General features: G+C 36.8%; 1 protein-coding gene across 1 annotated transcript; it reads left to right on the top strand.

The window, feature by feature from the left end:
• The first annotated feature begins 41,007 nt into the window (after positions 1-41,007).
• LOC149217891 (NAC domain-containing protein 6-like) lies at positions 41,008-42,171 on the top strand. Its single transcript, XM_089390400.1, has 3 exons — positions 41,008-41,197; positions 41,279-41,541; positions 41,686-42,171. Exons 1-3 carry the CDS (start codon positions 41,014-41,016, stop codon positions 42,169-42,171), a joined length of 933 nt encoding a protein of 310 aa, XP_089246526.1. The 5' UTR covers positions 41,008-41,013.
• Positions 42,172-72,089: the final 29,918 nt, after the last annotated feature.

Here is a 72,089-nt window from a genome sequence, read left to right as displayed (position 1 = left end):
TGAATTAGAGTTATCTACATCACCTCCATCTTGTCGATTTGAATTTCAGGTTCCTGTTTTTCCAATTTCATCAGGATGAACACTTTCAAGTGTCTTTGTCAGCCACTTTGGGGGACCTTTCTGAGATGGTCCAGGCTGTTCTGTTGATTGAGTTGGGTCTGAATCAAGATTGAGTCTCCCAATTCTATCAATTACATCACTTAAAGCATCATCCGTTGTTGGAGTGTCATGCAGGGGAGATTGTTCTTCAGAAGAAGATTCCACATGTTGATCTAGTATAGGAATCCCCCCTTCAAGATGTGGAATCTGATTATCAAACTCTTGGAATGATTTTGGTTTTGTGAATCTATCCAAGCGATCAAGTTGCCGCTCAACAACACTGTCAGATTTGGATGATTCAAGAAAAATGACATCTCTAGATAAAACAAATTTTTTATTTACTTCATCATAAAGGCGGTATGCTTTAGATGTGTTTGAATACCCCAGGAAGATACACTTACGACTTCTTGCACCAAGTTTGTTTCTATGTACCTTTGGTATTAAAGCATAACAGGTGGAACCAAATATCCTGAGATGTTTTACCGAAGGAACATGTCCATACCACAATTCATAAGGAGTCTTGTTTCTTATAGTACTAGATGGACATCTATTCTTTATATATGCAGCACATAGAACAGCATCAGCCCAAAACATTGTCTTTACATTTTTGAAGAAAAACATGGATCGTACCATATTCAAAATTGTTCTGTTCATTCTTTCAGCTACACCATTCTGTTGAGGATTATAAGGCACAGTTGCTTGATGTTTAATCCCATGTTGGCGAAGATAGTGTTCAAATTCATTTGATGTATATTCTTTTCCATTATCAGTGCGAATAGACCCAATATGAGATTGTGCATCATTTTCAATCCACTTATGAAAATTCTTAAATGTTTGAAAAGCATCAGAATTGTTCTTCAATAAGTAAACCCAACACATTCTGGTGTAATCATCAATAAATGTCATGATATATTTATTTCCATTTGCAGAAGGAACAGACATTGGACCACATAAATCTGAATGAATAAGTTCAAGCTTCCTATGTGCTCTTGAATGTGAATCATGAAAAGACTATTTGCTATGCTTTCCTAGAATGCAAGCATCACATTGTTTATGTTTTCTAGGAATTGTAGGCAAACCAGCAACACCATTTTTCTTCAACAAGCGGAGACTATCATAGTTTAAATGTCCAAATCTAGCATGCCATAATAAACTTGATGGAAGTGCACCTTCTTCATGATGAGAAATATATGAGAAATGCTGTGCATGAGCAGAGGTTCCTTGCAGTTTAAGGAGTCTTTCTTCTTCTATACCCCTCATGACAAGTGAGTGGTCAGATGCCTTTCTTACCTCAAGCTTGCCATCAAACATGTGAATGGAGTGACCTTGCTGGCAGATGTGGACCAGGGACAGCAAGTTTCTCTTCAGCTATGGGAGATATAGAACATGATCCAGAAGAAAGTCTGGAAGACCAGGCAGTTTAAGCCTGATTGTGCCAAGCCCTGATGGCTTGATTTTTGACTGATCTGCAAAGTATACTGCTCCATCAACATTGTTAGTGAAATCTTCAAAGAAATCTCTCCTATGAGTCATATGACAGGTTGCTCCTGAATCAAGCAACCAGTCATTTTTTGAAGAAGCAAGTGAAGCATTAAACAAGTCTTCATTTACTCCAATGTTACATTGTGCCTCAATATAGTGAGCGGATTCAGGTGCTTTACCTTTGTCTATGTCATCAGTTTTACCTTTCTGTTGATTTCTTCTCTGCTCAACTTTGTCCCATGGTAGCTTGCATGTAGAAGCATCATGTGATCCATTTCGTTTGCAGCAAATGCAATGCAGATCTGCCTTTTCTGCTTGAGGATGTCTGCCCCCCCTGCCTCTGAAGTATCTTCCTCTTCCTCTTTGTCCACCTCTTCCTCTTGTAGAATCTTGAGCAGGCTGCTTTTCTTTATGAGCAAGGCAAATAGTCTCTTCTGAAGATTCAGGGACTGTTTTCTTTCCAAAGGCTTTCTCTCTTTCAGCAAACTTTTTCACAAGAGTGTCAAAGGTTATATCTTTAAGATTTCCATTTGCTTGTAAAGACTCAAGATAGTTAGAGTAGGTAGGATAGAGTGCTTTGAGAAAGGAAATAAGAGAGATATCCAGCTCAACCTTAGTGGATTTAATGTCATGCACTATAGACTTTATTTCAGAAGCAAGAGTAAGAGGATCATTATTTTTCAGTTCAAGAGTGAAGAGTTTAATCATGAGCTGAACAACTTCAAGTGCAGAATGTGTATCATAGAGTTCTTTAAGCTTTTGTAAAGCTTCAAAGGCAGTGGAATAGCATGAAATATGACGACTTACTTCCTCATTTACAGATGCTGCAATCAATGCAAAGGCTTTGCTGTTCTTGTTTTCCCAAATGGCGAGTTCTTTGTCTGATGTGGGCTGCATAGGGTCTCTGTCTTCTTCTCCAACACACACACCTTTCCACAGCTCATTGTAGATGAGGGTGTGTTTCACCATCCGAGACCATTCAGGATAGTTCTCCTTGCCAGTGAGAACTATTCCAACCATTGAAATGATTGAATGCATTCTGTAAAAAAAAATTATCTCTGCCAAAAACACTTCTGTTGAGAGAAAAAAAAATCCTTATATGATTGCCTTATGCAATTTTATTTTTCTTCTAACATTCCAACAGTATATATATATATCACTGCTCACATATCATTGTTCAACAAAACAAGGGGGCTCAATACACTATTCACTGCTCAAATACACCGCTGTTTAAAAATCAAAAGGCGCTCAAATAGTGTTCACTGCTCAAATACTGCTCACATATATCACTATATCACTGTTTAACAAAAAAATGAGGGCGCTCACTGCTTTTCCATATATCAATATATATATATTACTATTTTAAAAAAAAAATGCAGTTACCAATAGCATTAAGGTCTCAATATATATCACCACAGGTCTCAATATATATATCACTGCATTAAACTCAATATATATCAATACAACATAAGGCAGTCATTTACAATAAAGGAAAACGCAGTTACTCAATGCAGTCTATAAAGGAAAACGCAGTCACTCAATGCCTCCTTTATCTACTGATCCACCCATGACTCATTCTTGGCATTCAACTTTGGCACTTTGAATTTTACACTTCAGATGCAGCAATAAACGCAGGTCTTCACCTCATACCATAAACGCGCAGCAATAAACGCAGGTCTTCACCTCATACCATAAACGCAGGTCTTCAGGCCCGGTTATCAATACGTTAAACCATAATATTAAAAGGCAGGTCTCAATATATCACTGCGCAGGTCTCAATAGCACACGTAGGTCTCAATATATATCTCAGCATTAAACTCAATATATATATATATATATATATATATATATATATCCGCAGGTCTCAAGTCACTTCTTTCACATACGTTAAAGGCATAAAACGCAGGCTTGCAAAAAACGCAGTCTCAATACATAAAACGCAGTCTCAATACATAAGACGCAGTCTCAATATACCATACGCAGGTCTTCCATACGTTAAACGCTGGCTTCCATACGTTTCAGGGCAGGTCTTTGATACCATAAACACACTCAACCATAAACGCAGACTTCAAAACGTTAAAGGCATAACATTAAAGGCAGCGAATGCAATGTTTCAGGCCAGTTCTTCAATACGCAGGTTTCATTAACAACGGTAGTCATCAATTCATAAACGCAGTCATCTATTCATTAAACGCAGTTATCTTACCATGTCAGGCCTCAATACATGAAACGCAGGTCTCAATACCTTGCAAAAAACGCAGGTCACAGCATCATCACCTTCTCTTCCTTGAACAATCCTCAACGCAGCGTATGCAGCGATGTCAGAAGGGATGTCAGGCTGGTGCGCCAGGGAGCAGAGGTTTCATGAGGCAGCAGAGGAGTTACACTATTTTAGGGACTGGGACCTGGGCTCTGATACCATGTCAGTCCAGGGTAACTCCAGCAATTTATGAGTGCAATACTGAACTGATTATTTCACATTAGATAACTATTATTTATATACACAAGAAACGGATCAGTTCATCTTCTAGATGACTGTCCGGCTTCACCTCATCCGTTTCGGATTAGGTGTCAACATTTCAATATGCTACGAAGTTGATTTCTTTATGATGCTTGGTCCATATGCTGTTATTCTTCTTTGAATTGGTTGTTTTGCAGGTTAAAGGATCGAAAGGAACTCCAAGAGGGTTTGGACCCTGGCTGGATCTACCTGAATGAAGGACCCCCAGGTGCATCTCTCTTCACGTAGTTTTCTTATATTAGTATCATGGATGTGTGGAATGTTTTTTTTTCATTGTAGATAACCCCCACTTTGCTAGGGTATTGACCCAACACCCTAGGGGACTTTGTCCCTCAACAAAATTGGTGACTCCACTGGGGACAACACTATTGTTGTTCCTAGTTTGGGTTAATTTAAGCCAATCAGGGCTCAACCTTTGATTTTCTTACTGTGACTGAGTTGTCTGTTCCTATAAAAACTCAAACTTTAAGTCTAAACATTTTCTTCAGACCCCCTTTTTGATTTTTTCTTCTGAACTATTATATACGCATCTTTGCTAGGTTATAGAAGCGTGTGTACACAAATTTCCCCATATGAACCCATGTATTCGCAGGTTTCTTTGGGCTGAATTGTGTATACACGCAGTTGTGCATTGACACAGTTGCGTATAACCTAATTTCCAATATTTTTGCAAATCTTTCTTGTTTAGTAAATTTGTTTGCTGGTCTGAGTGTTTTCTGAGCAGTCAAGTTTGGTTGCCAGTCTCTGTTTTTACAACAAGTTTCCGGTTTTGAATTCTCTCCATTTGTGGAAAGTTTTGGTCTTGTTTTGCTTTGTTGCAAGTGTCATCATTTGTGTTCAAGCACATGAGATTTCTCTCTGAGAATCTTGGTTGTTCTGGTCTTCCAGAGCAAAAAGATTGGTTTCAATCTTTGTGGCGAACTTTATCTTTGTGACCTTCTTGCTTCGTGTCAAAACTACATCTTGTGACCATTTGCTTTTCTTACTTTTCAAAAGTTGTTGAGTGACGATTTTGAGAGTTGTCTTTCTTGATCTTTTGATCTTTGTCACCAAGCTCTTTTTGCTACTTTTTGGTTGTTGAGAGCATCTTGAAACACCTATTTTGTTGAGTTTTCGCCCATTTTGAGTTGATAACTTGCAAAGTGTTTTGGTTGCTTATTCTCTGGTCTCAAAGTTTTCAATAGTATTTGGAGCACTTTTGAAAAGTCATTTTTGTTTTTGCTTTTGAAGCAAACTTCTTGAAAACTTGGTTTTTGCTTTCTTTGGCCTTGTGTTGATTTAGTTTCTTTTTTGTGAGTGAAAGTGCATTTTTTGTTTGTCTTGTGATTTTCTTTTAGTGTTTGGACGAAAATTTGCATTAGGAACTTATATTCTATCTGAACATCTAATGTGGCTAATTAAAAGCGATAATCAATTTTCTTTCATTCTTTGCTTTAGAGTAATCTTGAGTTTCTTACATCTTCATACCTTGCATTAGGATAATTTTGCATTGTTAATTTATTTTAGTTTTTGCGTGTGTGAAGTATGTTGCAAGAAAAGAAAAGGAAATTTTTTTTGCTTTCTAGGTGTTTCTTAGAACCTGAATAGAAGTTGCTTTTCATCGAAAGAAAAATGATTGCATTCATGTAGTTACTTTTTCTTTCATTTTGGTTGAGTCATACACACATCATCAGTTTCACTCCCATACCCTTGACTTAAAAGAACAACCTTTAAAATCAAGCGTTAATTAAAATATACTAGAACTTTTTTATATTGTCAATTTAGACACATCAACAAGTTTTAGGATATTTAGGGCCTTGGATTAGGCAAGAGGAAAGTAAAATCTCCAAGGTCACTCTAAATTGTCAAACATAGAAGTCTGAATAAAGAATGTAAATCCAATAGCATTAGGGAGACCAGGAAAGCTCCGGATCTAGGAGTTAAACACGAGGGTTTTTGAAGATAAGGAAGAGAGATACCCCCTCTCCTACTTGTCAGATCTAACCTCGCGACTGTTCTGCCTGGCTTCTAACACAAGTTGGTACCTTTCATTTCTTATCCTAAGGATCTACACAAGTGGCTGTGGAGGGGAATCCCATGGCACCTGAGGTTGATGTTGTATCACTCTTAACAGTACTTCTGGAGGGCACCCTTGCGAAGCTCGGGGGCTTGCACTAGGACATGCTGTTGTCTGGAGGTCAGCGTAACTTCCTCTGATACCTTCGCTGGTAGGCCTGGGCCGTTATTATTCCAGACTATCTTCGGAAGGCCCCTACTTCACTTTGTTGTATTTTGGTGTCCGATCCTAATCACCCAGAGCAGAAATACTTGGATGTTGTTTGACTGGCTGACTTCTTTTAGGGACTTTATAGTTGAGTGCTCTTTGCTCTTTGTATATAGTTGGCTTTAGGTATTTTGTCTAGTCACTTGTTGGACTTTGTATCCTGAGTGACTGACTTGCCACTCCGCCAATCTTGAAAGGCTTTTGGTCGTTCTTTTGAAAGTTGTGGAGTTGCCTCCTCAAGGGCAAAGGTTTTGATTGTGTGTCTATCTTCCTTGAAAAGTCATTTGTACATTCCCATAAGGGAAGGGTCTGCGAATCAGTTAGATATGGCCCATATTCCTGTGGAAACCAACCAAGGTACCCTCCCAAAAGGTGATCCTTGTGCTTTTCCTTTCTTTGGAAATGTTGGTACTCCGTTGATGGCCACTTTGAATATTCATGGATTGAATGTTGGACTACTAGTTTTGGCTGTGGTCCACTCTGAATATTCCTAATGTTCTTGAAGCTTCTCAGATGAATGCTTTATTTCAAGGGAATCACATGGGTGCTAATTGTTCATCTTCTTTCAAAGAGAAATCTGGGATTCCTTTTTCTCCTCATTTTTGTAATAAGAAATCTAAAAAGAGGAGAAAGAGGAAGTCAAAGAAGAATAATAATTCTATCCATTCTTCATCAACCTCTGCTAGTCATGTTGAAGATGAGCCTTCAGCTGCTGGTAGTCATGCTGGGGCCACGAGTCTAGTCACTGTAAGTCATACTAGCACTTCATCATCAACCTCTGCTAGTCATGTTGAAGATGAGCCTTCAGCCACTATGAGTCATGCTGGGGGCATGAGTCTAGTCACTGCAAGTCATACTAGCATTTCATCATCAACCTCTGCTAGTCATGTTGAAGATGAGCCTTCAACCACTGCGAGTCATGCTGGGGGCACGAGTCATACTAGCACTTCATCATCAACCTCTACTAGTCATGTTGAAGATGAGTCTTCAACCGTTGCAAATCATGCTGGGGGCATAAATCTAGTCACTGCAAGTCATACTAGTAAAGAGTCAGGATCATCTACAAGTCAAGTTCAGGACTCTCCGCAAACCACTTCTAGTCATGTTTGCGGAATGGAGGTTGATAAGAAACTTGGATGTAGAAGTTTTAAACCTAAGTTCCCTTGTAAGATATACAAGGGAGACCATCTTGCTCATTTATTGCTTGGTATTCCAGAGGTACAAAGGATATGCTCCGAGTCTGAAAGTACTTCTACTCCTAGATCTGATATGGTTTTTCATCAATCCCATCAACCATTGGTTGATAATGTGGTTTAGCCAGTGCAATCGCTGGCTGATTGCACTACTATTTTGGGGGGTGAAGTGCCTAACAAAAGAGTCTGTTTGATTTCTAGCACACAGTCTTCTGGTATAGGGGGCATTCTGGTTTCTTCGAATGTTCCCCCTCCAAGTTCTAGGAGTGCTTCCTCTGATTGGGATAGTCTTATTGAGCCTCATCTTCCTTTCGCTACACCTTTCCAAGTAAAGGTCAGAGTTAGTTCCACAAACATTTATCGATGTATGGTGGATGAAGGATCCTCTGCAATTATTATATCCTTTTTGACTTAGAAAGCATTGGGTTCCCCAAAGTTGTTAACAACTCAGAGTTAGTTGTTAGCCTATGATAGAAGACCTGGTGAATCTATGGGTTTTCTTCCTCAGTTGCCTATTACTTTATGTGGGAAGACTATCTTAATCGATATGATGGTGGTTGATAGCCCTTTAGACTTTAATATGCTACTTGGGTGTGATTATGTCTATGCTATGAATGCAGTGGTGTCTTCACTCTTTTGAGTGATGTTCTTTCCTCATAAAGGGAATATTGTCACTATTGATCAACTTGCATCTGATAATTACCACCCTAATTCGAATTTACTACAGAATGCCCCTTGGTTTGTTCCAAGTTTTCAAGTAGACTCTACCCCGCCACGGGTGAATTATGTGGCATTGAATCCTCAATGCTCAATCACTTCTGAGAAGGATCCTTTGACCTATTATTCTCCTTCTTGGGACTTGGTCCCGGCAGTTGACCGAGATATTCTTCCTATAGGGACATATTGTATATGTAAGGTGTGCATTTTCAAGTTTTGTAATCTATAACACAAGATTTTATCTGAAGTTTATATGTGGGATGTATTAACTTCTTATCTAGTGTTCCTATTTATGTTTATAGAACTTGGAAGATTTCTACTTTGGGAATTTTTATGGTTGGTCTATTCTAATGGGACATTGTATTTTAGTTAACCTATAAAAAAACCAATTCAAAGAAGCATAACAGTATATGGACCAAGCACCATAAAGAAATCAACTTCATAGCATATTGAAAGGTAGTTAGTTATACAATTGAAACAACTATTCATATGCAAATCATAACATGAACATCATAAGCATCAAGAAGATTAATTTTAGGAATGGGACAAGTGTTTCTTTATTGCAGATAACTAAAATACAGTAAGGAATGATTTCACCTGAGTCTTCCTCTCGCTGGCTCCAAGAGGAACCGTCTTCTGGGTCCATCCAATCTCAAGCCTTCAACAAACTCCTTCCATGACTCACCAAGGTATCTCAACTAGTGAACTAACATCAAATTTCAAGGAAACAAGGGTTTCTTATAATGGGGGGAAGTGCTAGAAGCACAAGGATCTTCATACCTGGTCAGGGATAATCTCAGCAGAGTGGTTTTTCTCTCTATTCTCTCCTCCCATAGGCCTTCCCATTGAAGCCTTTTTATACTTCTCCCAAAGTAGTTTTTGAGTTGGGAATTTGTTGGGAATAGTTGGGCCACGGGCACTAACAGGTAATCAATAGGTAAAACAAGTGATCTCCACCCGAAATTAAGGAGATTTAATTTTTTTAAGTGTTTTAAAACATATACGCGGGTTGGGTATACACAGACCCGCGTACACACACGTTTAGCTCAGGGCAATGTCGCGTATAGGGAATAAAATACTGTTTTTTAAGTATTTGGACCAGGTCTGGAAGGAGGGGTTTCCTTAGGCCATGATTGCAGCATCACAAACATCAATAGTGAGATTTGGAGCTATAACACTTATTTTGACCTAGATATAGTAGGTAATATGGTAAATCATTTGATGGGAGCGTTGGAGCCTAATATTTCCATTAGATCTCTTTATATGTATCTGTTCCAAAGATTTTTTTCTCCCATCTGATGCAAACCTCTTGGAATTACTGTTTTGGGGCGATGATCAAGATGAACCTGAGGATAGTTCCTTTTCTTGTGTCAATCTCATTAAAAAATTAAACAAAGTGTCATTATCATAGTTCTTTTTCTTGTGTCAAGCTCATTAAAATTTGAAAAAAGGTGCTAAGGATAGTTCCTTTTCTTGTGTCAAGCTTGTTAATAAATGAAACAAATCCTCTCCCATTGATTTGACTCTTTGACTATGATCTTAACTTAATTCTCATAGATGTTAGATTCATTTCATCCACCCATAATGCTCTTCCTTCCTTCCTGGTGAACATATTTATATTAGTTATCAATGGTCTATCTGGGGTCCATGAGAAGAGTTTTTGGATGGAAAAAATTTGGGTGGGAATTCCTCTACCCTTATGTTGGGCTAAATAAACCAACCCCAATCATAGTTTCCACATGTTTCAAGATTGCATAAAGCTGAAACCAATTCTAAGCATAGTTTCCACATGTTTCATGCTTGTGTAAAAATGAAACCATCTTCAAGTATTCTCAAGTATACTTTTTCTTTATTTCAAGCTTGTATAAAAATGAAAAATATCCCATACATTACCTCTCATCTTTGCCATTTTTATCAGTCTGTTTCTGTAAAATGAGGCTTGGTTTTCTCACTCCATCGTCACCATCTTCTTGGCCAATCATTTTCTTTCACTTGGTGTTTGGCCCTTTCCTGAGGAACCATTATGATGAGTGGTCTTATTAGTTTGTCTCTTTACCTCTATATGTTTTCAGTAGTTCCATCATAACTGGAACCAATTTCTACCCTTTATACCACTCGTTCCTCTAGGAGGAGTTTCCTCTTTACGCTCTTTTCAAGCTCCTAAATTATGAAAAGATTGCCAAGCACTTGTCTTCTAAAACTCGTTAAAGTAAATGAAAATATATCTTCCAAGTACAAGTTTGACCCTTTTCTGAAATGGATAGACTACCTATGAAAAAGGAATACTTTAGCAAAAAGTAACTAAATGGTTCTCCTGGGTATTTTTTCTTCCTTATCGGGCCCAAGGGACAAATTTACGAAAATGAACATTTTGGACTTTTCTTTTTCACCTCTTTTTCAAACTCTCTAAACATGAAAAATAAGTTGAGTTATGCCTTTGTTGTATTCGTAAAACTATTAAAAAGTGTTTGATTCATCAAGGATGATGAGACTGAAGCACTCCTTCTCAAGATTTGTTAAAAATACTCAGAAGGATTCATTTGAAGGATGAACTTACGGATCAAGCATATGTTATCCTCCTCAATCTTGTCAAAAATAAAGAGGTACCAACCAAAAATGGTTGAGAAATTGGGAAAACAGGACATAAAACCTATTAATGGCAGCGAAACGCTCTTAAACATGACATTTTTTCACTTCATCTCCATGATTATTTTGGGTTGGGGAACCTTCTTACGTCTCTATTGATTACACCTTCATAATGGATGTTTGAGTCAATGTTGACAACTCCATATCAGTTTTGTCGATATTTTCAAGAGAAAGTCCACCCTCAGTTAACATCTACTACAATACCCTTAAGCCTTACTTCATGTTTGTCACTCCGGAATCAACTCTGCATCATCACATTTTGTCTCAAATCTTGATACCTATTTCGTGTCATTGATGGGGGATACATCGAGACCCTATTACAATGGGTAGTTTCCTATTGACATGAGCACATTATCTAGGAAGTTGATTTAGAAAATCCCTTCAGTTCCTTGGAGCTCACATACCTCATTGGTAAGTTTCCTCTCTTTCAATGCTAGTTTCTCATCATTGGCCTTTGACCGGAAGATTCTATGCGGTGTCTAACTTTATCTCATTTATTCACACCGCATAGATTGTAATGTAGTCCCTTTAGGGCCATTACCATTATCAGTGGTTCCTATCACACTTGTTAATGACTTGCCTCATTGGTTGGTAATTAGATGGTGTCTACCATGTTCGAATGAAGCTCATTTATTCACATGGTTAGACTCATACTGTTGAGTGACAAGATATAATACCATATATCTAGTCTCATCAATCCAGGCGGCGATTTCAGGATTTATACAAGATTACAAAGTATGATGGCTATGATCATTTGAAAAGTAATCCAAACATTGGTCCACCATCTATTATTAGTGGACATGACTTTGATTATTGTACATGTACATTGGATTATATGTTGAGTATGGGTATGCCTACCTCAACAATGATATCACGAGGATAATGTATTGAAATAAATGATTATCTCAACCAAACTATTCTTGATATGGACTTGTCACATGGTAAAGCACTTCAGTCCTCAACCACTTCTTATGAATTTGTACTTTAGGGGGTAATATTTTACATGTCATTTTTTCACATCCCATCAATGGCCTAGAAAACGGGATTAGTAAAAATTCACTAGCATTTTACATTCATCACCTACAAAGCCTAAAATATTCTCTCCAAAAAGTCTAATTATGGGTTAAACAACTCAAAACTATACTTTTTAGACCCATCACACTTTCACTTCATGAAACATGAACTGTTGCAAGTTGTACATAGAGAAACTACATTAACCAACACATGCTACCTTTCTTGCAAGTGTTATGGCCTCTAGAATTTGGTAACAAATAAAAATAATTTCAAATCTTCTCTTTCGAGAAGCTTCCCAAGTGGTTTTAATGATTTACTATTAAATTATATCTTGAATTCCTATAGTTTGGATCTTATATCTTATCCCTAGAACTTATCCTCCCTCACATGTGGATGTAGGTCCTAGATTGGTAAATCCAAAACCATCCCATTTACCCTATAAATTCATTACCTCCCATAGAATCTGGGTTGTCTTTTGTAGACTCTTAGTTATTCCCTCATGTTGTTGTTTTATGCCGAGGGATCCATTATTCATCCATGCACTTAAGTTGTGGTTTAAGGCTTGCTTTGTGGAAAATGAAGGGCAAGCTATTTGGGAGACATCTACAAGGTCAAGATCTGTAAAGGGTTAAAACTTCTCCTACTTTCATTAATACAAAAAGTGCTTTGTTTTCCTTTACTTATGCCTCATTAATGCATATGTATTACAATGCCTTCTTGACTCATTGTTTTAAGATGTTAGTATATGCTATTTCTATGTTGAATTTCTCTTGCTTGTTTTAGTTGTTTCGCAGGTTCTACTTATAGCATTTGCAGTTTGAGATAGAGCTTACAAGCAAGAATAAGAGGAGAAATTGCATTGGATTCCAGGTAGGTCTTTCCTCCATATTCTAATTTCTCTAAGGAAAGACTAAGTCTTTTTTTTTCTATTGTTTCTAGATCAAGGAATTAGATCTTGGGAGTTCACTTTGGTCCGCAAAATGGAATTATCTATCAAAAAACTATGTTTAAATATGGTTTATTATGGTTGGACATAGATCATGATGGTTAACCGTAATTCCTATGATTAACCATGGTTTACTATGAGTGAAAATGTTTGAGTGTGGTTAATGATGGCTGGGTATGTTAGATAATGTTTAACAATAATTTACTATGGCTGATAATGTTTTACTATAGTTTCCAATGGTTGGATATGTTAGATCATGTTTGAAAATGGTTAACTATGGCTAACTATATTTGAACAAAGGAAAAATGCCAACTATGCTCTAATGGGCATGGGGATGGGAAATATTGGAGCTAAATATATGAGTGAGTGAATATATATTGGATGTTTATCTTACATTAGGAAATGTGGTGAGCCTAGACTACCCAATTGGACTCAAATTGAAAAGGTGATCTCTCATACCTTACAAATCCATACGAAAAAGAAAATACTCCCATGGCTTAAGTATTAGGGCCATTTCCAACAAATGGATAATTGATGTGTACACTATGCAACTAGACTCAACCTTCAAAGGTGATCATGTAAATATGTTAAATCCCCATTATATAGCGAGAACACCATGTTTGAGTTGAATCTCGTGCTTATTATATCAAGGCCAATACAAAGGAATGGATGGTGTGGGATGGTTATATGGTCATGTAACAATGTCAATGGGGATGAAGTGACACATAGGTTAGATAAATTAGGGAACTAAAACTTTATCTAAAAGTCTATTTTTGTATATTCTACTAATTGTCTTGCTTGCACCATATTGCACTTAAAATTTATTTTTCCATGAAGTAATGTGTATCACACTTAAAATGGTTTTGGTCATGACACATCAAATTAATACAAGCTTCCATTTTTTGTGACATATCACATCATGTCAAATATTCTTTCCATGTGAAACATTACACTTTCTCAAACTTTCTATATCTGTGACACATTGCACCACACCAAAGTGTTGTTTTTTGTGATACATAAAGGACAAAATATTTATTTGGATGCAACATAGTGCTATCATACCTATAATTCCTTTGACTATGACATAACACATCACTCCAAGTTTTCCTTTGTCATGACATATTGCATTGCATTAAAATTTCTTTCTATTTGACAAATTTAATTTTTTCAAGCATTCCTTCATTGCAACAAAGAAAAAAATTCTAAAATAACTCCTTTGCATCATATTAGACATTAAAATTTCTTTCTATTTGACAAATTTAATTTTTTCAAGCATTCCTTCATTGCAACAAAGAAAAAAATTCTAAATTAACTCCTTTGCATCATATTAGACATTAAGTCCTTCAAAAATTTCTTCCTTTGCAAGTAATTGCATGGATAATGGATTCCACTTGCATGATGTATGATAGAGGGTGAAGCTTTATTCCTTTGTGATATATTGGAAAAAAAATTTCCTCATACACAATACGACATCTCCTCAAGCTTTCATTCTCTACAATAGATTGGACCACACCAAAGTTTTATTTTTTGGCATGCATAAAGGAAAAAATTATTTTTCCATGGTCATGACACGATATATATATATATATATATATATAGCACCTAAATTTCCTTTAGCCATGACATATCACATCTCTCCAAAAGAAAATTCACAACATATCACATAAAATCAATGATTTGTAAATTGTCATGGATATTCCATTGGAAAGTTTGTCACAAAAAATATGATAAGTTATATTAAAAATCCAAAATATATACTATGAGGGTTAATTTTTCCTTCAAATTATATATTTATTAAATTAATAATTTTTTTATGCATGCAATATATGAAATACAAAAAATAGAAACAATAAAAAATGGACATTGACAAACTTAAATGACACAAGATATGTTGTAGGAAGTTCTTATAGAAGAAAATTTAGATGGAATGTGAGGATGCTCTACTCTCTCTTTCCTTAAATGGAAATGGATGCAAGTACAAAGGAGTAAGATCTATGACATGTGGGCTATTATAGAATATAAATCCTCTCTATTTTCTCACTCTGAGCTACTATTTTCATCTATGGAAAAAACATATTCGAATAGAGTAGAACCCATTTTGCTCTTGGTTGCTCGGTTATAACACAACTCAATATCCAACTAGTTGTTAAGATTTACTCCAACTCTTAGCTAGAGTCACATTATTGACCCTTCTAGAATTTTATTCATCATGTTCATGTGGATAATGTTGGCATTGATGTTAACCTCATTTATGAAAATCATACGATGATATAGGATGAGATTATTTTCATGATTGTTAGTATTGGCATGGTTGAGATAGCCTACAACTGAGTGTTGTGTGTGTTGCTTGCTCACTTTGAGTTAGATCTTGGTTGTCGAGCTAGTTTGTGTGGAGCCCTAATAAGAATATGTTGATGGTACTAGACTGGCCAACATTCAGCGGATCTCCCCGATATGAAGTCCAAATTAGACCTCACACAGTTTGGTGTAGGAGTCTCATCTGGTACTATGACCTGGTAGTCGATGCAGTGGGTGTTAATGATATGCCTTTGCTAAAAATACACATAGAGTGTTGTATAGTGACTTTGGTTCGAACAAGTGTGTGACCCTCCAGATAATCAAGTGCGATGCATGAAGGTTCTACGATACAGAAGGGAGAATAAGTGAGCCCCTTAAAATCCTATAGTAGTACGTAGCATGAAAGGAACACACAAGCATAATGACATCACAAGATAATATGTGAAATAGTTCACAAGTTAACAGTGATGAATTAATACAACAACATGCACTCAACAAGATTTGTACCAATTCAAATGAAATATTTCATAAGCATAAGCGTAAGTTAGATAACACACATTACAAATGTAACAATAATATTTCTACTACATTTATAACATATGCATGAAAATGTGTTGGCACTGATATTTTATTAAGTGAAATTTCCAATCATACATACACCATTGACGGACCACTAGCCCCAATAGTGAAATGTGAAGTCAACATCACCTACTCCTCCAAAGAAACACACTTCCTCTACACTACAGATAATCCAAGGCTCTCACAAAACTCCGAAGCTTTTTCTAAGACTAAGCCTAGCCAAAAGCTTAGCTCCCAAAATCCGTTTACATGAGCTATGAGGTTATATTTATAACAAGAGGGGGGTGATTCTTCAACTCCCCTTTGTGACCTTTGGACAACCGTCATGAATATTCAACTTCTTTACAAAATAACTCGTTACATTACATCATGACTCTTCACATTCCAATATTGACACATGGAATTCCACTTACAAATAGATTACAAATAGTATTACAATTTACACTCATACCCATATAAGACAAAATATGGTAGAGCCAACTATACAACCTAACAACACAAAATACTATGATGCTTGAGTTTGGAGAAACTCTAGCTCAACAACTTCCACTTGATTTTTGTCAATCATGTAGCAGTGCTAAGCTGGTATTGTGTGATGACATCCCCAAAATGTGTGATAGTGTCTAGTTAGAAGTGGACTCTAGCCTCCATGGCATCCAGGTACAATGACTTGGAACCAATTTCAACTTCCTTTTGAAGCATGATCAACATTGTATGCACTTGGATAGGGCCACCAATGTAGTTGTGCATGTTTTTCCTATTCACCTCCAAGTCCTCCTTGGTGGAAATCTATCTCAGCTTCTCCAAGTATTCCTCTATCTCCTTTCTAACTTGGTTCTTAAGTTTTGCCTTGGAAAGTGAACCAACTAATGGGATGTTGTGGGTCTTCACCAGAAAATATAGACTGTTATATATCGATGCATATGAGGCCTAGGTGTTAACAATGAATGAGGCGAGTTGTTTGTTGTTTTGGATCAACATCGATACTCTTGCTTTCTCCAACTCTGCTTGTGGCTTTATTTTCTTACACAAGTCAAGCGTTTCCCCTTTGTATCACATTGTCCATTCATGCATGATAGAGATTGAAACTTGCACATTTATGAGAATTTTGACAAAGTCTTTACATTGCTACTGCAAGACAAGCACACAGAAAATAGCCTTATGCACGGTGACAAGCTCCTCATAGAGACCTCGGATGGTCTCCCCAACTATCAATACTTAATTAACTCTTTCTGCCTTAATTTCCTCTAGGTGGACCTGTGTGGAATTTGCGTTCTGAGATGCTGTGCAGAGCTGTTCAACCTCTTTCCTGGCAGCCTACAAGTTCTTTTCCAATTGCTTATTCTTGACCATCAGACACTGAGTGTTTGAATTTTTTTCACCTAGAAAGCCATGTTATCTATGTAAATGGCTTCGGGATATCTCTTGGTGTCGGCCAAAATTACCCTTTCTCTCATAAAACAAGGATATTTGTGATCATCTAGAAAAGACTTCTTACACGCTTGTACAATCTTCTTCTAGAGTTCATCGTACAACATATTGTATGTGTCGATGAATGGATCATCATTAAGAGGAACAACTCTCCTTCCTCCCCTTGAGATGACTCTGCTACTGGAGGTGGTGGAGACTAAATAGTGACCTGTTGTGTGCTAGGCATCAGGTCGACATCTTGACTCTTCGGATCTGGTTCCACTTCCGTGTCATCAATCTCTATCAAATTTTCAATCTAATGAGCAAGTTCCTCATCTTGCATTTGTCTTCCCTCCTCCTCTACTGGTTGCCGATTCTCTTCTTTCTCTTCAACTTGGTTCCATGGCATTTCTTTTGCTATTGGGCATTTCATTTCTTCTTCTTCCTACTTCTTCTTCTCTTCTTTTTCTTGCTTCTTCTTTTCTTCCTTCAATCTCCTCTACTCTTCCCTCTTCTTTTCTTCTGATCTTTGCATCCTCTCTTTCCTCTTTTCCTCTACTGCGCAAGTTGTTTTTATAATAGTTGGATACGCTTTCATCTTATGGCTTATTTCTCGCCCTGGACTATGAGAAACCTTTCTCTTTCCCTTTTCCTGTGCGGGGTTGCTCCCTTTTGCTAGCACTACTTTTGGAGTAGCTTCTTTTTGTGGAGTCACCTATGAAGTTCTTGCAAAACTGAATGACTCGCGGGTCTTGGAGGAATTATAAAAGTTATTCCATGGATCATTCTCCTTCCAATGAAATGTCCTACTGAACCACTGAAATTGGATTCTCGCATAGTGGTTCTTGCAAATACCATGTGGATCGTATAGATTAATGTCTCGAGTACTGAATGTAAACTTCTCTATGGCCTTTCCTTTGATATCCATGACTTTCATGTTATTTATCACGTACAATCCAATTTTTGTAGGAAGAGTTAGCTAAGGTGATTTCTTATTCCTGTGAAAAGAAGTTGACAACCCTGTGGCGAGATGATATTAAATTTCTTCCATGACGAGATTGTTTGTGGCATATCTCGGAAAAACATGCAGTGTCTTCTCTCTGCTGAACACTCTAAGGAAGGTGCCATCTAGTGATGCAAACCAATATGTGATCTATGATGTTGCCTCAATTATAGGAGGCGACATCCAAGGTGGTTCTTCCTCAAAGATCATCCTATATAATGGAATGAGGAAGTGGTCAATTAGCTTCTCCATAACCCCTCGATGGCTGCAATCTGAGAGAATCTTGTAGTGGATGTGCACGGAAAGGTCTCGAGGTGACCAAGCCCAATTCATACCAAGGAATGCATTATGTGCACATATTGCATCCAGTAAATATGCAGACATATAGAATCTCACTTGCCCACCCTTGGGAGGATTCAAGGAGTTACCTAGATGGATCTTTAATTTTCAAGCAAACAAATCTTACGAGTTGAGCGACTTCCCATTGTTCACAACCTTGTTCATAAAGATTTCCCACCCTTCCAGAAAAGCTTATGTGCTTTGCTGATAGTGGATTTTGTAAGAAAGGATGATCAACAACATATAGGCCCTCCTTAGATACCTTGTCTTATATGTGTTGGTGGGTGTCTGTAAAAAAATTTGATGGATCCTTCACCCAACTCTTAACAACATCCTTCAGGCCCATATAGTTGTTGGTGGCATAGAAGAGTGAATCCATGAGTGTTTCTAGCTTAGGAAAATGGTAAATATGTCAGTAATTTGCTGCCAGAAAAGTAGCAAGCCTCTGTTTGATGGCACTGCTCTAAGTCATGGTCTTCACATCAATATGTGAGACAATCTAGCTAATGACATTTTCACATGGGAAGACTCGATATATGCACGCAACCTTGTGTAGCCTTGATCTTTGGACATTAATGCTTACCTACTAGTCCTCTAGATTTGTTGTGAAGTCCTTTGCTGAAAAAGCTTCATTTACTTTCTTCCATGTAAGATTTGAGTCCTTTTCTGTATACAATTGAGTGTCCGAGTATAATAGCAAGTTTACTAGTGTTTTCTCAACTGCTTCCCTGGTACTGCTTTTAGTTGTATCTTTTGAAGCACTTCGCTTGGGTGCCATGGTGATAGTGACTACTGGAGAGAATTTCTCAAGAACTATGGTACCTATGGGACATAAAATGTACTCATGGAAAGAAAACATTAGCTTTTGCAAATCTATCTTCGAAGCAAGATTAGTGAGGAAATTGGCGCACTAGTGAGAAAAATTGTGTAATTTTTCTGAGCAAGTGACGGAGACTGGCTATGGGAACTATGCATTACACAATCCGAGCAACCAAGGTGTAGGTTGAGGCTTGAGACTTCACAATGCGCAGTTGATCTTGGGCAGTGACTACAAGGGGCGGTTTGAGCCCTAGAAATGCACAATGCATAATTGGGCCAACCTGTACTATGCATTACACAGTATCAAAGGCCAAGCCTCAACTTGTGCTTCTAGATTCCACAATTCCCAGTTGGACAAGGTGAAAATTGGCTAATGGAAAGTGCAAATGTGCCCGCTGGAAGTGTGGGAAATAAGCAGATCTGAAAGATAATGAAAGTTAAAACATATATATGACTACGTATAGATGGATCAATGTGAATCAAGTTCAAAAACTTAAGAAATGGAAGGAAAAATAAATGTGTGAGGAGAGTCGTTGAAACGGCGATCATCGGTGTGCAAAACAAGAAAATCAATGTGACACTTATGAAAGGCAAATGAAAAACTGAAACAAAACTTAAACAAGATAATAAAAGTTAAAAAACCAAGAACCATGATGAGAAACAAGGAGTACAACACTCATAAAAGAGAAATGACAAAAAGCAATAGAAAAAGTGGCAAAAGACAACAAAAGAAAAAAAACACCTAGAAAAGCTATGACAACTCCATTGAAGGTTCCTTGATCTCCTCAGGAATGCTATAGCTACAAGATCGAATATTCATATCAGCTCTAGAGGTGTCTATTAAATATATTTTGGCGGTTTGGAATTTATGATGCCTGTGCCTAAAATCAAGGAAAAGGTGATAGTTGGCATAAATTTTTAAAAATAGGGATCGTGCCACATTGATGAAACTATTAATGAATACCTACTTTTTATGGATTTCCTTTTCATTTTTTTCTTTTTTTCTTTTCTGAGAAACTTTCCAAGCACACTACTAGGAAATATTTCTCAATTCTAGGGAACTGTGTAACTTTTGGGCTCAGTGCATTGCACATTTTTTTAGCTCAAGGAGTGAATTGTGCAGTTTCTGACCTTAGTACTATGATGCCATCCATTACAACGTATTTCTCAAGCTCAAGGATGAGCTTCATGCGTAATTTCCACCATCAAGTCTAGCTTTCCCTCATGGATTGCACAATTTCTGGAGGCAAGCCCATAACTGCTGTGGGATCATGTTAGAAGCCTAGCTTGTCACACAAAAGATCATTTAAGTATGAAAACAAGAAAACACAAACATAGAGTAAATCTTGATCAGATCCCGAATACTTGACGACAGTCAAAGGTAAGCTTATGTAAACAAAAAGCAAGGCTCCAAAATCAAAGCATAAATTTTTTTTGGAGGGTGGTTGTAGCCACTACAACACTTGGCAACACACTGGTAGGATTCCAACACTCTATATGGGTCTTGTCTCATGCAAAACATGTCAAACTCTTTACTAAGTCTTGTTCAGTTGATCGATTATCATAGCTTATTTACTTCACTTTCGTTAAAGATACAGTCCTACCATTCTCTTCATCAAGGACACACTTAACCAAGCCAAGTCAAACTAAGTTATTTTGATTGGGGATAAGGAATATATAGATACACAAGTGAAAAGAAAAGTCAAGAGTCTTAGTTTTCATCTCTAGTGTTGCTCTGCTACCAGCAAGCCTAGATAGTACCTCAACGGAGTCACTTTAGGAACACAAACATTGGTCTGTTGCCAACAAGCCTAGACAGTACCCCAACAAAGTTGCTTGCTTCACCTCTCTACACAAGAATACTTTCTCTTATTTCACCTTTACTTTACTTTTGTTTTCATTTTTTTCATTTTGTTCATAGAATTTTGCATAGGAACTTATTGATTTAACGAGGCGGAAGAGAGATCCCAACTTATTGAGAAAAGGAGAGGTTATCCCATCAGAGAAGGATATTTATCTATACCTATGGCACACTTGTTAAAATTTTACTCCCCTCCTTACTCTACTAGACTTAATTGACAAGGATTAAATGAGAATAAAATATTGATTAGAGTAGGCGATACTAGTTATAGGTTCAAGCATAATCATTTCAGCATGGTTTTCTCTGAAAGAGAATGTATTTTCCATTAAAGTATCAGCGAATACAAGAATGTAAGATTCATGCAAAGAGAGAGAATAAACATATAACCAAGCATTGATAGTAGCACAACTTCCTCATGAACTTCACCATGCTTACTAAAGAAACCAAACACGATCTCGTGTGGAAGCTATTCTATGACTCAAAAGAAATGGAAAGACAGAAAAGGAGTAAGGAAGAAAGTAAATCAAAGAAACATAGAACAATGAAAGAGACAAACTACTCCTACTCCAAAACTAAGAGAGGATAGGACAGACCTACCTAAAATGATATTTCCAATGTAACCACCGATGCATCATTTGGCCTATGTAAGTGAGGGAATTCATATCAAGACATATATTCAAACATAGACATAAACACGAAAGATAACACAATGCGTACCAAGACGTTCAAAGTTTGGGAACACATGCAGAAAAGTATGAAATAAATGCATATGCTAGGTAATTTGTGAATGCATTTTGGTGTTTAGACAAACTGTGAGTCAAATGCAAAAAGGAACAAACTTTTGAACTTTGAACTACGCAAACATAAAGAAAGAAAAAAAATTCATTTTTCAACCATGGTAGCCAAGTATGACTCCTCTAATGATTGAGCGATAGGCTCATGTAATGCAGATGGAGGATGTGATGTGGGAGAGAATGATTTTCAATATCTGCGATAGAGTGATGAGGAGCCTTAGAAGATACATCATTGTTCTAATCAAAATTGGATCTGCCCTCAAGAATACAAGAACCTGAAATCACCATCATCTAGGGTTGATGTGCCTTGACAACTTGTGGAAGTTACAAAACATCATAAGGTAGATCATCGAAGACCGGTGGCTTACAAAAATCAACAACAGAAAAATCAGGATCATGATCAGATGAATCAGTGAAAATATCACGATATCCACGATTAGAAAGTCCAAGATAAAAAACAGAGGCATCGTCATGATCTGACGAATCATAAAGAGGGTAAGATGGAAAACAAGAATTCTCACCCTTTAATTCTTCATAATGATGAGATGATAGATTGGGGAGATTTAAAAGAGAATATTTTTCCTCTTCGCATTCGAATGAAAAAATGGCATCCCATGAGTTATGAAAAGGATCAGAGGTAATAATATCATCAGAAACTAAATTTTCACAAGATTCAATATGAGTGACAAAATCGCACAAAATTTCAAGATAATGGGGAAGAGGTCCGGAAGGAGAAAAATCAACCTTGATCATAGATTCTTGTTCAGATGTGGATTCCCACACATAGTCATCATAAATGATATCACAAGTTTTCTGTGGAACACTAACTCCATCCAGAACTTGATCCTCATGAATATCAAGGGAAAATTCGAAATGGTTGAACACAGCAACTCACAAGCCGAAGGACCAAAGGAACAGAGGATGAGTAGATAACACTTCATCGCAAACATCAGATTCGAAGTCCAAACTTGCACTAGAATTCTGAGTATGTGGGGTGTGAGAATATGGTGTTAAATCGATGAATGAATTCTCAATTTCTCCCACCTCAACCTGCAAAACTTTAGTTTTCTTATCAGAAGGGGACAAAGAGTTACTTGGGAAAACAACCTCATCTATCGCAAGTTTAGAAGCTCCAATACCAAGGTATGTTGGGAGGATTTCGAAAGATTCATATTCATACGGATTCATTGAAATGTGAACAAGAAAATTGAATTTCTCTTTCATTAAAGGCCAAACAAAATGATCTTTAGAAAATTAAATGAAAAAAAGAATAAAATGATCGTGAAAATCATCAGGAGATTCATTAGGCACTTTTCACAATCACATAATTTTCTTAAACACATATTTATAATCATACCTATCAAAGGCGTGATAAATTTATGTGGAAAGATGTTCGAAAGAGTGTATGGAAGCAATAGGAAATGTGTAATACCATTGCCTTACACGCCCTTCGAACGTAAGAGTGAAAAAACTACAAGAAGCTTCCTCCCCATGAATATCGTGCTTCGTGTAGAATTTAAGAAAATGAGTGGTGTGCTCAAAGAAGGTTATTTCACCCTCACCATTGTATTTCATATTGGACAAGTCATTAATGATTTCCACTAGCAATTTTATTTTTGAGGTTTTAGAAAAACATGGCAGGGCTAAGATATAAGAGAAATCCATTAATGAGTTCAGAAATTTCAAACAGACTTGATGGGCTCATCTTGTCATCTGGCCTTCCTTCTAGGGATAGAAATGTTGATGGTGTTGGAATCGCCAACATTCAAGGGATCTCCCTGATATGAAGTCCTAATTGGGCCTCACACCATTTGGTGTAGGAGTCCCATCCAGTACTACGACCTGATTGTTGATGCAGTGGGTGTTAATCATATTCCTTGGATGCAAATACACATAGAGTTATGTATAGTGACTTTGCTAAGAACAAGTGTGTGAACTTGTAGAGAGTTAAGTGTGATGCATGAAGGTTCTGCCATGCAGAAGGGAGAATAAGTGAGCCCCTTAAAATCCAATAGTAGTACGCATCTTGAAAGGAACACAAGAGCATAAGGAAATGACAAGATAATATGTGAAATGGTACACAATTTAATAGTGATGAATTAATGCAACAACACACATTAAACATGATTCATACCAATGAAAATGAAATAGTTCATAAGCATAAGCGTAAGTCAAATAAAATACATTGCAAATATAAAAAGAATATTCCTACTACATTTACAACACATGCATGAAAATGTGCTAGCTCTGAGCTTTTACTAAGTGAAAGTTCCAATCATACATACACCATTGATGGAATAGTAGCCCCAATAGTGGAACATGAAGTCAACAACACCTTCTCCTCCAAAGGGACATACTTCCTCTACGATATGGAGAATCAAAGGCTCTCAAACAACTCCCAAGCTCTTTCTAAGCCTAAGCCTAGCAAAAATCTTGGCTCACTAAAGCTCTTTACATGAGTTATGAGGTTCTATTTAGAACACTAGGGGGTGATTCTTCAACTCCCCTTGGTGACCTTTCAACTACCTTCATGACTCTTCAAATTCTTTACAAAATAACTCATTACATTACATCATGACTCTTCACATTGTAATATTGACACTTGGAATTCCACTTACAAATTAATTACAAATAATATTACAATTTACATCCATACCCATATAAGAAAAAATAGGGTAGATCCAGCTATACAACCTAAGAGGAAAAAATAATATGATGCTTGATTTTGGGGAAACTCTAGCTCAGTAATTTCCACTTGATGTTTGTCAATCATGTAGAGGTGCCAATCTTGGTATTGTGCGATGACGTCCCAAAAACGTGTGATAGTGTCTGGCTGGAATTGGACTCTAGCCTCCATGGAATTTGGGTTCAATGACTTGGAACCAGTTTCCACTTCCTTTTGAAGCATGATCAACATTGTTTGCACTTGGACATGGCCACCAATTTAGTTGTTCATGTTCTATCTATTCACCTCTAAGTCCCCCTTGGTGGAAATTTCTCTCATATGCCCCCAGTATTCCTCTATCTCCTTTCTGACATGGTTCCTAGGTTTGGCCTCAGTGTGTGAACCAATGATGGGATCATGTGGGTCTTCACTAGTAAATCTAGACTATTATATATCCATGCGTATGAGGTCTGAATGTTACCAATGAATGAGGTGAGTTGTCTCTTGTTCTGGATCAACATATGCACTCTTGATTTCTCCAGCTCTGCCTATGGCTTAATTTTGTTACCCAATTCAAGCGGTGCCCCTTTGTATCACATTTTCCATTCATGCATGACAACAATTGAAACTTGCACATTTCTGAGAGTTTTGACAAAGTCTTTGCATTCCTATTGCAAGTGATGCATGTGGATAACTTCCTTATGCATGTTAAAAGAACTCCTCATAGAGATCCCACATGTCTCCCCAACCGTCGATACTTCATTAAGTATCATTGCCTTCACTTCCTCTAGCAAGACCTATGTGGAAGTTGTGTTTTGAGATGTTGCGCGAAGTTGTTCAACCTCTTGCCTAGAAGCCTGCATGTTATTTGACAATTTCTTATTCTTGGCCATCGGACAATGAGTCTTTATCTTTTTTGCACCTAAGAAGGCCAAGTTAGTTGAGGGAATGACTTATAGATCTCTCTTGGTGTTAGACACAATTACCCTTTGACTCATAAAATCAGAAGATGTGAGATCATCCAAAAAATACTTCTTATGTGCTTGTGCATTATTCTTCTGGAGTTCATCTTACAACAAATTGTACTTGTCCATAACTAGATCATCGTCAATATGAACAACTTCCCCTGCGTCACCTAGAACTGACTCTGCTACTAGAGGTGGTGGAGAGTGAATAGTGATCTCTTATGTGATAGGCATCACGTCAACATACTGATTCTTCATCTCCTGTTCCGCCTCTGTGTCATTGATCTCTATCAAATTTTTAATCTGCTGAGAAAGCTCCTCATCCTGCATCTATCCAGCCTCCTCCTCTACTAGTTGTTGGTCTTTTTCTTACTCTTTAACTTTTTTCCATGTTGTTTCTTCTGCTACTACATGTTTCCTTTCTTCTTCTTCCTTCTTCTGCTTCTCTTATTATTCTTGCTTCTTCTTTTCTTCCTCCATTTTCCTCTACTATTCCCTCTTCTTCCATTCTACTCTCTGCATCCTTTGTTTCCTCTTTACCTTTACTACTAAATCTACTTTCATAATAACATGATCTGTTTTCATCTTTGCAGCTTCTTTCTTCCCCTTTACTATGAGAAAACTTTCTCTTTCCCTTATCCTATGCGGGGTTTCTCCCTTTTTTTGGCACTTCTTCTAGAGTAACTTCTTTCTGTGGAGACACCTGTCAAGTTCTTGCAAAACTGACCGAATCACAGGTCTTGGAGGAATTATAGAAATTCTTCCATGGATCCCCCTCCTGGCAATGAAATATCTTGCTGAGCCACTGAAAGTGGATTCTCGCATAGTGGTTCTTGCAAATACCACAAGGATCGTATGGATTAAAGTCTTAAGTACCAAATGAAAACTTCTCTATCACCTCTCCTTTGGTATTAGTGACTTTGAAGTTCTTTATCTCGTACAATCCAATTTTCATAGGAAGAGTTGGTGAATGTCCTTCTTCTTCTTGTGCAAAGCAGCTGACGTACCTGTTGTGAGATGATATGACGCTTCTTGTATGAAAAGCTTGTCGATGGCATATATTTGCAAAATATGTGTTGGCTTCTCTCCACCAAACACTTTAAGGAAGTTATCATCTCATGAGGCAAACTAATCTACAATCTCTGATATTTCCTCCATTTCCACAGGTGACATGCAAGGTGGTTCTTCCTCAAATATCATCCTGTATAGCATAATGAGGAAGTGGTCAATTAGCTTCTCCATAACCCCTCGATGGTTGAAATTCGAGAACATCTTGCAGTGGATGTGCACGACAAGGTCTTGAGGTGACCAAGCCTAGTTCATAATAGGGAATATGTGATATTCATAGATTGCATCCAGTAAATATGAAAACATATACAATCTCGCTTGCCCACCCTTGGGAGAATTCAGGGTGTTACCTACATCGATCTTTAACTATTGAGCCAACAAATATGACCAATTGAGCAACTTCCATTGTTCACAACCTAGTTCAGAAAGATTGCCCACCCTTCTCGAAAAGCTTTTGTGCTCTTCTAACTGTGGGCTCAACAAGCTAAGATGATCAGTTGGTGATATGCCCTCTTGAGAGACCTTGCCTTATATGTGTTGGTGAGTTTATGTCAAAACTTTGTTGACTCCTTCACCCAACTCTTAATGACATCCTTTGTGCCCATATAGTTGTTGGTGGCATAGAAGAGTGAATCCATGAATGTTTCTCACTCAGGAAAGTGGCACATTAATGTATCCCTACCTATCATGTAGATTTTATGTGGAGTCATTTGATGAAAAAGCTTCATTTACTTTCTCCCATGTAAGATCTGACTCCTTTTCTACATACAGTTGAGTGTCTGAATACACTACCCATTTTATTGGCGTTTTCTCAACTACTTCCCTAGTACTCTTATCAGTGGTATATTTTGAAGTAGTTCTCTTGGGTGCCATGGTAATAGTGACTACTAGAGAGAAGTGCTCAACAAATGTGGTACCTGTGGGACAGAAAAGGCACTCATGGAAAGCAAACATTAGCTTTTACAAATCTATCTTCACAGTAAGATCAACTAGAAAACCAGTGACTAGTGAGAAAAATTGCACAATTTTTATGAGGAGGTGAGGGATACTAGTTGTGAGAACTACACACTACACAATCCCAATATCCAAGGTGCAACTTGAGGCTTGAGACTGCGCAATGCATATTCCAGCCTGGGTAGTGACTGGGAGAGACTGTGCATTGCACAGTCTCAGTGGTTAAGGGGCAGAATGAGCCTTGGAATGTGCAATGCGTAGTTGGGCCAACCCATACTCTGCACTATGAAATCTCAGAGGCCAAGCCTTAGATTGAGCTTCTAGATTGCGTGATGGCCCACTGGGAAGGGTGAAAAGTGGCAAAGGGAAAGTCCCCATCTTCTTGGTGGAAGTGTGGGAAACAAATAGATCTGAAAGATAATGAAATTTAAAACATATATATTACTAAGTTTGGATGGATCAATGTGAATCAAGTGCATCAAATTAATGAATGGAAGGAAAAACAATTGTGTGAGGAGCGTCACTGAAACAATGATCAATGTTGTGAAAAACAAGAAAATCAATGCGAAACTTACAAAAGGAAAACGAAAAACTAAAAAAACACTTCTACAAGCTAATACAAGTTAAAATTCCAGCAACCATAAAGAGAATCAAGACAAAGATCACTCATAGAAGTGAAATGACATAAAGTGATAGAAAAAGCGGCATAAGACGACAAAAGCAAAACTGAACCAAAAAAGCGACGACAACTCCATCGAAGATTCCTTGATCTCCTCGGGAATTCTATATCCCCAAGATTGAATGTAAAAATGAGCTCTAGATTAAAAAGATTTTGGTGGATAGGGGTTTATGACGTGCATGCCTAAAATCAAGGAAACAGTGACACTTGGCGAAAAATTTCTAAAATTAGGGATTGTGCCACCTTCAAGAAACTAATGATGAATCCATACTTTCCTGGGATTTATTTTTTCGCTTTTTTTTCCTTTTCAAGAAAGTTTCCATGCACATTGCCAAGAAAGATTGCACAATTTTAGGGAACTGGGCAACTTTCTGGCTCATTGCATTGCGCGGTTTCTGAGCTGAAGGAGTCGATTGCACATTTTTTGACCTTAGTCTTGGGCTACCATCCATGGCTATGTAATTCAAAAGCTCAAGGCTAAGCTACCTGTCAGGATTGTGCAATTTCCATCATCAAGGCTAGATTTCCCTCATGGATTGTGCAGTTTCTGGAGGTAATCCCAAAACTACTACGGGATCAAGTTAGAAGGATATCTTATGACTCAAAAGATCAGTTAGGTATGAAAACAACGAAACACAAGGATATAATAAGTCTTGATCATATCATGAATACTTTACTATTGTTAAAGGTATGTCAACAAAAAGGAAGGCTCCAAAATTAAAGCATAGGAAACATTTTGGACGGTGGCTGTAGCTGCTATGATAGAATACTAATGGGCACTTATTCCTAGCTAAGGAAAGGATGGAGATTATATCTATGAAGGGATTTTGGTTGCAAAAGGTCACCTAAGGTGATCCTACAAATTACATGGTTGGATGGTCCTTAGAAAGAATTTTCAAATGGTGTATGGCACATTGGAAAACTACTAAGGGATCAAAAGCTACGAAGGTTTTAAGTTTGGAAAGGTTCCACAACTGTACGATTCTTGAGGCTAATAGAAGGCACATGATGAGCATTTTCCCCATTATCTAACTATTAAATTAATGTCATGCCATGATTTTTTTTGTTAGAGAAGACTTTGGTTGGGAGACGTGGTTGAAAAACTCATGGGGTGGGTATTTACTTGTCAATGGATGGACATTGCATTGCACACCAAGATGAAGGCAAGAACCTTGGGGAGATTTTGGTGTGCTTAAGAGAGAGTGGGAAAAAAAAACTTATGTTTGTCGTAGGTTTTGTGAATTGGTTTCCCAAGACGAAAAATTTAATAAAGGATTTTAGTGAAAAACATAGGACCATGGGACATTTAATCCATACACATGGGGACATGGAAGTTGATAGATGGAACAATCATATCGGATGATGAGAATTATGTGGAAGCTAGTTGGCAAGACAACTAAGTAGGATGATATGTGGCATGACATGGTAGGTGACACATGGCATGCATATTCAATGTTTTCATGGGGCGAAGTGGGCTACATCCAAATGACATGTGGCACCACTCATAAATTGACACATGGCATGGAATGAGATTCAGAGGACACATTAACATGCCACGAAAAAGTTTAGTTGAAGAGGTTATAGAGTTGGATATGTTTCCATAGTCATGTCATAGATAGAGTTTGAGAGATGAGAAAACTTCTAGTTGTTTACAGGAAATTTCACATCATGTTGTGCCAAGTTTAGGACAAATAATGTTGGTGTAATGAGCGTAGAGACAGATGGAAATTCCTATATGGATATGGAGTTTTCATTGGTTGATGGAAAACAACATACGACAGTAATCTCTCGCTCCTTTGGCAATTTAAATGAACAAAGGAAATCGTTGAAAAGCATGAAATTTGGGACCCCCCTCCCATACTGCAATAGTTGACAGATAACTGATGATGGTGTAACAATAAATATAGTGTGGTCCAATGATAAGAGCACATGTGGAATATAGGTGGTAGTGACATAACAGAGTGATGAATTAGCACACCCCATACAGGTAGCATGTGGCAAGCAATTTTGGAGTTTTCAAGTGGCCTATTTCCATATGACACATAGCACCACAAAGAGACTGACACATGGAAGTCATGATGGTAGAATATGATGTGGAAATTAGTTTGGATTCCCAGTAGAGGGTCCTGTTTGTAATCCATTTCCTGTGTTACTGATTTTTTTTGCATGAACCAGAAAAATCTTAAAGGTATTTTGGGTCAATTGTATAAGTATGTTGGGTGGAAAGGTGTGGTTCTAGCCCCTCAGGCACATAAATCTCAAGAACTAAATTTTAAGAGCGTGTAGGCATTTAAACCTTAATGAAGACAAGGTCTCTTCACGTAGGTAGTTGGTCCTCACTCATAGTTTCACGCACTAAGGCACTAGAGTTTAAAGATGTGATATAATGAAATTTGGTGTTCTCGGTGTTGGATTCAGTTATAGGATAGTTAGAACGAAATGCATGAGCATGAATTTGTCTTTTTTTGATACTATAAACGTTGTAACATTACCAGGAGTAAGAAATTTGTATTATACCCATAGTAATTTAGGTGTGGAGATAATAAATGGTAGTGTGATTAATGAAATTGGCTATTTTTCCAGTTGAAGATTGGAGGACAAGACAGTGTGCCAAAACATTCCTTGAGGGATTAAAGGTAGAAATCAAGGCTTATTGAAATTGTTCAAAAATTTCAACTTCACACCTTGTGTGTGGTACAAAAGTCTCTCCTTGAGCAATGTAAGTGAAAAGGAAGTACCTCCTTGAGCTGTGAATGAATTAATGAAGTGCATCCTAGAGCCTTGTGAGAGTTGTGAGAGTAAATGAGGTTCAAATTTGAGCCATGTGTAACAAAGCTGAAGAAAATGCTATTGAGATGAGTGTGAGAGTTTCTTCCCCATTGGTGTGTTCAGATCAATATGGAGAAATGATACATGTGCTTGAAGAGTGTGTTGAGAAGGCTCAGAGCGTTAGAAGCTAACTTTGTGTATGGGATGAGACTATTAAAGACTCAAAGTGTGAGTGGGTTGAGTTGAGTAAAAATTGAGTGTTATAATGCAATTGTTTTCCACAAATTTGTACACAACATATGAAATTTAGGTTCAGTAAGAAATATGCATATATGGCACATTTATAGCTGAAAAAATTATGAAGGAAAAAAATTTAAAGGTCCTCCTACAGTTTATTAAAAAAAATTAACCCTTGCAGGTACTCTAATGACAATTTGACACACCATCGTGGATTTTAATTTGATAGCTAAGAGGGTTGCATAAAACATATTCAACAACTTTGGGATGCATTTGTTAATTAAACGTTATCCCTAGACATGGAAGGGTTAACCAATAGAACCATGCAGATCAAGAAGCCTTAATTGAAGGTTGGTGGTAGGCACCAAGCAACCCTCTTGTGTCTATCTCATTTATGAGCCAAATAAGGGAGAGAGTGGCTCAAAATATTTATAAATCAAAGGTTATCTAGAGCCAAAAAAGAGAAGCAAATATGCATTGTTATGCTGCCAAAATTTCTCCAAGGAATCAAGCATTCCAATGCTAAGAGTATTCCACCATTGATATAGTTTCTTCTTTTCTTCTTTGAGAGAGAAATATCTTACAAAAGAAATTGATAAGGAAATCCTTGTTGAGATCCACTGAGCACCATTTCTCAAATATCTCTTCAAATGTCTTTAAAGTCCACTTGTAACTCTTCTACTACAACCATTTAATAATGAGGATGCTTTTTCCATTACTTTGTTGACTTGTTTTGTTTCATATGCTTGTTTTAAGTCATGTAGTTTAGTTTTGATTCATGCATCATTTCCATCTAATTAAATGAATTTTTGGCTCATATTTGATCACTAATATCATCCATTGTTTCTATAACTTCTTTTGGGATTCAACTTGTTGCGAGATAAGAGAATTTGGGGCACTTGTGATACCAAAATCAACACACAATTTGGCGACCCCACTACATTCATTTTTCTATCTTATTGGTTGATTGAAGACCTTTGCTAAGTGTTTTTCCATTTGGTTTAGTGACTTAATTTTTTGTGTGGCTTTACAAGTTTCTCTTGGACTTACCCGCAACCTTAAAGCCTCCGTTTTTAATTTTTTGGGTCACCCTGGTGAATTTTGCAAAACTATTTGTGAGACTTATAGAGAACCATGCTTCTCATTGTAATTTCCTTTTTCTTGATTATTTGATAGCCTTTACTAACCTTGCTACACTCTTGCAAATTTTTTACATGCTAGATAGGTTTTAATTTTTCTTTAGTAACCATCATAGTAGAGTATTTTTATGCTTATCTTTAGCTTTAAAAGTTTATATTTTAGGAGTAGGTGTAATGTGATTAAGAATAAGAGTAGGTTCTCCCTCCATAACACCATTTTGGATATCCTATGGGGGATCTAAAAAGGTTATAAAATACTACCTACCACCTCCTTGTTAATTGGAAATTCACACATAGCTTAACTAGGAAGGAATTAAGTGGCCCCTTATCCACCCATCATTTCTTATGTTAAAAACAATTTCATTTTTGGGACCAGGAGTTGGTGTTAGTAAGAAAGAGAGTAGGCTCTCCCCCTTGCACCATTTGGTGAACCTGTGGGGATCCGAAAAGTTTCTCAAAGCACTAAATTTCCTATATCCTATATGCCCACCTAGCATAATTAGGAAAAGTAAGCGACCCATTATTCATACATCTTTTTATTTTCACAAGGAACAACATCACATAGTGTAAATAGGGGGATTTGTAATGGATCACCACATATCCACATTGTTGCAATTCAAACACTTTATATGTTCACCATTCACCTTGCACAAACAATCACATCACACACTAAATTATTTTAAAATTTATGAAAAGGGTACGCTATGTTGCAACAATTATACTTAGTTTAATTGAATTTACATTTTGGCACATCGTAAGAAAATTAAGACCATTTAAAAGAAACGCTAACTTGAACAAACTATATTCCACACAGGGTTCACAAAATAATTTATATTTTAGGTTAGGACCACGAGGGTAGGCATCCCATAAGCCACCATGGTTGTTTTCATTCAAAACATAAAAAATTTCTTGTTAGGGAAGTTGAAATCCTACATAACCCAGTTTTAAAAATATGGTGATGAGAATAAACCCATGAAGGGGCAAGGATTAGATGATATATTATCATGGGTCCCCTTGTATCTCTTGATGCTTTGTAGGGAATCTTGTTCCAAAGTTGATAACCAGAAGTTGAGATTCTCTCATCCCCTCTCGGTGTAGGTAACTTTGTGGTCAAATATTAGGTATTCTTCCCCTATAGGTGGTGGGTGTAAGAGCACTTGCACTTGGAGGTGATTTCAAATGGATGTTAGAAGCATTGCCAATTTCTTTGATATGTGGCCATAGTACCCCTCGTTATAACCCTATTCCATACCTTGATTTATTTTTCGACTGCTGGAAATATCGCTAGTACTTATGAGATGTGGCCCTAGTACCCTTGTAAAAGGCTTCACAAGTCCCATTTATTGATTGAGTGGAAGGACACTAGGTATTTTAGTATTTCTTATCATACATAAAACCTCACAAACATTTTTGTTTATTTTTTCACACTTTAAAGAGTTTAAAATGGAAAACTAACCATTTATTTTAATCTTTTCCTTATGTATGTGAATAATTTGATTTGCTAAAAGACCCCCTCTCATATTATTTGCACACACTTATTAGGTAAACATAGGGGACTCAAGGGTTTCCTGCTAATCTAGGCGTCTACAAGGCCTCCCACCCTTACTAGGTGGAGTACATGATTTGTCACCATCTTTCCATAGGTGACAACATTTATCTACTTTGGTAGGCACATCCATCATTGGTGCTACTTTGTTAAGAACTAGTTCCTCTCAAGGTAACAATAGAACCAGCCTTCAAGGTGCCACTACTAATGCCACACCATAAGTTCATACTACAATGGATAACACCAACACTCCACCACTTCCCACATCACCACTGCCACCACATACCTAGCCAAGGATAATATCATTTTTAGATTCATTGAACCCTTTGGATCTCTTGAAACTCACAAATGACCCCATTGTGCATGATCCTCAATGGTCGAAAACGCTAACCAAGTTACCATTAGAAATTCTCAAGTTCTAACGTAAACAAGGATATGACCTAGCCAACTATGTTATGACATTTCATTTATGGTGTTCATCAAAATAACATTATTAAGGACTTAGTTCAACTAACACTATTTCAATGCACCGTCATAGGCCCCGCCACAAAATGGTATGTTAGCGAAGCTGCAAGATCCCAACGAACAATTGAGTTTTTAGATAAATATTTCCTCACCTTCTTCTAACTCCTATTTTTTCATGACATAGGGTTTGAAATTTAAGCTGTTTTCAACAGACTACCTCCAGACACATATTAGACCATGTCCATGAACAGTGTAAATGTTGTAGCCTTTGTAAATTGGATGTCTCCACTGCACTTCTTTTGGATTTCTTTTTGAAATCACTTTGCCTATTATTGCAAATATTGTAGCAACCACCTTGCCGCAAAATAAAGAAGAGGCTACCAAAAAGGCTCAACAATTTGATCTCATTTACCCATAGTCAAGTTACCTCTACTCTGTCAATCCTAATGCTCCTCGCTTGCAGTAGTTCACTTAGGATAAACCATGGGAATTGAACGTTGTTGATGGGTTGATTGGGAACCTTACCCAAACCCAACTTAGAAACCCTCTTTCATATCTTAGGAATAAACATGGTGCCCCACCATCATTCTCATCATTCACTCGTACATCAACATCACCAATGCCATCTAATGTTGGATATTATCCCAACCAACCTACACCCTCTCATAACACCCTCATGCAAGGAAATCAGTACCCAACACAAACTTTGAAATGCATGTCAACCTCCCAACCCATTTTCACGAACCCTACCCAAGGGAATCCCTACTTTCCTTTAACAAGAGCACCATAAAGTAATCCTCCACATTAGTAGAATGCGAGGGATAATTTTGTTCAAACTTCATTCCCTTAGCAAGAATAGTCATTTGAAAAACTCAACACTGCAAACCAATCACATGCTAATAAGAAGTGAGGAAAGAAAAAATAGAATGGAAACCAAGGACAGGGAGGGAACCCACCACAACAATAACAAATGAACACAATGACTAGGGGAAATCCCCCCAATCCAAACCAAAAATAGAACCAGGGTACTAACAATCCACAAAAACAAGAAAAGAACAATAGTCTTTAGACTTATAACACTTGTGCCATTTTCAGAGAGTACGAACATTATACCCATCATTTCCCTTAAATCACAGAGTTGAAACATATGACATAGGCTAGGGGGAAGGGGGGAACTAATCAACATGGCACTATAGTACAAAATCCATTTCCCCATGAAGGAGTTGTAGCTACTTAGCATGAGATTGGTCTCCCCGTTTACCTAAATTAGGCTAGGGGCAATTCTAGTGACATTGCTAGTCATGATATCAATATGTAAGTAGTAGATATATTACTTTAGACACATTTTTGTGATTATGCAACCCCTCCATAATCTAAATATTTTCCTTTTGAAGAAATGGCCGCCATGGTAACCATACCACCTTTGACCATACCACGATCCCCCATTGAATCAATTTCTAAAATTGTTAAGGGACCAGTGCATCGCGCAACCCATAATTCAACGGTGTCATACAACTATAGAAATGTAGATGACCTTGCACAATCTCCATCAACCATGTCCACTTTGAACGTTCTTCAAAACTGTCTAACTCATAGAAAGCCTTTCTTTCCACATTAGGCACTATTGATCCCTTCGATTCATGATTAATAACATTTGATTTAGACAACCTAGAACTGTGATTACCATGAATAGTCATATTTCAAATAACAATGACCATCTAAAATGTCACTATTCACTGGTGCATTATTGATGAGGGGGCATTGACCTGTATAATGTCAAAATTAGTTTGGCAGAATTTAGGTTCCCCCGAACACACTAATTCCTCCATCACATTTAGGGAATATGATGATTTCCCATCGTTTCCTATTGTACTCTTTCAAAATATCCTAGTTGAGGTTGCTAGAAAGATAATTCGCATTGATATTGAAGTCCTTAATGCCACTCTTGATTACAAGATATTTTTTGGATGAAGTTACATGTATACCATGAATGTTGTGGCATTGCAAGTTTTCCACACCATGACCTTCCCACATAACTGGATAATCATTACCACTTACCAGTTGACAGATTATGAGATGAGGACCTCTTCCTCCCATTGAATAGTATTACCCTTTTTTGGGTCCCAAAAGTAATTGGCCCTAGCCTTAAATAAGGTTAGATGATCAATATTCAAAAACTTTTCTCTCCTTGGCCCATATGCAGGGGGGCCTCTTATGATTACAACTTCTTCTATTTCCTCTATATGTGTTGTTATGACCTTATAACACACACAACCTCATGATGCCCAACCAACACAGGAACCCCTGAGTACAATGATGAGTGAGACCCAGTTTTTGCCATACATTATCACTCAAACTCCTTTCCTATATCCCTTAATTAGATTTGTTTCATATCAGGTGATGGGCACACTCACTTTTCCTAGCATGGCACTTGCTTTACCAATTTGGTACCTGGCACCTCTCTCCACAATAAATATACTAGGAAACAAGTCATGTTTTATCCACTATGCATATGGTTGTCACTCCACTTGCAGAAACACCAAAACCTACATCGAGAAGGGACATGAGAACAGCCAAGAAAAAAGACCAAGATAAAATCTCTTCTTCAAGGGTACTTCCCCCATGCATCCTATGTGATGTAATGGGACACCCTAGCGATCAATGCCACTCATTGGAAGAATTGAAAGTACTTCACACCCTCCAACACCATATTCATCCTCTTCGTCCAAGGACGAGAAAACAACTACACCTTTTAATAAGGGTTTGCGTGCCAACCACGCTTGTGCCATATGTACACAATATGGGAATTACAACCCTCATTGTCCTAAAATATGTAAATATTGGGATGCATTGGTTGCATTTGACTAAGATAATATGGCAACACCATCAATTCCCCCCACTACTGATGTAGATGATACACCTCAAACCATTTACTATATCTTCTATAAAGAAAGCAAATGAGTAGCATGCCCAAGTGTTCTTTACAATCATGGCTCTCATTCTGCATTACTATCTATTGGAAATAAGAAGAAGTTAAAACAACACACTTTGACTCATAAGCTAACTCAGTCATACACCTTATCTCGTGGGCTAAACTGCTTGATTAACTAGTGTCTAGCCCTAAGAGAACTTTTGAGTATTCTTCATGCTTCTTTTCTAGTTGCACCATCTACATGTAAAGCAAACTCATCATGCAATCAATGCCGATCTACCATTTGAGCATAATATGCACATCATACACGTAATTACTCCTATATCCCTAGGTTTAGGAAGCATGGGTTGCTTTGCGACACAATAATGTAGAATCACTTGTTCTTCTTCACTTATCTTTTAAGGCCATAATTGATATGGTACATCATACCATTCTACTAGTTTAAGAACAATCCTTAGTAAACAGACACCAGCCCGTTGCATCTCTCCTCTACACATGTGAGAGATACTCCTACCACCTAGTGTTGATGACACACAACACCATATTTACTTTGAATTTCTTCTTCCATATGAACAATTATTAATGTTGTCTACTCACCATTCCACGATGTTGAGATTACTTTTCCCATTGCAAATGTTGCACCATGGACAACTGCATGGACCCAACCTATTTATGCATTTTCCACACTTCTAAGTCCTACTTCAAAAAATATGATATCATACCCCTGCTTTTCAACTAGCACTTCCATGTGCCAACCAATCCCTCATGACCTATCGACATCTCCATCCCCATATTTTATCCTTTTGCATCCTAATGAAGATATTTTGAAGGCCATGATGGAGCCAAAGTGTCCATGGGATTCCATGCATCATCACTCTTTCTTCCTCCCAGAAAATCATTAACCCCTAAGGTTGATTCCGTTCACACCATCTACATAGATAAAACCAATGATTTCATGCCTGTAGGCCATGTAGATTGGTCCAAGCATCTCATACAAGTTCCAAATGATTTTAAAGAAGGGAACATGCTTAATATCTAACCTACCATTAAGGTAGATATCTCAACCAATCCCAACATTGTTAAAGAGATCATGTTGGGGGAAGCATGTTCACCTAAAGAAGTTGCCTCACACAAAGCCCTCTTCCAATAATTTAGGGACATTTTTCTTAGTCATATTTTGGAATGTGTAGCATCATCCCTACCAATCTAGAACACGACATTGAAATTTGGCTTGATACCTACCCTATTAGGCAAATGCAACTCCCTCTCAATCCATCCAAAGTGAAATAAATCAAACTTGAAAATGACAAGCTACATAAGGTCGATTTCAATTACCCCATCGCCTACACATATTTTGTTTCCAACCTTGTACCCATCATGAAAAATAGGGCACCAGACGTGTTTGTACTGATTTCCATAATTTGAACAAGGTCTACCCTAAGGATAATTATCCAACACCCTTTATTGATCAAGTTATAGATGCTTATGATGGGCACGAATCCTTTTCCTTTATGGAAAACCTTTCAGGATATAATCAAATTCATATACACCATACTGATCAGTAGAAAACAACTTTCACTACTCCCTGCGGTACCTTTACAAATCGCGTTATTCCCTTTAGCCTTAAAACTTCTAGAACCACTTCTCAATAAGCTATGAACAACAATTTTCATGATCTGGCTCATGTTATACTCGCCTATTTGGATAACCTCACTATTCAATCCAAAAAGCACTTAGATCATATTGAAGATCTTCGCATTATATTTTAGGGATGTCGATAATACAACCTACGCTTGAAACCTCTCAAGTGTGTCTTCTATGTTAATGTTGCGAGAACGCTGGGATTTATCATTTCCCAACAAGGTATTAGGGTTGACCCACTAAAAGTACAATCCATCTGCAAAATCCCACCGCCCAAAACTTTAAAGCAGTTACAAAGCCTACAAGGTAAGGTCAATTTCTTTCATTACTTTTCTCTTGATTATGCCAGATGTCCTCATGGTTTTCTCCATCTTCTCCTATAGGGTATCCAATTACAATGGGACCAACAAGCTCAATAATCATTTGAGGTTTTCAAAGATGTGTTGTCACAAACACCATTAATAAGCCTCCCTGACCATAATAAGGACTACACCCTCTACCTCTCATCATTTGTTGTAGCCATGACTATTGTGTTAGTTTAGAATGACCTTAATAATATAGAACATGTCATCTGTTATGTTAGAAAAACCTAATGAGACCTGCTTTGAACTATGAGCCAACTAAGAAGACCACCTTAGCCTTCATACACACCATATTAAATTTTTGATGTTACATCATTCTTCGGACCACCACTGCCATTGCTAGTATCAATCCCATGTGATACTTGCTTAACTACATTTTCCATGTCCATGAAGGAAGAGATATCACTAGTAGTGAGAGGGAAAATTGCCAAAAGTACATGTTGATGGTTAAATAAGTATTAATGATTACATGTTGATGGTTAAATAGGTATTAATGATTGTTGAATGGCTTCAACAACCATGACCAAATAAAATGTCAATAAAAAACGTTCACTTTTATAAATGGTGTGTAAAAAAAATTAAAAAACCCAATAATTCCTTTGATACACCTATAAAACCAAAATTGCCTATTGAATCAAAATGAAACCTAACTTAAAAAATTATATAAAACAAGCTAAATAAACTTCATTGAATCTATAGTCATCTAATGAATTTAATAATACACCACAAAGAATACAATAATAACATAATTGTTTCATATAAGCTAATATACATAACACTTGAAATAATGACTCACAAAATACAATAAGAACATAATTGTTTCGTATAAACTAATATACATAAAACTTGAAATAATGACTCACAAAAATCATGAAAATTTTCATCACAATTAAATATATGACACGTAAAAATTATGAAAACATTAATCGAAACTGTAAAAATTATTAAAACATTAATCGAAACTTTAAAAATATTGTTTGCCAGATAAAATTAAATTATACCACTCACAAATCAACATAATTCAAATCTAAAACCCCAATCCATTTAGGCATTTGCATGGCTGGGTATGGTAAGTTCATCTAGGTGTTTCTGTTGGCCTGTGTCCAGGTATGCTAATTTAACGTACTAGATACGTATATGATAATTGTCCTACAGGGTAACTTCATCGAAATTTCGTAGATATGATGACAAAATAAATTTACATTGTCTTGCGCTGTGATTACGCGGAGTAACAGAAATTAAAAACCCTCTAAGCGAAATATTCTTTCTTATATTGACCGCATCCCTATGCGTGTGGAACTTTTTCTCCTTCTCCTTTCATTTCCTTCTTAAATTATTTCTTAAATTGATCGCATCCCTATGCGTGTGGAACTTTTTCTCCTTCTCCTTTCATTTCTTTCTTAAATTTCTACCCATAGTCGTCGTCAATGCTTTAGTGCAATCTCTGTACACATGGGAACATGTGGACACCATTTGTATGAAGTCGTCGTTGTCAACGCTTTAGATCAGCTTTGTATGAAATCTCTGTATATATACAGAACATGTGGAGGCAATTTACATAGCTTATTTTGTTATACAAAAGAGCTCTGATGGCCGTTTTGGAAGAGATGTACAATGATGGGGCAGTAAAAGGAGAATTAACTGTCATCCCAGGCTTCAGATTCTATCCCACTGAAGAGGAATTAGTGGGTTTCTATCTCAAGAAACGAGTCCAGGGCGGTCACCAACTCAATTTCGATATAATTATACCGACCCTGGACATGTACCAGTATGATCCATGGGAGCTGCCAGGTACTTTCTGTCTGCTTCTTCCATGGCTTGAATTTTAGGATGATTTTTCACACAATTATATATGTATTCATATTATTGCAGGTTTGGCTAATGACGTTGGGGAGAGACAATGGTTCTTCTTTGTCCCAAGAAAGAGCAAGAAATGCGCTCGGCCTACCAGATTAACAGTGTCAGGTTACTGGAAGGCCACGGGTTCTGAGAGAGCAATTCGCGACGAGCTGCTTCAGTGCATCGGTCTCAAGAAAACTCTTGTGTTTTATAAAGGAAAAGCCCCACTTGGGAAAAGGTCTGAGTGGATCATGAACGAGTATAGGATGCCAGATTTGACATCGTCCCTGCCCAAGGTGATCCGTTACATCTTTTAATTATATGTTATTTATACATGGTTAAAATACACACAAAATTCTCAGCCAGCCAAGTTATGAAGTACTTTGCTTTTGTTGCTACAAAGATAATGAAACAATGTAAGTTGGCATGTGCAGAAAAAGATGGATATGGTCGTATGTCGCATATATAGAAAAGCAGCATCGCAGAAATTGATGGAACAACGAGCAAAACCTGATCGCTTTGAGAAAGAAAACTGGGTTGCTTTAACTGGTGATGAATGTGAAAAGAAGAACTTTCATTCAATCAACCTTGCCTGCTCATCCCAGTCAATCCCAATGACAGAGGCCAAAGTTCCACCATCAAATTATAATGAGAATGAAAAGGGCGTATCGTATTCCAATGTTCCTAAAATGTACAACGAAGCTCCTCAATTGGAGGATCAGAAGGGTGGTTTTTTTTCTCACGTTAGCAATATGAACAAAGAAGCCAGTCAATCTGAGTGTCTGAGATCGACAAGGTTTTGTAAAATGAACATTGAAGCTAGTTCATTTGAATTTGAATGTCCAGGGACGATAACGTTTCGTGAAGAAACAATGGTAATGAATATGGGAAGTACAGCTCCAACATCCACTCCCAGTTTCATTTAGTTATTTGAGTGTGCTGTAAATAAATATTAGCTTGTTCATTTATGGATAGGTTTTAAGAGTCATAAGATGAGTGCGAATTATGATTTATAACTTATTATAAATGGTAGGCAGTTTGTGTGTGTTGTAAACGACTATTAGCTTGTTTGTTTATGGAAAGGTATTACGAGTCATAGGATGAGTACCATTGAATTATGGTTTACAACTTATTATAAAAAGTATGCAGCTTGTATTTTTTAATGTAAATTTGTATGCAATATTTTTTCATGGATTTAATGTCTTTATAAAGGAGGTAATTATTGGGAGTGCCCAAGAACAGTCATAGTTGTGAATATTTTCTTGATGAAGTGGAATTAAAAGGTTTTTCTTGTTCATTGATTGATACATATCAGATGTTATTGAAAGTTGTTTGTGAAGTGTCTATGTTATTATTCAATTGAAAGTTTTTTTTGCAATATTGTTATTTGGTAATTGTAACTCATATCTGTGAAGAGTTCAGCACAAAACATTTTGGAAAGGCCAAAGGCCAGACAAAACCGTTATACTTAGTTTTATGCTTTTGCTAAAGCTATCATTTGTCAACAAAATATGTATTCCTCTGATGCTGGAAGAGGAGAGGTGGAAAAATCATGTGTAGAGAGTGGAAAGTATTATTCCTTTGGAATTGGAATTGGATTTCTGAATAATCACATCATCAGTATTTGATGATGGTTTTTGTATTCCTCTGATGCTGGAAGAGGAGAGGTGGAAAAATCATATGTGTAGAGAGTGGAAAGTATTATTCCTTTGGAATTGGGTTTCTGAATAATCACATCATCAGTATTTGATGATGGTCCGAACCTTTTAGTGTAATTCGTCATCAAGAAAATATTGTGTTAAATAAAAACCCTTAAAATGCTTTTATTTACCTGATATGCTGTACACTTGTATTAGCCTTTGTATGGTTCAAAGAAACCGTTGTTAAAACTTAAAAGTAATAAGAAATGCTTATTTTAAATGAAAGAGTTGCCACTAAAATATGTAGGAATAATTTTTTTACATTTTAACCTAACAAAGTTTAATTTTGAATTTTGAGTGCCTCTGGGAGAAATGAGCTACCCCCGAACTCTACGAATTGAACTGATTCTCAAAGCTGTTAAAATAAATAAATATCTATATATATATAACAATTTCAGTGAAATTACCAAGTTGAAGATGGAATTAAGTGCGTGCTTGAGATTTATCATTTTGTGAATGACACACTATATCTCTAAACTTAGGTGGATTCTCTAATGTAAATAATTGGATACCAAGATCTACACTCTCGAAATAAGGATACCGGCATTATCCAAGTAGTTGAGAGCTACCCAACCTCATATTCTCTAGAACATACCGCTGTTTTTGTTAAATATTCCATTGCTATGAAATTATAAACGATATTCTAAACGAATTTTACTTTAGTTAACAACCTAAACTTAAATTAAATTTAAGAAAATAAATAGGAGCTAATATTATTGTTAGAACTAGAATGCACACTGATGTGTTATCACGGAAAAAGTTTTCTAAAAATTTTGGACAACACCCATGGTTCCAAAGTTTTTGTGTTAGATATGGTTAAGTCATTTTTATGTTTCTTAAAGTTTAAAAGTAGAGTCTTGTTCCCATTAGTATAAAGTGAAGTCTTGTTTCCATTATCAAATAAGGTCAACAATTTTGGTTTACCTATCATTGATCTTACATTATCTCAAAAGTGTCATGTGTACATGCGCTATGAAATTGCCTAGGAGCTTTCGTAGGCTCAAAACTCACAAAATACACTATATGCCCTATGAAATCGGGGCTTCGTAGTTAGGAGTTTTCATAGCGCAAAACCCAGAATTTGCACTAGATGCTCTACGAAACTGCTGTAGCTGCCAGTTTTGTTTTTTGTGGATCTATTTCGAAAGGAAAAGGAGATTATTTTGGAAAGGGTGCTGCTGCAGAGGTGTAAGAATATCACTTGAGAAGTTTTGAGCCCTAAGCAAAAGGTAAATTCAAGAAATGAAGACATATACACATACCAAACCTTGCGCTACGAAATCACTGAAGCAACCTTTTTCAACAAAAAAATTGTTTTAAGTAGTCAACTTCCAGGAGGCCTCTTGAGCAACTGAAAGCATATTTTGGAAAACTAAAAGAGGTTTTTATTCCTAACATACTGAACTACAAAAACCTCTTTCAGTTTCTTCAAATTCATTATGAGCTGGGAGAAGTTGATGACTGAAATCGCGCTATGAAACTGCTGTAATAGCAGTTTTTCAGAAATCGCAATTTCTAGTTTACACCTGATATTGAAAGACAGTTTCTGGGCAGTAGGAAAGGTATTGCGAAAAACCAAGAGAGTTTTTTTGTTCAGCACAGAGTGGTTTACAAAAGCCTCCTTCAGTTTTGCAAAATACATTTTTGATGATGAGAAAACAACTCTGTCCCAACACCTATTTTTCAGCCAGAACAGAGTAGGGGACAGTTTCCTAATTATGAAGGAGAAGCATGGACATCACCAAATTCGATATTAAGAAGGAGCAGCTGTCAAAAACCGAATTTATTCCACATCCTAGGTTGTTGCTAGCATAATAAGGAGTTTCACTCTAGTTGTATTAGGTCTCTAGGACTGTTAGTTAACAACTAGTTGTAATTAATAGTTTGTTTGAGTATCAATAGGTGTAAGGTCAAGTGAAATTCGAATTCCCCTCACGCTGGAGGAAGTAATCCAAGATTGTAATGAACTCTATATGACAAGAAGTGTAATGCACCAAAGGTTGGAAATTTTATGAGAAAACACTCATATTGTGTCATTGTAGAAGACTATGTTTTTTATGTAATACAGAGTTTGGCTTTACTTCTCAGGATTCAAAAGAGAGTTCAATGCTTGATTGTCTTATGATTGTTCTCAGTTCCTCATTTGCAGTGGTATGAATGTATGTTACTTGTATGTTACTTAGAACTCATTGATAATGCTCTAATTTCCTTCATGCATTTGTAGACTGTGTTTGCTACATGTTCTTATGTGTTACTGATATATTGAACTCTTGATGCCCTGACTTCCATGTTAAGCTAATATTACTATGATACTGAAACATATGCTGACTCCATAAGCCCAATGGATGTTTGTTGATTGTGTTCAACCATTTATACCTTTTCACTTGTTTTTTCCATGGAGTTAGCCATCTAATCCTTAATTGAAATCTTTAACCCAGTGACAGAGCCCTCTCAGGTTGAGGAGGCTAAGCCTGAGCCAAAAGATTGGTTTGAAACAGTTACTCAAAGTCTTCCTGATCAGACCGTATCAGTGTTTGGTTTTGTGATAACAGCCTGGATGAAAGCCTGGATGAAAACCATACATTTGAGTGTATAATGGTTGAAGTAAAATTTTCATTGAGATGTTAATTTCCAAAAGTTTTAATGATCCCTTGTGCATTCTTGAATTAATTTTTAATAATATTCTCCTCAAATACATTTTATATGTACGATATTAAAACATCTAAGGTGCAGAATTATTGGTTGATTACGAAATCTAGAGCTAATCGTTTTATAAGGTATTAAAACACTTGGTACACAACTATTGACTGATAACCCAATCTGTAAGCTTGCATGATATTTAGACTTTTCTTCTGTACATTCGTCAAGAATTTGATTAGGGTTATTAGGAGCTCTCGCAATGGAGCAATTGTCAAAGAGACCTATGAAGACCCTAATTTCATGAGTTGTAGATATACTGATAGATCCCCTTTCCATTTTTTCTTTGTGGTCACGGTCACATTGCCTCTAAAATTACAACACAAGAAACTGTTGTAAGGGATGTCATTTTCCTCCATCATTACAATGGTGGAATTTGTTCTTGTAATGGTCTTGGTGACGAAAAATAAACCCAACAAAAAACCCAAAAGTTTTTTTCATTAGTATGTTTATATATATTGTAAAATATTGTTCCATAGCTTTTTTTTTTTTAATAAAGGCATGGATGCCAAATTGTATCTTTCGGCATACCAGACATTTGGTTTACAATCAAGCATTGAGTGCACAAGCAATTTTTTTATGAAATGCACGAGAATGACAATTCTTGAAAATTAATCCCAAACACGGACATTAATGAAGTGATCGCGGGCCATACTTGAAGCACCAACAAATCAAACTACTGATCTTGGTTTCAGGTCTCCTATCACTGTAAGACAACAAATAAATGCGCCCGGCTGTATATTCTCAGTTGGATAATTAGTTTATCAAATTCTAGCCCTTGGTCACTTGTTTCCGATTGACAAGCCAATTATTTTCAATCTCGCCGTAGTACTTTGGATAACTAGTCTATCAAAATCCAATAGTAAACACATATATATAGCCACTGCTCATTTGTTGCCCATTGGCAAGGCAATTATTTTCAGTCTCCCTGTAATACTTCAATCAATCAAATTTCAGCATGGAGTAAATGAAGTTGTAAATGTTTGAGTGTACTATGCAGGAAATTTCAGCATGGAGTAAATGAAGTTGTAAATGTTTGAGTGTACTATGCACGAAGGAGTCTGTACTTCGCAGTGTGTGACAGTGGTGAAAATTGGAAAATCCTATTTCCAATTATATAGAAAAGTAAATGTGCTCTGACAGCTCGTTATCTGAGTGACAGCACGTGAATTGAGATAGCAGCGTGGAGAGAGAGAGCTAGTGCTATTTGCCTCACATGTCAGAGCGCATTTACTTTTCTATAGAGTTGGAAATAGGAGTTTCCGTGAAAATTAACCATATATATGTGTGCCCATATTTTAATTTAATGCTTCACCTATCATTAATTCTGGAAAATAGAATTTTTTGTTTACTGCTTATTACTCTTTTTTGTTACTACCCGTGATTCCTAAAGTTTAAACTTTATTATTTACTATCAAGTGAAATCAGTTTTTATGACTGGTCGGCAGTATGGTGTCGATAATTACCTCCTCTGCCTTCATTGTGAGTATCAAAGCAGGTTTCAAAGCTTTGGTTTGATGACAAATTTATTAGAGCAGATTTACCAACAAGGAGCCAATGTTTTTTAACAATTACAAAGGGCAGTTTCAAGCATAAGTTTGACAAATCTATAGATTCTTGGATTTAATTTAACAATTATGTTTATTGAGTAATCACAATGAAGACATTGTTCTTTTCTCCAGATATTTGAGATTTAGTAGAAAATGTGTTCAAAGAAGCATCTCTTGTATCAACATATAATGCATTGACACAAGAAGAAAAATATTTGTTAAGAGAATATATTTTTAAGAGAATAGGAAGAAGAATTCCAAAAATTTCTTCCAAATTTTTCCAGTGCATGAGAGTGTTTTTGGGAGGATTGTGGCAGCAACAAAGTCCAAGCAAGCATGATATATTCTCTAGATAGGGTGTCAAGGTATGACAAAGGTGAAGACAATTTAAGAGATTTTGAAACAACATGCATAACATGCATGAAGGAGTCTAAGACAGTAGACACATTTTTTACACAATTTATTGCATTGGCTACTCAAATCAAATCTCATGGTGAAACACTTGAATGGAGGGAAATAGTTGAAAATACTCTAAGAAGTTTACCGGCAAGATTTGATCATATTGTTGTGGCCATAGAGGATACAAAGGATCTCTTACAATTTTCAGTGGATGAGCTTCATGCATCACTAGTTTCTCATGAAAGTAGATTGACCAAAACAACAAATTCTTCAATGGAATATGCTTTCAAGACACAAATCTCAGTTGGTCAAGGTAGAGGCAAAGGGAGATCAAATACTAGAGGTATAGAAAGAAGTCCACATATATGTGGAAGAAAGAGCTCTTCAAGCTCAATTGGAAGAGGCAAGACTCATAATCCAAGTCAAAATTCAAACCAAAATGAAGCACATTGAGCTCAAAGGTATGATAAATCTCAAGTTCAATGTCATTATTGCAAGAAGTATGAGCATTATACGACTGAATGTATAAAGAAGCAATATGATCTTAGTAGTAAACCAAATGCAAGTTTTACAAAAAAAAATTAGAACCATGATAGCATGTTTTTAGTATGCAATTTAGCACAAGAGAAGCAAAAAAGTTGTATGACTTCTAGACTCAGGTTGTAGCAGTAGCAATCACATGACAGGTAACATAGAAATGTTTTCTAATTTGGATGAAAGTATAAAATCTGAGGTCAAATTAGGGACTCACAAGAAGGTGTCAATCATGGGTAAAGGAAGATTTAATATTATAACAAAGAAGGGGGAGAAGAAGTATATTTTAAATGTGTATTTTGTTCGTGGTTTGAAACGCAATCTCATAAGTATTAGACAACTTATGCAAAAGGGGTATAAAGTATTTTTCAAAAACAGAGAATGCAGAATTTTGGATAAATTTCCAAATTGAAAAAGTTCAAATTACAAGCAATATAATGTTTCCTCTACAGATAAAACCAGATTTGAAGGAAGAGGGTGAACAAGCACAACTATCAATGGATTCACAAGAATATGAAAAAAGGTTGTACCTATCACACAAACAAACATTCAAGAAAAAATAAAAGATAAAAGTTGGCTATGGAATCTAATATTTTGACATCTTAACTTTGGAGGACTAAGCTTGCTACACAAAAAATCCATGGTAAAGGGATTGCAACTAATAGAAAAATGAGGTAGCTTATCTGAAGGATGCATCTTAGGCAAGCAACATAGAGAATCATTTCCAACAGGAAAGTCAATAAGGGAAAATTTTCCCTTAGAAATTATCCATTCAGATTTTTGTGGACCAATCAAAACACCATCAATTAGTGGTGGTTATTATTTCTTGACATTCATAGATTATTACACAAGGAAGCCATGGGTTTACATCCTAAGATGGGAAAGTGAAGTGTTTGAGCACTTCCATCAATACAAAACACTTGCTGAGAAACAAAGTGGACATGACATCAACGTTTTGAGAACTGACTGAGGTGGTAAATACAACTCAAATGACTTCCTATCTTTTTACTAGGAGCATGAAATTCATAAAAATATCACAACAAGGTACACACCTCAACAAAATGGTGCCGCATAAAGGAAAAATAGAAAAATTATGGAAATGGAAAGGAGTATGTTAATGTAAAAGCGCTTGCCAAATGATTGTTAGGCCAAAGTTGTAGCTTGTGTAATGCACATCATAAATAGGTGTCCAACTAAGAGTGCGAAGAATAGGGTTTCTGAAGAAGCATGGAGTGCAAGAAAACATAGTTTCAGTCACATGAGAGTGGTTGGATGTGTGGAATATGCACATGCCCCACATGAATCAGGGAACAAGTTGGACAACAAGGGGGAGAAATGCATATTTGTGGGATATAGTGATAATTCTAACGCATATAAGTTCTACAATCCATTAACCAAAAAGTTCGTAATCAAAAGTGATGTACAATTTATTGAAGAGGAAGAATTGGATGGAATTTTGGAGAAGACAATTAATTTGGTAGCAAGTTTACCATAACAAGAGAAAGATAAATTGATAGAAACAAGTAATTCTTCAATGGCTCCTCCTCCTATAGTTATTCAAGCTCAACAAAGCAATCATCAATTCATAGCATCAACAAGCAATAGCACAGTGTCAGGCAGTCAAGAAAATTCTCCTTCAAGTGCACAAGAAAGATCAACAACTCTATCTTCTCCAAGTTCAACATCAAGTGACATATCAAATCCATCTTTGGCAAGCACAAGAAGACAAAAATTCACAAGTGTGAGTGAGATCTATGAGTAAAATGAAGGTGACAGTGGCGTACCTCTAAATTCTTTATTTTTTCATGTAGATGATCCAATTCATTTTGAAGATGCAATGAAGGAAGAAAAATGGGTAGAAACAATGGATGAAGAAACAAAAGCAATAGTAAAGAATTACACATGGGAGTTAGTGAATCTTCTAGAAGGAAAATAAGTCATAGGTTTAAAGTTGGTCTATAAGGCCAAAAGCAATGTTAAAGGAAGGATTGAAAGTCATAAAGCAAGGCTAGTTTTCAAAGGATACAAATAGTAGCATGAAAGAGATTATGAAGATACATTTAAACCAATCACAAGAATGGAGACATTGCGGACATTATTGGCAACGTTCGTGCAACATAAGTGCAAGGTATATCAAATGGGTGTGAAATCAATGTTCTTGAATGAAGTGCTAAAAGAGGAAGTGTATGTGGAATAACCACTTGGTTATGAGGTTCAAGGCCACAAAGAGAAGGCATACATGCTAAAGAAATCTCTTTATGGATGAAGCAAACACCACGTGCATGGCATTAGAAAATGTTTGAGTGAGTCTACACTATACATCGATGAAAGTGATGGTAAGATTTTAATTGTTGTTTTATATGTAGATGATTTGATTTTTACATGGAGTGATGATATCCTCATTGCCAATTTCAAAGAAGTCATGAAAAGTGAGTTTGAAATAAGGAATTTGGGGTTGTTAGGATATTTTAGAGGCATAGAAGTGAAGCAAATGGAAGATGGGATTTTTATTTCTCAAATAAAGTATACTTGAGACATCTTGAAGAGGTTTCAAATGTAGGACAACAAGGCCAAGCCAACTCCAACCGCCATGGGATTGAAATTGAGCAAAGAAGATTGTAACAATGATGTCAATCATACACTACAAAAAAGAATGGTCGACAGTATGATTATTTGACAACAAGTAGACCAAATTTGATGTATGTAGTGAGTTTGGTTTCAAAATTCATGGAGACACCAAAAGGGACACATTTGTAAACAACTAAATGAATTTTAAGGTATGTTAATGGGACTAAAGGCTATGGAATTTTGTACACTGCAATAAATGATAAAGTGACTGGGAAGGAAGTGTGGCTGACATAAAGAGCACACCATGCTATGTTTTCCATATGGGCTCAGAAGCCATTTCATGGGCTTCCAAGAAAAAATCAATAGTGTCACTATCGGCAATTGATGCTGAATATGTCACAACAACAAGGGCAACATGTTAAGCAATTTTGATAAGAAGAATGCTCAAAGATTTATGGCATGAAGAAGAAGGAAAAACAACAATTTATTATGATAATAATTATATAATTGTGTTGTCTAAGAATTTTGTTTTTCACAAAAAAAGTAAGCACATAGACACTAAGTATCATTTTATAAGGGAGTCTATTAACAATGGAGAAATTGTTTTGCAGCATTACAGGTCACAAGAGAAATTTGAAAATTTTGTCCATATATAAGGCTGTTTGGGAATTGTCAATGTCAGTGGTTCTGATTAAGGAGAAGTGTTTGAAAATAATCCCAACCACTGAAATTAATGAACTGATCAAACTTGTTTTTCACAAAAGAAGTAAGCACATAGACACTAAGTATCATTTTATCAGGGAGTCAATTAACAATTTAGAAATTGTTTTGCAGCATTACAGGTCACAAGAGCAATTTACAGACATCTTCACAAAACCATTGACATGAAAAAAAATTATCCATATATAAGACTGTTGGGGAATTGTCAATGTCAGTCGTTGTGATTAAGGAAAAGTGTTTGAAATGAATCCCAACCACCAAAATTAATAAACTGATCACACACCATACTTGGAAGTACCAACCAATCGAACTATAGATTTTGGTTTTAGAATGATGTGAAAGTAAATGAAATTCTGAACCAACGTACAAGTTCTCCCATCCCTGTAATACTTCAGTCAATCAAGTATCTGCAAATATCTGTGTGGAGTAAATGAAGCTGTAAATGTTTGTGTACTGTGTCAGAAGGAGATTAATCTTGTGCGCCCATATTTTAATTTAATGCTTTCCCTATCATTAACACATCAATCTATGTTTTATTTCATAAGCTATAGTAAAACTGGGTGGGTGTAAAAACTGTTTTCACTGTGTAAAACAAACTATTAGCAAATATCTGTATTTTTTTTCCCAGTGTGGTAGAAAGAGCCGAAGACTCTAGTATTCATTTGTAAATGCTTTTTTTCCTTTCACGAAATCATAATCCAAAGTATTTCCTACAAGCTCATTCTGGAAAATTTAATTTTTTGGTTCTGTGTATTACTCTATTTCTATTTTGTTACTGTGTTTGATTCTTGAAGTTTAAAATCAATTATTTATTGTCAAGTGAAATCAATTTTTATTTGGTCTACGCCATGGCGTGTATAATTACCTCCTCTTCCTTTACTCTCAATAATGAATCCCTCTCAATATTTTCTCAAATATAGAGCGAATGGTGACAAAGAGTAGCATCTTTGTTATTGTTATGTCAACATGCAGCTATATGGGATTAATAGGCCAAGGTAGACAATACTTTGATTACATCATTCAACCGTATCATGTTTTTCTTAGTCTAAACTACTATGTTTGCAGGTTTGATATACTTGGTTCCACTCGAAAACTGAAAGAAGAAAAGGATTTTATCAATAATATGTTGATCAAAGATGACGTCGTTAGATGGGCACATTGTTTGGTTCATGTAAAACACGGTGATACAAATCTAGCAGTCTCTTGAAGAAAAATATTTGAGTTGGAGCCTAAAAATGCTAGAATTTGCTTTTCTATTTTCAAACATGTATGCTTAGGCTGGTAGGTGGGATAAAGTATCATAGGTTAAGAATTGACAAAACATAATGGATTGAAGAAAAAAAGAAAGGAAAAGCTAGATGATGGGAAAAAAGCCATGCATATCTTGTAGGAAACATATCCCAACCATGACATTAAATTATTTGTGCAATGGTGGATAATTTGGATGGGCATAGAGAGGTGGCAGGATATTTTCCTGGTAGTAGTTGTTGTTTTTTTTTTCTTCGTACAATAGAAAGTAGGAAGCAAGTTCCAAGGATGGATTGCGATCGTGTGGAGATCAGTGGTGGTGGTTGGGTTTGAAACACGGGTCAAGCATATATATACAATTTTCCTGCTATTTTTGGAGTTTCTTGTTAATAACCTCAATTTTGGTTTTGTATATCTAGGCTGCTTTGGAGTCATATTAAGAAAATGCCATCAAAATAAATGTGTTTAACCTGTGCATAGTCTATGTAGCTATATATAGTCCTTCAGAATTGGTGTTATAGGGATAATTTGACACGGGTTTGAGAAGAATTATGTCTATCTAAAAAGATGTCAAAAAAAAAATTTACCCACTTATAACCATGCTGGTATTGTATATAATGTTTTCAATGCTCAAAGAAAAGATCCAAGATTACAAAATTACTCTTAGGTTGTAACACTATGCTTCCCTAGTGTGTATCCATGGTCGTACATCTTGCTTAATGTTCACCTGCAAGGAGCACATTTTGGTGCCTCTAAATTTTATTCTCGAGTAGAAGTAACAAAACTATGGTAGAAATTATTTTCTAGTTAGAACTGATGATGCAAGATGTAGAAATTGTTGTTTTTCAGTTAAAAATGATGATATTGGACATTATGTTATGTTGGGTATTACTATATGTTATTCTACATAGGAAATTGACTGTATACTTTTAATTATGTTACATACACATTTATTCTAGGAAACTGTAGAAAATATTAATGAGCAACAATGAGAAAAAGCAAATTTTGGAGTTAAAAACATAAAACCACAAAAGGATCAAGGAAGTAGAGACATAGAAGGGAAAACTCATTTTTAGAGGAAAGTAGTCTTGTAAAATGTTATCCCAAGGACTTTTGGAAGATATTCATTTATGAGAATTATAGATATATAGCCACGATCTATCATAACTCCAGATCTATCAAGTGCCAAGAGGGATTAAATCTCTTGACGTGCAAACCTATTTTCTCAGTGAAAAACTTGAGGAAAGGTTTTCACCTCGAGAGATTTGATCCCTCTTGGCGCTTGATATATACGGAGTTAAGATGGATCTAGGTTGGTATCAATCATGTGCAGCCAAGGAAAATCTATTGAAGATATGATTAATTTTATCAATAATATCTAAATACATCTAATATTAATATCAACATTTTAAATATGCTAATCTGGTCATTTAAATTTTAAATTTGGTTAGTTACCTTAGTGTGTTGAGATGATAAATATTGTTCATAACTTTAATGATAAAAATTGATGAAATAAAAAATTTGAATGCAAATTGACAATGTAATAGTGTTTAATGATATAAAATGTGAATAATAAGAATTTAGTCAATTACAAATAGTCTTCATTATGATCAATCTCAAACTATTTTCTTCTACTATTCTTATTGTCACCCTTGTTAATTTTGTCATCTTTTCATATTGATTATATGAAAAGGACAGTTGAAATCGTAAGCCATTTAAATATTTAACTTGAGTTGTTGTAGTAAACATCATACATTGCCTCTCTTGCTCTCCAATATTAATAAGTTGAATTTCTATAACACAAAAACCAATGTACATTACCAATAATTTTTTTTGCTTACACTGAAATCAATGCACATTGTTAATCCAAGCACTTTAAAATTAATGTATCATCATACATCCAATTACATCAAATTAGAAATCAACATCTACACTTAAATCAATGCATCTAATGCAAATAATCAAATAAGGCTAGAAAACAATTTCTACATTGAAATCAATGCATCTAATGCAAGCAATCAAATAGGATTCGAAATCAACATCTACACTCAAATCAATGCATCTAGTGCAAGTAAGAAAATGGGATTAGAAACCAACATATACACAGAAATCATTGCATTTAGTGCAAGAAATCAAATAGGATTAGAAATCACCATTTACACTGAAATCAATGCATTTAGTGCATGCAATCAAATAGACTTAGAAATCACCATTTATACTAAAATCAATGCATTTAGTGCAATCAATCAAATTGGATTAAAAATAATTTACATTGAAATCAATGCATCTAATGCAAGAAATCAAATAGGATTAGAAATTTCCATCTACACTTAAATCAATGCATCTAGTGCAAACAATCAAATAGGATTAGAAATCACCATCTACACTGAAATGTATGCATTTAGAGAAAGCAATCAAATAGGATTAGAAATCATATACATTGAAATCAACACATCTAGTGCAAGCAATCAAATAGAATTAAAAATCACCATCTACATTGAAATAAATGCATATAGTGCAAAAAATCTTCTAACCTCTCTCCCCCCTCCATCTCTCCTTCTTTGTATCTTTATCTCACCCCCCCAAACACACACTCTGTCTCACTCCATATTTATCATTCTTTCTGTCCCTTTGTCCCTCCCTCCCTCTCTCCATCTCTCTTTTCTTCCCTCTCTTAACCTTCCATTAATATCTCTATCTCCCTTTGTCTCTCTATATCAATGCCAAAACATACACTCCCTTTTTCTAATCTATCTATCTATCCCTCCCCCTTCTCTCTCTCCCTCTCTCTCTCTTCTCGTTCTCTCCCTCTCCCCAACTTATCTCTCTTTCCTCTTGTTTTCCTCTCTCCTTCTCTCTCCATCTTCCTTATCACTCCCTCTATCTCTCTCCACCTTTCTCTTTTTATGTCTTTCTTCTTACCTCCCTCTCTCTCCCCTTCAAACTTCATTTATCTTTCCCTCCCTCTCTCCACTCTCTCACATCCTCTCTCTCCCTTTATCTCCCATCTCTTTCTATCTCTCTCTTCACCCTCCAACTCTATTAATATATCCCTCCCTCTTCTTCTCTCTTCTTCTCTCTCCTTCTATCCCCCCTCCTCTCCATCTCAACATCTTTGTCTCTTTATCTCACCCTCAGACATACACACTCTCTCTCCATCTCTCCCTTGTCACTACCTCTCTCTCTCCACTTGTCACTCTCTATGTCTTTATTCTTCCCTCCCTCTCCCCCTACAACTCCATATATCGATTGCTCCCTCTCCTCTCCTCTATCACTCCCTCTATCCTCCTCTCTATCAAGCCCTTCTCTCTCTTTCCTCATGTTTTCCTCTCTCCCTATCTCTCCATCTTCCTTATCAGTTCCTCTCTCTCTCCACCATTCTCTCTATGTCTTTCTTATTACCTCTATCTCTCCCCCCCCTCCAACTTCATATCTCTTTCCCTCCCTTTGTCTACTCTCTCACATCCTCTTTTTTACTTCCTCTCTCTCCCTTTCTCTCCCATCCCTCTCTCTCTCTCTTCACCCTCCAACTATGTTACTATATCCCTCCATCTCTCATTCTCTCTCTTTCTCTCCCCCCTTCTCTGCATCTCTCCTTCTTTGTCTCTTTATCTGACCCCAAACATACACACTCTCTCTACATCTCTCCCTTGTCACTCCCTCTCTCTCTCAACTTCTCACTCTTTATGTCTTTCTTCTTCCCTCCCTCTCTCCCCCTACAACTCCATCTCTTTATTTATCCCTCCCCCCTACTCTCTTGCTCCCTCTCTCCTCCTCTCTATCGTCCTTCCTCTCTCTCCCTTCTCTCCTACATCCCTCTCTCTTCCACCAGCACTCTCCTCCCCTCTCTCATGTCCTCTCTTGCATCCTTCCTCTCTCTCTCCCTTTCTCTCATACCTCCCTCTCTCTTCCCCCATCTCTCTCTCTCTCTCTCTCTCTCTCTCTTTTGCCTCCAATCCTCTCTCTCTCTCTCTTTGCCCTCCAATCCTCTCTCTCTCTCTTCACCCTCCAATCTTATCTCTTCCCCCATCGCTTGCTCTATCTCTCTCTCCAACTATGTTACTATATCCCTTCTTCTCTCATTTTCTCTCATTCTCTCCCACCTTCTCTCCATATCTCCTTGTTTGTCTTTCTATCTCACCCCTAAACATACACACTCACTCTCCACTTCCTACTCTCTATGTCTCTCTTCTTCCTTACCTCTCTCCCCCTCCAATTACATCTCTCTATCCTTCCCTCTCTCCTCTTCTCTCTCTCTCTCTCTACCGTGCAATCCTCTCACTATCTCCCTCCCTCTCTCCTTCTCTCTCTCCCCCCTCCATCTTTGTGTCTCCCTCTCCCTCTCTTACCCTTCTCTATCTCTCTCACTCCTCTCCCTCTCTATTTATTCATTCCTCCTCTCCCCTCTCCTTCAATTTATCTCCATCTCTCCCTTGTCACCCCCCTATCTCTCCACATCTATCACTCTATGTCTTTGTTCTTCCCTACCATATATGATGCAGGAGCATCTAGCTGACAGGATGAGATAAAAGAAAGGCTGTTTGATCTTTGAAGGGGACGGAGGAGTAATTTACTGAGTGGATACTGTGGTTGTTTTCTTTTATTTTTATATGATTATGTTGTCTAAGTTAAATAAACAAATAGTAATTAGGAAGGACAATTAATAGGGATAAATGTTTAAACATCTAGTTTTACTTTCATAATAATGTTGTAAGTAAATAATGGTTCTGTAGCAAAACAGATGTAACTGATCAGATATAACCAACAACGTTTTGAAAAACTAACAGTTTCTAACAATTGTTTTAAAGGAGAAACAGAACACAGTGAGGGGTTCGATTTGCTGAGTAATGAAAATTTTTTGTAATTTCTGTGCACACACTTCCTCTCCAGCATCCCAAAAGCCTTTTACATTATTTATGAGATTACATTGTTTTTTTATGTACAACACAAATTGTTTGTAGGATTATTTACAGGCATATGGTCCTATATGTGACCAGAGTTACAACGGTTACAATAATTGAACGAAATCAAACAAGTAGCAAAGAAACTCAAAGAGCGTGTGGTGAAAACCAACCATACAGTGCCCGTGACCATAGACACAAGTGAACGTCAAGGAGGTGGAACCATCCGAGTCCAAACAAGTAACAAAGTTCTAGAATTGCCAGGTATGCCAGTGAACAAACATCCATAGTTCCATATTTAAATTAATACAAATAAGAAAATAGAATTCCAGTTCATTCACATATATATATATATATATTGTTCGAAAAAAAAAATCTGTTCTGCAATTATACAGACCATGCCTATGACAGAACTGGGACTAGACACAGTACGGGTTCAGAACCCTTGACCCATTTACAGTAACCAGACAGAATAGGAATGATTGTGTAAACCTACAGTGAAACTGTATGTAGACTGTGGCCCAACAAATAATTAATATACAAGCTTTAACAAACCCCAACCTAAGGCCGAACGAAAGCAACCAAAGAACAGAGAACGACACTACCCGTGTCTAGCCGGAGCAACCAAACTGCCAGGCACCGAAGCCCTTGAGCAGCCATACCTGCAGCAACAACCAGTTAACAAAAGGTGTAAGCATCTGACAATGAAACGAAACAAGAGCATGCAACCTGGAAAGAGCAAATAAATTTTAGATATTTACCTAACGGAGGCAAGTCGCGACAATAGCAATTCCACAAGGTCACCCTGCTCACAAGGAGTCGAGACATTAGTCGACTGAGAGAAGAAGGGATAATACTGATAGCATGGAACCAGGAGAACTTACCCTGTGAATGACGAAGGAGCTGAAGGAAGTTGCCACCGCCCTATGCCCAGATTCGAGGAAGGACGATTAGAGACCAGAAGGTTGTTACCTGGAGCAATTTTAACCAGCAAAAGAACACAACGACCGTGGAAAATTACAGGCATCAACACCACATGCTAAAAAGAAGCATAGAAAAGTAACAACAAGCCACGAATACACAGTGAACAGTCATAGTAAGCACAGACCAGGCAAAGACTGAACCTACCGTGTGGATATCACCATTGTCGGATGAAGAGGAGAGACTTTCATGTTGAAACCATGAACCAGAGGACACAACAACAGAACTCCACACCGAAACCACCAGAAACCCCCCAGAACGCAGAGCTCACAGAACCAAAAGAACGGGCTAGCAAATGGCTCGAGTGAGGGTTTGATTGCCCATACCAAGGGAGATGCGAGAATCCCAAGGGTGGACATGTGTCAAACAACCGGAGCCAGAAGTACCAATCACCTGTGCGGGTACCAAGGACCAAATCCCTATCATTAAAATCAACCGTCGGCGAATCAACCCTATATCAAAAAAATTCTACTGTTCATCATTTACTGTTGCTTTATTCCCACGTTTAATATCTGTGGGAGGTGTGTTACGTGGGCTGGACTCATCAAGTGGTATCAGAGCTAGAAATTGAGAGGATTGGAATATGGAGGTTCAAAGATGAGGACATGGAAGTGGTGTGCGCAGAGCAGAAGATGAGGGTTTGAGGGAAGAAATAAGGACCCTTACTGCTCGCTTAGAGGCAATGGAGGCAGGAAGGAGAAGAGACCCAGAACTTGGGGATGACAGTGAGGAGGAGGCAGTAGCTACTACAGACGGATCAGATGAAGAAGCTCCAGAGATAAAATTGTTGAGGTTAGTGTTGCTAGCCAGCAACAAGCCCAAACCGGAGATTCCTAACTATGATGGCAGTCTGTCTACAGAAGTTCTGCTGGACTGGATAAGTATTTTGAGAACGAAGAGATCAGTGAGGATAAAAGAGTCAGATTCACTGCAACCAAACTGAAGGGACACGCCGCTTTATGGTGGGATAGTGTCCGAGCCGACAGAAGGAGAATGAATAAGCTACCGATAAGGAAGTGGCCAAGGGTGGTGGCAAAGATGAAAGGTAGATTTCTGCCTAAAGATTATCAGGTTGTGCTTTAACGACAGGTACAGAACTTAAGACAGAAAGGTATGACAGTAAAGGAATATACAGAAGAATTTTATCATGTAAACTTGAGGGCTGGTTATACTGATGATACTCCAGAGAAGACAACGAGATATGTGAATGGTTTGAGGCTAGAAATACTGGATGAGATCAGTATTCTTTCTCCGCGGAACATAGAAGAAGCCTTTCAGAGTGATGTAAAGGATGAAGAAAATATTAATAGAAAACAGAATAATAGGAGAGGACGGGGAAATGGCAGAGGACGAGGACAGTATTATGGCAGAGGGAGAACTGCCAGTAACAGTGAAGAGGGCGGCAGCTCCAGGGCTTCAGGAATAGCAGAGAAGGGAGATAGCACGAGAGGAGGTTGGCCATATCAGCGAGGAAGAGGGAATGGCTGAGGAAGAGGAGCTAATTTCCAGTGCTACAGGTGCCATAAGTGGGGGCATAGATCCTTCGAATGCCCGGAAGCAGAGCAAGCTGGCCAGAGGGGAACATTTGTTGCACAGCCTGAGGAAGCTGAGGCACTGCCCTAGGAGGTGGAAAATGTGGTAGAAATGGGAGAGGCTTTGATTCTAAATAAAGTACTGTTGAAGCCAGCCAAGGAGACTACCGAGCAAACCCAACGAAAGGCACTATTCCAGACAGTTTGCAAATCACATGGAAAGTGCTGTAAATTGATCATAGACAGTGGGAGTATAGATAATTTGGTTGCCACCAAGATGGTGGAGAAGCTCGAATTGAGGCGACTTAAGCACCCCACACCTTACAAGGTGTCATGGCTGCAGAAAGGCCACCAGCTATTAGTTGATGAACAATGCAAGATTGAATTTCACATTGGCAGGTACAAGGACAAGGTTGTCTGCGATATCATGCCAATGGACGTGTGCCACATACTACTGGGGAGACCATGGCAGTATGATCGGAAGGTGGTACACGATGGGAAGATGAATTGTTACAAATTTGTTAAAGATGGAGTCAAGCATACGCTTGTACCCATCAAAGAGGAAGATACAGTAGAAGCGAGTGGAACAAAAGAATTATTAGTAGGTGGAAAATAGTTTATTAAACAGATTGAGGAGAACGAGGTGAATTATGCTATCATAAGGAGAACTAGGACTGTGCTGCTCCACACGGAAATGTCTAAACTGCCTACAGAGATTCAAGAGATGTTAGAGGAATTCAAGGACATTGTAGTGGATGACTTACTAGACAAGTTGCCTCCCAAGAGGAGCATTAGCCATCATATCGATTTCATACCTGGAGCAAGCCTACCAAATAAAGTAGCATATCGAATGAGCCCGAAGGATAATGAAGAGATTCGGAAATAGGTGCAAGAGTTGCTAGACAAAGCGCTGATTAGAGAAAGTTTGAGCCCTTGTGCGGTGCCAACAGTATTCGCACCTAAGAAGGGAGGAGAATGGCGAATGGGTACGGACTTGCGAGCTATTAGTAAAATCACTATTCGATACAGGTTTCCCTTACCAAGGATGGATGATATGATGGATTGTCTTAGCGGGGTAGCTTATTTCACAAAGATTGATCTGAAGAGTGGCTATCATCAGATCAGGATTAGAGAAGGAGACGAGTGGATGATAACCTTCAAGACCAATGAAGGGCTGTACGAGTGGCTGGTCATGCTGTTCGGTTTGAGTAACGCTCCTAGTACTTTTATGAGGTTGATGAATGAAATGTTGTAAGAGTTCATCGGTAAGTTTGTGATAGTATATCTTGATGATATTTTGAATTTTAGCAAAACGAAAGAAGAGCACCTTCAACATGTTCGAAGAGTGCTAGAGAAATTACAGTAGAATAAACTGCTGATAAACTTGAAGAAATGTACTTTCCTGCAGAAAGAACTAGTTTACTTGGGCTTTGTAATTGTAGAGAATGAATTGAAGATGGATCCAGAAAAGATCGCAGCGATCGTCAATTGGCCGTCACCAAAGAGCTTATTCGAGGTACGTAGCTTTCAAGGGCTAGCGAGCTTTTACCGCAAGTTTATAAGAAATTTTAGTGAAATCTACGCGCCTATGCTAGACACTATCAAAAAGGCCAGTCAACCTTTTTGTTGGACCAAGGCAACAGAGAATAGTTTCCAGCTCTTGAAGTGGAAGATTACAGAGAGGCCAATTCTAAGGCTACCAGATTTTAATAAGATTTTCCAGGTTCGATGCGATGCAAGTGGGATAGCCATTGGTGCTGTACTCAGTCAAGAGGATAAACTAGTTGCATTCTTTAGTGAGAAATTGAACGAAAGCAGGCAGAAATATTCCTCATATGACAAGGAATTTTATGCCATTGTCCAAGCTTTAAAGCATTGGAGACACTACCTACTGGTGAATGAGTTTGTGCTATTTTCTGATAATTTAGCACTGCAATATGTAATGCAACAACATAAGTTGAACCACAAGCATGCCAAATGGGTCGAGTATCTGCAGAGTTTCACCTTTGTGTTGAAACACATCAGTGGGCAAGCCAATAAGGTGGCAGACACATTGAGCAAAAGGGCTTTGCTCTTACAGGAAAGTACAATATAGGTGTTGGGATTCGAACACTTAAAAGATTTGTACTAAACCGACACAGACTTCAAGGAAGCCTTTGAAGCCTGTCAGAATCCCGTGCTGAGGAATACAAGTCCATGGTTGGACTACAACTTGCAGGAGGGATTATTGTTTAGAGGAGGACAATTATGCATCCCGAACTGTTCGATGAGAGAAAATATTGTACGGGAGAAACATAGTGAGGGTCTAGCCGGTCATTTCGGCATAGACAAGACTTTGGAGCAGCTCTGACACTTCTATTACTCGCCCAGAATGCGCAGGGTTGTACAACGGTATGTAAACATGTGTAAAGTCTACCAATTAGCGAAGGGACATAGTCAAAACACTGGACTTTACACACCACTACCTGTTCCAAGTAGACCATGGGACTCAGTCAGCATTGACTTTGTCCTAGGACTACCTAGAACGCAACGAGGATATGACTCAGTGATGGTGGTGGTAGACATATTTTCAAAAATGGCGCATTTCATCCCTTGTTGAAAAATTAGTGATGCCACTCATGTAGCTCACCTGTTTTTCATGGATATTGTTAGATTACACGGCCTACCCAGATCTATTATTTTTGACAGGGACGTAAAATTCACGGGATACTTTTGGCGCACCTTGTGGAAAAAGTTGGACACACAGTTGAATTTCAGTTCTGCATATCATCCGTAGATTGATGGACAAACGGAAGTGGTGAACAGGAGTTTGGGAAATTTGTTACGGAGTTTGACTGGGGAAAATTCATGGTTATGGGATCGTGCTCTCACTCAGGCAGAATTTGCTTATAACGATTTGCCAAATCGTAGCACCGGACACAGTCTATTTCAAATCCTGTATGGCATGCATCCTCGGGGGATACATGAACTATGAGATTTGGGAAAGTTGGAGCGGAGGAGTGCTGACGGAGAAGATTTTGTTGAAGTGATGAGTGAACTACACGAACGAGTGAAGTTAAAGTTGCAGGACAACGTGCAGAAATACAAACAATAGGCAGATTTAAAGTGACGAGAAGTCCAATTCAATGTAGGTGACGAGGTCCTTGCACACTTACGCAAAGAACGGTTTCCTAAGGGCGCGTATAATAAGCTAAAATTTAAAAAGATTGGTCCCTGTAAAATTTTGCGTAAGTTCTCAGCCAATGCTTATGAAATTCAGCTGCCACCTGATATAGGCATATCACCTATTTTCAATGTGGCAGACCTGTTCCCATATACTGCCAACTTAGAGAAGATAGTGTGGTACAGCCAGAACGGGACACCCAAGTTGGAGACAGTTCTTGGATGAGGCACATGTCTTCGGTTCAGCCCCATGAGATCGAAAAGATTCTCGATACCCAGGTAGCCAAGAAGACTCGTAGGAAGGAGTATCTACAATACCTTGTCAAGTGGAAGAACTGTCCAATTGAGGATAGTTCATGGCTCGACGCGGCGCAGATTCAGAAGGCTGGTTATTCTGTGGAGGAACTCATGGAATGGAGCCATGAATTTTTCTTACCCTGGGAGCCTGATGCAGGAGCATCTAGCTGATAGGATGAGATAAAAGAAAGGTTGTTTGATCTCTGAAGGGGACGGAGGAGTAATTTGCTGAGTCAATACTGTGGTTGTTTTTTTTTTTATTTGATTATGTTGTCTAAGTTAAATAAACAAATAGTAATTAGGAAGGACAATTAATAGGGATAAATGTTTAAACAGTTAGTTTTACTTTTGTAATAATGTTGTAAGTCAATAATGGTTATGTAGCAAAATGGATGTAATTGATCAAATATAACCAACAGCGGTTGGAAAAACTAACAGTTTCTAACAATTGTTTTAAAGGAGAAACACAACACAGTGAGGGGTTCGATTTGTTGAGTAATGAAAATTTTTTGTAATTTTTGTGCACACATTTCCTCTCCAGCGTCCCAAAAGCCGTTTAGATTATTTATATGAGATTACATTGTTTTTTTATGTACAACACAAATTGTTTGTAGGATTATTTACAAGCATATGGTCCTATATGTGACCGGAGTTACAATGGTTACAGTAATTGAACGAAATCAAACAGGTTGCAAAGAAACTCAAAGAGAGTGCAGTGAAAACCAACCATACAGTCCCCGAGACCACACACACAAGTGAACGTCAAGGAGGCGGAACAAGCCGAGTCCAAACAAGTAACAAAGTTCTAACATTGCCAGGTATGCCAGTGAACAAACATCCACAGTTCCATATTTAAATTAATACAAACGAGAAAATAGAATTCTGGTTCATTCACATATATATATTGTTCGAAAAAAAACGGTTCTGCAATTATACAGATCATGCCTATGACAGAACTGGGACTAGACACAGTATGGGTTCAGAACCCTAGACCCATTTACAGTAACCAGACATAATAGGAATGACTGTGTAAACCTACAGCGAAACTGTATGCAGACTGCGGCCCAAAAAATCATTAATATACAAGTTTTAACAAACCCCAACCTAAGGCCGAACGAAAGCAACCAAAGAACAGAGAACGACACTACTCGTGTCTAGCCGGAGCAACCAAACTGCCAGGCACCGAAGCCCTTGAGTAGCCATACCTGCAGCAACAACCAATTAACAAAAGGTATAAGCATCTGACAGTGAAAATAAACGAGAGCATGCAACCTAGCAAGAGAAAATAAATTTCAAATATTTACCTGACGGAGGCAAGCCGCGGCCATAGTAATTCCACAAGGTCACCCTGCTCACAAGGAGCCGAGACATTAGTCGACCGAGAGAAGAAGGGCTAATACTGATAGCATGGAACCAAGAGAACTTACCCTGTGAATGACGAAGGAGCCGAAGGAAGTTGCCACCACCCTCTGCCCAGATTCAAGGAAGGACGATTAGAGACCAGAAGGTTGTTACCTGGAGTAGTTTTAACCAGCAAAAGAACACAATGACCGTGGAAAATTACATGCATCAACACCGCATGCTAAAAGGAAGCATAGAAATGTAACAACAAGCCATGAATACACAGTGAACAGTCATAGTAAGCACAGACCAGGCAAAGACTAAACCTACTGTGTGGATATCACCATTACCGGATGAAGAGGAGAGACTTTCAGGTTGAAACCCTGAACTAGAGGACGCAACAATAGAACTCCACACCGAAACCACCAGAAACCCCCGATAACGCAGAGCTCACAGAACCAAAAGAACAGGCTAGAAAATGGCTCGAGTGAGGGTTTGATCGCCCATACCAAGGCATACGCGAGAATCCCAAGGGTGGACATGTGTCAAACAACCGGAGCCAGAAGTACCAATCACCGGTGTGGGTACCAAGGAACAAATCCCTATCATTAAAATCAATCGTCAGCGAATCAACCCTATATAAAAAAAAAACTACTTTTCATCATTTACTGTCGCTTTATTCCCGCATTTAATATCTGTGGCAGGTGTGTTACATGGGCTGGACTCATCAATATATATCTAGAATTAATATATATCATGATATATTAATATATATTATAATATAACAAATTTATTATTGTAAATATCCAAAGTTATAAAATTTAATTATATTAATATATTAATATGAATATTATTATTATTAAATTATATTTAATAATAATAATAATAATAATTTAATAATATTTTTTTTGCATGGTATTAATAATACTTTGGCCCATGGTATTAAAATGGTATTTGGCCCATAGGCTTCACTTAAATAAAATCTCTCTTTGTTGAGTTTTCTTAAATATAAAGAGGTTTATGAAGTAAATATAAAAAATGTTTTATTCACTTAAATAAAACCACTTTTTTATTTTCTTAAATATAAAAAGGTTTATAGAGTAAATATAAAAATAGGTTTTATTTATTTACAATACCTTTAGTTTAATTATATTTTTATTTATTTACGATACATTGAGTTTATTTATATTTTTATTTACTTACCATACCTCTTTTTTTCCTCCCTCTCCAACTATGTTACTATATCCCTCCCTCTCTCCTTTTCTCTCCTTCTCCGAAATATTATTTCACACTTCGCTTGCTAAATGCTTCCTCACGAATAGAATTCCACACATTTTTTTGGTGTTAAATTTATATAGATATAGATAGACATGATTTTTCATTAGGGCCTACATTAATTTAGATTAGATTAAATTTTTAGTAAATGTTCAATATGTTAAATGTTAAACATGACATATTTACATTTACATTTTTATGTGAGATCTACCCGATAAATACTAGTTGAGGTTTATGATTACATTTACTTGTTTATGATCTACCCTCATACATGTTTATGTTTACATTTAGTTTGAGTGAGATCTACCCATACATGTTTAAGTCTACATTTAGTTTGCATTTACGTATTTTTTTACGTTTTTATGTGAGATCTACCTCATACATGTTTACATTTACATTTATGTTCATGTTTTTATGTGAAATCTACCCCATACTGAGGGAGATGAGCAATAAGAAAGGTTTGGTGGGAATTTTATATTGCATAAATATTTGCAAATAAATTTCATTTCAAAGCTAATCCTTATACACTCTGAAAAGAATTTTCTTTCCATGATGGAGTTAAGGGATATTGTAGATGTAGAAAACATCTTTATTTTAAATACAATAGTAGTTAGAAATTGTGAAGGACATAAGTTAAGAATAAAGTAGTAGTTTGTAGAAACATACAATTGTGTTATCAAGACCACCAAAAGTTTAAAACATTCCAAGAAAAGAAGGTAGCGTTTATCCAGATAGTTAAGTATAATATTATTGTGATGTACTGATTTGAAGAAGTACAAAATGGAAACCTAGTTGATGTTTTGCATGAAAATAATGAAGCGTATACATTAAAGGGAAGTGATAAGGATACAATATAGGATTGAACTGGGAGTAGCTCATGGATTAGTGTATATCCATCCGTTGAAATCTTGTCATGAAATATCGAACCTAGACAAATCATGTGTAAGTGAAAATTACTTGGTAGTGTTAGCCTCTTCAACCAGTTTGTAGGTTTTATAATTGAATGTTTACTAAATTTCAATTTGGGAATCATGCAATGAGCGGTAAAATAATAATCGATCGTAGCGTTGTTTCTTATAATATAATTCTCAACTCTTTGTGCAAAGAAGAAGTATACTTTGCTTGTGATCCTTCTATATGATGGTTTGAAAGAAATAAAAGAGTTCGACTTGTTAGTGATATTTACTTACATAGTAAAGGAGTATGTAGTTGTATTGTTCAATATATGTATATTGCCTCATAAATAATTCTTAATAATTTGAATTTTGAATTCAAATAAGTTTCAATGAAAATTACTTGGTAGTGTTAACCTATTCAACCAGTTTGTAGGCTTTATAATTGAATGTTGACTAAATTTCAATTTGGGAATCATGCCATGAGTGGTAAAATAATAATCGATGGTAGCATTGTTTCTTATAATATAATTCTTAACTCTTTGTGCAAAGAAGAAGAAGTATACTTTGCTTGTGATCTTTCCATATGATGGTTTGAAAGAAATAAGAGTTCAACTTGTTACTGATATTTACTTACATAGTAAAGGAGTATGTAGTTGTATTGTTCAATATATGTATATTGCTTCATAAATAATTCTTAATAATTTGAATTTTGAATTAAAATAAATTTCAATGAAAATTACTTGGTAGTATTAACCCCTTCAACTAGTTTGTAGGCTTTATAATTAAATGTTGACTAAATTTCAATTTGGGAATCATGCCATGAGTGGTAAAATAATAATCGATGGTAGCATTGTTTCTTATAATATAATTCTTAACTCTTTGTGCAAAGAAGAAGAAGTATAATTTGCTTGTGATCTTTCCATATGATGGTTTGAAAGAAATAAAAGAGTTTGACTTGTTAGTGATATTTACTTACATAGTAAAGGAGTAAAGGAGTATGTAGTTGTATTTTTCAATATATGTATATTGCTTCAGAAATAATTCTTAGTAATTTGAATTTTGAATTCAAATAGTTTCAATTATTCTTGGAGGTGACAATCCAAAATGACATGAAACAATTTTTTCACCAAGTTAGTGGAAAAGTTCTGCAAAGCTTTAATTTTTCCATTTTTGGGTTTCTCAACATTCACCAACTAACTTAAAAGGAAAATTTTAAACTTATGATATTAATTGAACTATTTATGAGAGTTTACATGAAATTGTTGATTTAAAGTACTAAATTTTTGTTGTTGTTGTTGTTAAATACTTATAGATATGATGATTAGCATGTTTTTTTTAATGTCCATAATTGTGGAGCATAGATATATTGGACAATCATGATATGCAATAGAGTCATCAACTTGTTACAGGTTCATTGAGACTTTATAGTCTTTAACATGCATCCTAGGAATATGAGAATATTATGCAAAAGTAATACCCATAGATTTTGAAGCTATTTTAATTGTGCATTCATTTATAAAGCATTGAGAGGAAAACGTAAATAAGGAGGGGATTGTAGTTCTCCAATTTGACCCCAGGTTGTAATTTTTTATGTTGGTGAGCTAGTATGGCTTTTGTGCCAAAGTTTCAATAATACCTTTAGGGGATTGATCCTGTTTGTGACAATGATGCTATCAATGTAAAATTGTACATATGCACTAATTCATAAAAATAATGCATATTTTCAAACCATATGATGACAATGTAAAATTGTACATATGCACTAATTCATAAAAATAACGCATATTTTCAAACCATATGATGAAAATAGTATAGGGTCCTAGGACTTAATGGGAGGAAAAGGAAAGGGAAATAGAGGATTAGCAATGGGAATAAGCTAGGAAAATATTACTTTACTCCCATCCTAATTAATAAACTTAGAGGATATGTTCTTAAGTTGAAATGATATCCCAATTCCAAAAATCCAAATGGGCATAATATTAAAATAAAAGATGATCTAATTTAACAAACTATATTGATGCTTTATCCTATGCTTTGAATGATGGAAATGGGCTTCCATTGGCGCCACCTGTCATAAGGAACTACCACAAAAATTTTAGGGGTCTTAGTGGAAGAAACATTCTATCATTAGTGTTTCATTCTGACTATAATGCATTCTTTGAGGTGAGGTAGAGAGTGACCTTGCTACTATTTACCGTCACCATACTAGGTGGATTTATATGTGACCATACTTCTCCTTCTGTTTCCTTGGGAATACTATAGATTTAGAGGGAGAAACCTAGAGAAGGGTATCACTTTGTGGAGCTTGAAGGTTATCTAGAGGCCCCTTAAGTAAGCTAAAACTCTTTTTATTGGATTTGTGGTGGAGCCCTAGAAAGTAATGGAAAATTTGGATGAACTATAAAGATAGAGAGGGGTTGCACTATCCTTGGTTGTAGGTTGGAGTTTTTTTTGGGTTTTTGTACCTAGCCTGGACCTAAATTCCCTAATTTATAGAGGGTTCTAGTTGTTTTTTTTTCATGGTTTAGTCTTAACCCCAAATTAGAGGTGTCTCAATACTAGGAAATTAGGGAAGAATGTGATATATGTTTGGGAGAAAAATTTAAGGTCTGTAGCCAATTGGTTATTCTCTAAAAAATAAAAATTTATAATTAACCTTTAAATGCGATTAATGATGTGTATAAAATTTTATTTTTATGGTTCATATTAGTTGTGCAATATATTATGTTATTCTAGCTATATTATATATTGTGTATCATATAGTGTGCAATAGCAGTGCATGAGCAAATATTGATTATGGTACCTAGCATACCTCAATGGTAGGAATTTGGCCAAGGTAACATTGAGTTGATATTGGAGCCCTAGGGATGATATACATGATACACACATTAATAGATTTACATTGAGGGCGGTGTTATGTTGTTGGCCTCCAAGAAGAGACCAATTACTTCTTTCCATTTTGTAGCAAGCTAACATGTCTAGAGATTTCAAGAATAGAGGAGATAAATTCTTGTTACATCCATCACTATTTTTAGACCATATCTATGGCCTATTCTTCATCAAATTCCATGCTTTAAAATTTAGAACATAGCTATGGCATATTCTTCATCAAATTCCATGCTTTAAACTTATTTTATATGATCCAAATTTATGCAAGAATGGAGCTAAAGTGAAAAAAAACATTAATTCATTAATGACAAAATACTAACTGTTTACATGTAGAATACAAATTAACTAGATCGGGCGATGGTAGCTATATTTGAGAAGAGATGTGGATGTTACATGTGTTATGAACTTTGTTACAATGCGGATTAAATGCATTTTTATCATAAAGAAGAAGTTTGAAACCCTAATGCTAGGAGATGATGCAGTAATGATTTTCAACCCAGTTGGGGTAAGTTGGACCACCAAATTCCTGGGGTTGTAAATTTGGCATATGATCTTTGTTTTACTATCATAATAGATTTTTTTTTAAATGTCCATGAGGAGCAAAAAATGAATTCGCTAAACACATTTTAAAACCTTTTCAGTGTCTCTGTTTTCCTAGAAAAAGTATTTTAGGACCTCAAAATGACTCCAGAAGTTTAGGATGGAAAAAATGCCAAAAATAGAAAGTTGTGCTAGAATTAAGGGAAATGAAAGGAAACAATTTTGGTGGTCTAATTTGAAGAAGAAGGTAGGCATAAATATCCACCTGGATCTTTCCTCCTCCCATAGGAACAAATGGTCCCCATTGTATTGAGTCGCTCCATGAGATGGAGAAATTCTTCTGAACTTGGTCCCTAATGAGCCACTTACCCTAGTGCAAGAGTTGGATAACTTTGATAACTCAATGCAGTTGGATCCTATATTTGCGAGTGTTCTTGATCTATGCTTCCATGATCTAATCAATTATGGTATGTTCATGTAGTCTGGGTTGAGCTCTATTGGTGTCCATTGTCCAACAATGTCTAATGTGTCCAACAATGGTGGAAAGTATGGTCGAAGGTAATCCACATTGAATACAAGGTGAAAGAAAAGGAATGGGGGAATATTGAGCTGAAAAATATTGTCTCCCATAACTTTGTGATGGTGTAAAGCCCGTATAAGAGTGGTTGAAGTTTTTTATGGGCTCTGGCATGGTGTTCTTTCTGCAGCTATAACCAAACTTTGTCGCCTACCTAAAACTTATGTGGCACCCGATGTTGATCATGTTGTTTTTCGTACTTGGCATTGGCTTTATCCAAGATGTCATGTACCTAATGGTGGATGTCCTAAATGCACTCAATAAATATAGTGGATTTATCAGCTTAAGACTAAATATGGGCATATTCTTCCTGTGTAGTTTCAAAAGATAGTGCAACATCAAGGGGACATAATGGTTGAAATCCCAGGTCCACTTGAAATGGGTTGAGGCCAATTGAGCTATGGAGAGGTCTCTTATAGCTGTGTTGCACATAGGAAAGAATCTCATCCCATGTTCACAAATGCTTAGATTTATAGATACGTAGTATGTGAACAATCATCTTATTGATGACCTCTATTTGGCCATCAGTCTAGGGGTGGAATGAAATTGACATGGTGAGCTTCGTGTCCAATATTGATGAGAGGCTTGGCCCAAATGCACTTAGAAAAATACTATCCTCAAATGATATAATCATTTTTGGGACCCTCAAATGTACCCATACTTGTTCAAAGAATAGTTTGGAAGTGGCTTATGTTGTGATACTCTTCTTGCAATAAGCCAATATGTCCGTATTAGAAAATTTGTCGATGACCAAAAATGCACAGTCATTGCCATGCTTATTAGAAGGAAGGCGAGACATATAGTTCATGGATATGGATTCCGAGGGCTGACTAGGAGTAGGCAGAGGAGTATACAAGCATTTATTCTTAATGATTTGCTTCGCAATAGCATAGGAAATGTAGGATATGATGTATTTTTCGACATCCTGTCATAGACTTAGCCAATAAAAATAATTTTGCAATACCTCCATTGTATTCTCTACACCAAAATTTCCTACAACCCAACTATAGTGTACCTCCCAAATCATCTTGGCAAGC

The sequence above is a fragment of the Pinus tabuliformis genome, chromosome 1_1 (genome assembly GCF_031772625.1).
Source record: "Pinus tabuliformis cultivar Carrire ecotype Pingquan chromosome 1_1, CPIR1, whole genome shotgun sequence".
NCBI lineage: Eukaryota > Viridiplantae > Streptophyta > Pinopsida > Pinales > Pinaceae > Pinus > Pinus tabuliformis.
Note: the sequence above shows the minus strand (reverse complement) of the source record. Positions and strands in the feature narration are given on the sequence as shown.

Coding starts and splice junctions, on each gene's coding strand:
- LOC149217891 (XM_089390400.1), top strand. CDS start 41,014: ATGTACAATGATGGGGCAGTAAAAGGAGAATTAACTGTCATCCCAGGC. Junction 41,198..41,278: donor TGATCCATGGGAGCTGCCAG/GTACTTTCTGTC, acceptor ATATTATTGCAG/GTTTGGCTAATGACGTTGGG. Junction 41,542..41,685: donor TGACATCGTCCCTGCCCAAG/GTGATCCGTTAC, acceptor GTGCAGAAAAAG/ATGGATATGGTCGTATGTCG.